This window comes from Beta vulgaris, chromosome 9 (genome assembly GCF_026745355.1).
Source record: "Beta vulgaris subsp. vulgaris cultivar EL10 chromosome 9, EL10.2, whole genome shotgun sequence".
Lineage (NCBI taxonomy): Eukaryota > Viridiplantae > Streptophyta > Magnoliopsida > Caryophyllales > Amaranthaceae > Beta > Beta vulgaris.
The window spans coordinates 9,614,640-9,686,728 of NC_079210.1; the positions used below are offsets into that span (position 1 = coordinate 9,614,640).

At 35.9% G+C, this 72,089-nt stretch overlaps 3 protein-coding genes and 2 long non-coding RNA genes across 6 annotated transcripts in view; 3 read left to right on the forward strand and 2 right to left on the reverse strand.

The window, feature by feature from the left end:
• Positions 1-19,406: 19,406 nt before the first annotated feature.
• Positions 19,407-23,953, forward strand: LOC104902882 (ABC transporter F family member 1). The gene is made up of 6 exons (XM_010690811.4): positions 19,407-19,608; positions 19,711-19,927; positions 21,384-21,457; positions 21,562-21,772; positions 21,855-22,089; positions 22,495-23,953. Exons 2-6 carry the CDS (start codon positions 19,718-19,720, stop codon positions 23,550-23,552), a joined length of 1,788 nt encoding a protein of 595 aa, XP_010689113.2. The 5' UTR covers positions 19,407-19,608; positions 19,711-19,717; the 3' UTR covers positions 23,553-23,953.
• A 7,703-nt stretch (positions 23,954-31,656) lies between these two features.
• Positions 31,657-46,824, reverse strand: LOC104902881 (dolichol kinase EVAN). 2 transcript variants are annotated; one of them, XM_048635857.2, is made up of 14 exons: positions 46,366-46,824; positions 44,308-44,420; positions 43,275-43,466; positions 43,007-43,111; positions 39,680-39,750; positions 39,515-39,592; positions 39,189-39,403; positions 37,632-37,821; positions 37,478-37,543; positions 36,152-36,240; positions 35,945-36,059; positions 32,494-32,545; positions 32,309-32,403; positions 31,657-32,172 (listed from the first exon to the last, which is right to left on the reverse strand). In XM_048635857.2, the coding sequence occupies exons 1-14, from the start codon at positions 46,560-46,562 to the stop codon at positions 32,059-32,061; spliced, it is 1,692 nt and encodes a 563-aa protein (XP_048491814.1). In that variant the 5' UTR covers positions 46,563-46,824; the 3' UTR covers positions 31,657-32,058. The 2 variants fall into 2 exon arrangements, with proteins under 2 accessions (XP_048491814.1, XP_010689112.2); XM_010690810.4 differs by having other exon boundaries at positions 43,284-43,466; positions 46,366-46,822.
• A 20,496-nt stretch (positions 46,825-67,320) lies between these two features.
• Positions 67,321-67,932, forward strand: LOC125493480 (uncharacterized). Its single transcript, XR_007270077.2, has 2 exons — positions 67,321-67,560; positions 67,740-67,932. It is a non-coding gene; the product is annotated as an uncharacterized LOC125493480 (long non-coding RNA).
• A 265-nt stretch (positions 67,933-68,197) lies between these two features.
• Positions 68,198-69,300, forward strand: LOC130590126 (uncharacterized). The gene is made up of 2 exons (XR_008967788.1): positions 68,198-68,933; positions 69,010-69,300. It is a non-coding gene; the product is annotated as an uncharacterized LOC130590126 (long non-coding RNA).
• A 1,909-nt stretch (positions 69,301-71,209) lies between these two features.
• LOC104902880 (ABC transporter G family member 3) overlaps positions 71,210-72,089 on the reverse strand; it is a 12,824-nt gene continuing 11,944 nt past the window's right edge. Inside the window, exons 11-12 of the mRNA XM_010690809.4 lie at positions 71,981-72,088; positions 71,210-71,563 (exon numbers count right to left, since the gene is read on the reverse strand). Of these exons, the coding sequence (XP_010689111.2) occupies positions 71,306-71,563; positions 71,981-72,088 (366 nt within the window). The 3' untranslated portion in view covers positions 71,210-71,305. The remainder of the gene's footprint in view (positions 71,564-71,980; position 72,089) is intronic.

Here is a 72,089-nt window from a genome sequence, read left to right on the forward strand (position 1 = left end):
ATAACTAAAATATGACAAAAACTTAATATATATATTTATGTATATAATCCTTGCAATTTGATTATTGTGAGACTACATTATGACTAATAAATGATGATGTAGTATTCGATAACCTTAATATATATTATATTTCATATAATTATAATATATCAACTAAAGAGTAATAGTAAATAAGCATAGTTTACTGTTTAAATTTGTATATGTTAAGGTAGCAGATAATTATACACTAATTAAACTACAAGAACGAAAGAGTTCTATTACGAGTTTTATAATTACAAGTCATTAAGTATAATCATGAACCATAAGATTAATGACCACTGTTTTAATTCATAAAATGATGAATTTGTTTAAATGTACCCTATGACTAATAGAATGAAGTTTTGAATTAAAGGTTAACAAAACTATACGTTTTGAAATTATAAAATACGAAATGGTTATGATAAAAAGTCGTCTATAAATAATCAATTACGACTTAGACGCTAAGTTGTTAAGTAGAAAGGGCGCCTACGACTTTTTATCAACCACCAAGGACGTTAATATATAAAACTCCTAAATACCTCCTAAAATGGAAACATGATGGAAATGGAGCAGTAACCTCAGAATTCCGAATAAAATATTAATAAATCTTTTATTAATTCCTGAATTGATTATTAGATTAAAAAGGAAGAGATATTACAAGCTTTCCCCTACGATCAAGGTTGTTAAGCAGGATTCCAGGTAACGTCTACTGCTAATACCCGCACTCCCCTTCCTACTACGTTTTATGGTGCTTTTATATAATGTTATATGCTATGTTTTACATGGTGTGCGGGATATAAAATGTGTGACTATGTAACGTCTACTGCTAACACCGCACTCCCTTCCAACTACGTTTTATGGTGATTTTATATGATGTTTATGCTATGTTTTATATGGTGTGCGGGATATGAAATATTTGGCTACGTTAATGATTTGATGATGTTATGAAATGACTTTATTAGGATTTCTGAAATTACTCGAAAGAAATGTAACATGATAAATGAAAGTGAAAGATGGTGAATGGCAGTACTATGTTCTCTGGGCCGTGCACGTGTCATTCTGTTATCTTGCGGCAACACCACCTTCTGATGAGGGACAAAGTCCTCGGTGGTACCCGCATTATGGCATTATATGCCACCTTCTGATGGGGGACAATGTCTCGATAGACCCGCATTATGGCATTATATGCCACCTTCTGATGGGGTGTTAATATCCTCGGTGGCTTTGCCTTCTATCATGATGTATGGCATTATATGCCACCTTCTGATGGGGATGAATATCCTCGGTGGCTTTGCCTTCTGTTATGATGTATGGCATTATATCCACCTTCTGATGGGGGATGAATATCCTCGGTGGCTTTGCCTTCTGTTACGATCTCTGGCATTATATGCCACCTTCTGATAGGGGATGAATATCCTCGGTGGCTTTGCCTTCTGTTATGATGTCTGGCATTATATGCCACTTCTGATGGGGGTGAATATCCTCGTGGCTTTGCCTTCTGTTATGATGTATGGCATTATATGTCACCTTATGATGGGGGATGAATATCCTCGGTGGTTTGCCTTCTGTTATGATGTCTGGCATATATGCACCTTCTGATGGGGGATGAATATCCTCGGTGGCTTTGCCTTCTGTTATGATCTATGATGTTATATGTCACCTTCTAATGGGGATAATATCCTCGGTGGCTATGCCTTCTCTGTACTCGCCAAAGTAACAAGGAAAGTTTTCTGATAATGAAATGTGATAATGGAGATAATATGAACGGAAATGACTTTAAATTCCTGATTCGAAGTGTATGTTTATGAAATGATTTTTACTATATTCTCTTCTCCATGTTTGCAAATAAAATGAATTGAAATGAATTTACGTTGTTAGAGTAGTATGTTACTGAGCCTCGGCTCATGACGTTTTGTGTTTCTGTTTTAGGTATGCATACGAAGATGGGATGACGTAGCAGTGAGGATTAAATTACGTTAATTCATGCGACTATGACGGTTATGTAATCCAAGTTTATGATCACTAGATTACGTAGCATCAGCTATGCTTAAGCTATTTATATATATTTCTAGAAGTACTACCACTATTATAGAAGTTTAGTGATATGAAAGAATGTTGCCTTGTACTATCCTGTGTGGAGAGTACGGCAGTGACCAACCGACTAAGCTAGGAAGGTCTTCCGCTGCTAATCTTTGTAATTAATTAACATAATAGTGATGCTTAGAAGTTGGGGCGTTACAGAGTGGTATCAGAGCAAAGGTTCTGACGACCATTTGTGAAACTCGGGTTTTCATACCAACGAGTTTTTAGGGAAAAAGAAGTTAAAATGAGAAATAGGATATAAAAAGAAATAAAAGAATTAAGTTATAAAGTTATAAAATGGTTTTAAGAAGGAGATTTATCTTATTATGAAAATGGTACATAAAAACGATATAAGCATGAGTGTTAGGAACGGGACGGGAAATATTTTATACTATTTACGCTATGATGCTTGTGCATGAGCATGTGATGATTTTAAAATCAATATGTTAGAAATGGCTTTGAGTGAAAGTGATCCCATTAATGGCGCAAATGGGAATCTTGAGCCTGATGTTTCGCTAGATGAAATAAGGGCAAGACTTGACGTTTTACGAAATGACCCCGTATTCGGAGATGCCACGGGAGACATTGCAAACAACAATCGAACGGAGTTGATGAGGCTCATGATGATGGAACTACTGCACGGAAATCGACAAAGGGCCGAGACGGAGCAAGAAGAATGCTCGAATACGTTTAAAAGATTTTCTGCGCATAACCCATTATATTTCTCAAGTTTCGAGGACGAAACTTTTTCTAAGGGGTAAGGATGTAATATCCCGAAATTTAAACTTCCTCAAATTAATTAATAATAATTAGTGGCTAAATTTTTCCTTTAATCATAAGTTAAGATCAAAACTTTTGTTATTTTATATCCAAGTAATGATAATATATATTATATATGGCTAGAGTTGCTAATAATAACAAGTTATGTTAAATGAGTTCATTAGTTAAAGTAAGAAAACAAGATAATAAACAAAACAATTACTTAAATCTTACAAGTTGGGTCAAATTGTTTTGTTAATAAAAAGGAAAAGAAAAAGAGAAAAGAAAAGAAAAAGAGAAAAGAAAAAGAAAAAGAAAAAGAAGAAATTATTGAAAATCAACAGAAAAACGTTTTCTTCTCCTTCGACCATTTCAGTTTTCTCTTCACAAACAACCCACCCATGAATTTCTAAATCCAACATAGGTTTCTTGCACACATCAAACTCGTCTTCAAATGAAAATTCACAATCAACCCAAATCACTCAACAACCCATTTTATCCATCCAATTTCATCAATCCAAATGGGAACAATTGAAGCTCAAACAATGGCTATATATACCCATATTTGCTCCACCATTCCTCACTCAGTCATCACTAACAAATAACTCAAAAGCCCCTGAGATTATCGCCGGAAAACACCACCCAAAACACCCTCAAATCCCCTGTTTTTTTGCACAATATCTCTCTTACTCCTCTGTTTTCGTGCGACCACCGTAGCACCACCACCCTCCAGACAACCAATGTCGCCATAACCACTACCACCTGATTCTGCGCGAACTAACAACCATCCACCGCCAACCCAAACTCCTCTCTCTCGCAAAGCTCTCTTCCTCTCGCCCAGTTCATTCTCTCTCTCCTCTGCTTGGTCTGCGCTACCGCGCGCACCGCCCAGCACCAAGGACCACCACCGTGCCTTCAGTTCCTCCCTGCCTCGCCTCGCCTCGCGTTGCTGGAGCTCCGACCATTTTGACTGCAATCCCTCTGTGTCGTATTGAGGCAGTAGGTGTGTATGAAGATATAACCTCTTCCTTTAATTTATAAGCTTAGTTAGTAATATGTTGTTGGGCTTTGATGCTATGAATATATTAAGTGGGCTGAATTCAATAATAAATCAATAAAATGAAATGGTCTAATTTTTAATTAATTATGTTGATTGACTTCATTAGCTTGGTATCTAAAATATAATAAGAGACTCACTACATATTATATAATACTTGTGATTTGATGATTAATAAACGATTAAATAAGATACAATATGTCATAATGTTATAATTCATACTTATTTATAACTAAAATATGACAAAAACTTAATATATATTATGTATATAATCCTTGCAATTTGATTATTGTGAGACTACATTATGACTAATAAATGATGATGTAGTATTCGATAACCTTAATATTATTATATTTCATATAATTATAATATATCAACTAAAGAGTAATAGTAAATAAGCATAGTTTACTGTTTAAATTTGTATATGTTAAGGTAGCAGATAATTATACACTAATTAAACTACAAGAACGAAAGAGTTCTATTACGAGTTTTTAATTACAAGTCATTAAGTATAATCATGAACCATAAGATTAATGACCACTGTTTTAATTCATAAAATGATGAATTTGTTTAAATGTACCCTATGACTAATAGAATGAAGTTTTGAATTAAAGGTTAACAAAACTATAACGTTTTGAAATTATAAAATACGAAATGGTTATGATAAAAAGTCGTCTATAAATAATCAATTACGACTTAGACGCTAAGTTGTTAAGTAGAAAGGGCGCCTACGACTTTTTATCAACCACCAAGGACGTTAATATATAAAACTCCTAAATACCTCCTAAAATGGAAACATGATGGAAATGGAGCAGTAACCTCAGAATTCCGAATAAAATATTAATAAATCTTTTATTAATTCCTGAATTGATTATTAGATTAAAAAGGAAGAGATATTACAAGCTTTCCCCTACGATCAAGGTTGTTAAGCAGGATTCCAGGTAACGTCTACTGCTAATACCCGCACTCCCCTTCCTACTACGTTTTGGTGCTTTTATATAATGTTATATGCTATGTTTTACATGGTGTGCGGGATATAAAATGTGTGACTATGTAACGTCTACTGCTAACACCCGCACTCCCCTTCCAACTACGTTTTATGGTGATTTTATATGATGTTTATGCTATGTTTTATATGGTGTGCGGGATATGAAATATTTGGCTACGTTAATGATTTGATGATGTTATGAAATGACTTTATTAGGATTTCTGAAATTACTCGAAAGAAATGTAACATGATAAATGAAAGTGAAAGATGGTGAATGGCAGTACTATGTTCTCTGGGCCGTGCACGTGTCATTCTGTTATCTTGCGGCAACACCACCTTCTGATGAGGGACAAAGTCCTCGGTGGTACCCGCATTATGGCATTATATGCCACCTTCTGATGGGGGACAATGTCCTCGATAGCACCCGCATTATGGCATTATATGCCACCTTCTGATGGGGGATTAATATCCTCGGTGGCTTTGCCTTCTATCATGATGTATGGCATTATATGCCACCTTCTGATGGGGGATGAATATCCTCGGTGGCTTTGCCTTCTGTTATGATGTATGGCATTATATGCCACCTTCTGATGGGGGATGAATATCCTCGGTGGCTTTGCCTTCTGTTACGATCTCTGGCATTATATGCCACCTTCTGATAGGGGATGAATATCCTCGGTGGCTTTGCCTTCTGTTATGATGTCTGGCATTATATGCCACCTTCTGATGGGGGATGAATATCCTCGGTGGCTTTGCCTTCTGTTATGATGTATGGCATTATATGTCACCTTATGATGGGGGATGAATATCCTCGGTGGTTTGCCTTCTGTTATGATGTCTGGCATTATATGCCACCTTCTGATGGGGGATGAATATCCTCGGTGGCTTTGCCTTCTGTTATGATCTATGATGTTATATGTCACCTTCTAATGGGGGATAAATATCCTCGGTGGCTATGCCTTCTCTGTACTCGCCAAAGTAACCAAGGAAAGTTTTCTGATAATGAAATGTGATAATGGAGATAATATGAACGGAAATGACTTTAAATTCCTGATTCGAAGTGTATGTTTATGAAATGATTTTTACTATATTCTCTTCTCCATGTTTGCAAATAAAATGAATTGAAATGAATTTACGTTGTTAGAGTAGTATGTTACTGAGCCTCGGCTCATGACGTTTTGTGTTTCTGTTTTAGGTATGCATACGAAGATGGGATGACGTAGCAGTGAGGATTAAATTACGTTAATTCATGCGACTATGACGGTTATGTAATCCAAGTTTATGATCACTAGATTACGTAGCATCAGCTATGCTTAAGCTATTTATATATATTTCTAGAAGTACTACCACTATTATAGAAGTTTAGTGATATGAAAGAATGTTGCCTTGTACTATCCTGTGTGGAGAGTACGGCAGTGACCAACCGACTAAGCTAGGAAGGTCTTCCGCTGCTAATCTTTGTAATTAATTAACATAATAGTGATGCTTAGAAGTTGGGGCGTTACAGAGTGGTATCAGAGCAAAGGTTCTGACGACCATTTGTGAAACTCGGGTTTTCATACCAACGAGTTTTTAGGGAAAAAGAAAGTTAAAATGAGAAATAGGATATAAAAAGAAATAAAAGAATTAAGTTATAAAGTTATAAAATGGTTTTAAGAAGGAGATTTATCTTATTATGAAAATGGTACATAAAAACGATATAAGCATGAGTGTTAGGAACGGGACGGGAAATATTTTATACTATTTACGCTATGATGCTTGTGCATGAGCATGTGATGATTTTAAAATCAATATGTTAGAAATGGCTTTGAGTGAAAGTGATCCCATTAATGGCGCAAATGGGAATCTTGAGCCTGATGTTTCGCTAGATGAAATAAGGGCAAGACTTGACGTTTTACGAAATGACCCCGTATTCGGAGATGCCACGGGAGACATTGCAAACAACAATCGAACGGAGTTGATGAGGCTCATGATGATGGAACTACTGCACGGAAATCGACAAAGGGCCGAGACGGAGCAAGAAGAATGCTCGAATACGTTTAAAAGATTTTCTGCGCATAACCCATTATATTTCTCAAGTTTCGAGGACGAAACTTTTTCTAAGGGGTAAGGATGTAATATCCCGAAAATTTAAACTTCCTCAAATTAATTAATAATAATTAGTGGCTAAATTTTTCCTTTAATCATAAGTTAAGATCAAAACTTTTGTTATTTTATATCCAAGTAATGATAATATATATTATATATGGCTAGAGTTGCTAATAATAACAAGTTATGTTAAATGAGTTCATTAGTTAAAGTAAGAAAACAAGATAATAAACAAAACAATTACTTAAATCTTACAAGTTGGGTCAAATTGTTTTGTTAATAAAAAGGAAAAGAAAAAGAGAAAAAGAAAAGAAAAAGAGAAAAGAAAAAGAAAAAGAAACAGAAGAAATTATTGAAAATCAACAGAAAAATGTTTTCTTCTCCTTCGACCCATTTCAGTTTTCTCTTCACAAACAACCCACCCATGAATTTCTAAATCCAACATAGGTTTCTTGCACACAATCAAACTCGTCTTCAAATGAAAATTCACAATCAACCCAAATCACTCAACAACCCATTTTATCCATCCAATTTCATCAATCCAAATGGGAACAATTGAAGCTCAAACAATGGCTATATATACCCATATTTGCTCCACCATTCCTCACTCAGTCATCACTAACAAATACACTCAAAAGCCCCTGAGATTATCGCCGGAAAACACCACCCAAAACACCCCTCAAATCCCCTGTTTTTTTCGCACAATATCTCTCTTACTCCTCTGTTTTCGTGCGACCACCGTAGCACCACCACCCTCCACCGACAACCAATGTCGCCATAACCACTACCACCTGATTCTGCGCGAACTAACAACCATCGCACCGCCAACCCAAACTCCTCTCTCTCGCAAAGCTCCTCTTCCCTCTCGCCCAGTTCATTCTCTCTCTCCTCTGCTTGGTCTGCGCTACCCGCGCGCACCGCCCAGCACCAAGGACCACCACCGTGCCTTCAGTTCCTCCCTGCCTCGCCTCGCCTCGCGTTGCTGGAGCTCCGACCATTTTGACTGCAATCCCTCTGTGTCGTATTGAGGCAGTAGGTGTGTATGAAGATATAACCTCTTCCTTTAATTTATAAGCTTAGTTAGTAATATGTTGTTGGGCTTTGATGCTATGAATATATTAAGTGGGCTGAATTCAATAATAAATCAATAAAATGAAATGGTCTAATTTTTAATTAATTATGTTGATTGACTTCATTAGCTTGGTATCTAAAATATAATAAGAGACTCACTACATATTATATAATACTTGTGATTTGATGATTAATAAACGATTAAATAATGATACAATATGTCATAATGTTATAATTCATACTTATTTATAACTAAAATATGACAAAAACTTAATATATATATTTATGTATATAATCCTTGCAATTTGATTATTGTGAGACTACATTATGACTAAAATGAATGATGTAGTATTCGATAACCTTAATATATATTATATTTCATATAATTATAATATATCAACTAAAGAGTAATAGTAAATAAGCATAGTTTACTGTTTAAATTTGTATATGTTAAGGTAGCAGATAATTATACACTAATTAAACTACAAGAACGAAAGAGTTCTATTACGAGTTTTATAATTACAAGTCATTAAGTATAATCATGAACCATAAGATTAATGACCACTGTTTTAATTCATAAAATGATGAATTTGTTTAAATGTACCCTATGACTAATAGAATGAAGTTTTGAATTAAAGGTTAACAAAACTATAACGTTTTGAAATTATAAAATACGAAATGGTTATGATAAAAAGTCGTCTATAAATAATCAATTACGACTTAGACGCTAAGTTGTTAAGTAGAAAGGGCGCCTACGACTTTTTTCAACCACCAAGGACGTTAATATATAAAATCCTAAATACCTCCTAAAATGGAAAATGATGGAAATGGAGCAGTAACCTCAGAATTCCGAATAAAATATTAATAAATCTTTTATTAATTCCTGAATTGATTATTAGATTAAAAAGGAAGAGATATTACAAGCTTTCCCCTACGATCAAGGTTGTTAAGCAGGATTCCAGGTAACGTCTACTGCTAATACCCGCACTCCCCTTCCTACTACGTTTTATGGTGCTTTTATATAATGTTATATGCTATGTTTTACATGGTGTGCGGGATATAAAATGTGTGACTATGTAACGTCTACTGCTAACACCCGCACTCCCCTTCCAACTACGTTTTATGGTGATTTTATATGATGTTTATGCTATGTTTTATATGGTGTGCGGGATATGAAATATTTGGCTACGTTAATGATTTGATGATGTTATGAAATGACTTTATTAGGATTTCTGAAATTACTCGAAAGAAATGTAACATGATAAATGAAAGTGAAAGATGGTGAATGGCAGTACTATGTTCTCTGGGCCGTGCACGTGTCATTCTGTTATCTTGCGGCAACACCACCTTCTGATGAGGGACAAAGTCCTCGGTGGTACCCGCATTATGGCTTATATGCCACCTTCTGATGGGGGACAATGTCCTCGATAGCACCCGCATTATGGCATTATATGCCACCTTCTGATGGGGGATTAATATCCTCGGTGGCTTTGCCTTCTATCATGATGTATGGCATTATATGCCACCTTCTGATGGGGGATGAATATCCTCGGTGGCTTTGCCTTCTGTTATGATGTATGGCATTATATGCCACCTTCTGATGGGGGATGAATATCCTCGGGGCTTTGCCTTCTGTTACGATCTCTGGCATTATATGCCACCTTCTGATAGGGGATGAATATCCTCGGTGGCTTTGCCTTCTGTTATGATGTCTGGCATTATATGCCACCTTCTGATGGGGGATGAATATCCTCGGTGGCTTTGCCTTCTGTTATGATGTATGGCATTATATGTCACCTTATGATGGGGGATGAATATCCTCGGTGGTTTGCCTTCTGTTATGATGTCTGGCATTATATGCCACCTTCTGATGGGGGATGAATGTCCTCGGTGGCTTTGCCTTCTGTTATGATCTATGATGTTATATGTCACCTTCTGATGGGGGATTAATATCCTCGGTGGCTATGCCTTCTCTTTACTCGCCAAAGTAACCAAGGAAAGTTTTCTGATAATGAAATGTGATAATGGAGATAATATGAACGGAAATGTGATATGAAAGAATGTTGCCTTGTACTTTCCTGTGTGGAGAGTACGGCAGTGACGCACCGACTAAGCTAGGAAGGTCTTCCGCTACTAATCTTTGTAATTAATTAACATAATAGTGATGCTTAGAAGTCGGGGCGTTACAGCATCCTCCAGTTTCTTCATCACTTCACCATGATTTGCACCAACCCTCTCCTTCAAACTCTCCAAGGCTAGGGCCATTGTCTCCATCTTCTTCTGTTGCTCAATCGCCGTATCACTGAGAACTTTCATAAGACCCAGCATTTGGTCAGTTTTAGCATCTAAAGTCCAGTGTAGATGATTATAAAATTTTATCATATGTTGTGCAGGAAGACAAACATCGTTGACCCAGCCACAATCATCCGGAGTAGCTTGTTCTTCACCCTTGGAACCAGAGGCGGTAGGAGGTTTTGGTGGAGGAACTGGAGTAGGTTGGGTTGAAGGACCATCAGTTCCTGGAGTGGAAACAGATGGGGAAGTATTGTAGATGGAAGGGAGAAATGGTGGTGGTGGTGGAAGAGTTGTAGAGGTGGAGGAGAATGGATTAGGTCCAGTCAACTCATTCTTAATCTATTCGAAACTAGAAGGAATAGAAAAGAATGAGGGAGAGATAGAGGATAGTTTGGTGAGAGGAACAAAAAGCTTTGGAGATGATGGTGGAGTGGGTCAACGATGTTCATGTTCCTCCACATCAGAAAGGACTAAAGGTGAGTCCTTGTTGGAAGGAACAGAGGCAGAAAGTGCAATTTTCAATATAGTGCTCTGCCTCACTCTCTTAGGAACAGGAGGTTGTAGGCTTTTTGGCAATGTGTTTGCGCCTCTTTGGTTGAGGTTCCTTTGGTGTAGGAATTGGTTCCTCCAGAATAACATCTTCTAGTTCCCCAACAACTACCTTAGGCAGTTTCCTCTTGCTAGAGGAACTGGGAGTTGTTCTCCCTTGAGTGAGTATTCCCTCTTGAACAGAGAGATCCAATCCATTAAGAGTTTTCTCATTCAAGATATTTCCCTGCTTAACTCCTACAGTGGACCAACAAGTAAGTTTAACTTCAAAATGATGAAGGAGGGATGCAATCAAGGCGCCATAATCAACAACACAGTTGTTTTCTATATAGTGGGTAAGATGTTGTATAAACAGAGAGGGAAAGTTGATTTGTATGTGGTGATCTAAATAGAACATATAGTACATGTCTAAAAGACCCACTTCATTCCTCTTTTCAGTGCGAGGAATGAGTGCTCTCCATACTAAATTGACAGGATTTCGTGAAGTGGAGAGAGTAGGTTGTGGTTTAGTTTGTTCTGACCAGCAATTCCTCCAAATAGTTCAACAATTGTATCCTGAGGAAAATTAGGGAAAGAAATTGTTCCTTTCCTTTTAAAATACAATATGTTCCTTGGCAAGGAACTTCCCAAACTTTTCCCAATGTTTCTTGATTAAACTTAATTTTTTTCCCCCTAACTTTAGTGGTGCAAAGACCATCAATGTTGGTAAAATTCGCACAGAATTCATCCATTGCTAAAGGAACAAGAGCATTGTTAAAAGCATATTCAAAGAGGAATTCCATACCCTGTTCCTTTAGAATGTCTGTTAATTCATTAAATTTCACATTATTTGCCATTCTAGATCTACGCAAAACCTAACACATACTGTGATTCGCTTCTTTCAACCCGTTTCTTGGAAAGAAGAACAGTTCCTTTGGAAGGAACAGGAGTGATTTCTTCTTCCCCCTTGAGTTTGTTCCGGGGTCTTCTTCATCATCTCCCCTATTAACTTCTTCTTGCATACTCCTTCTTGGAGATTCTAATTTTGTCATCATGGGTGTTTCTTGATTTTGTCGATTTCAGGGTTTTGGTAGGAGAAGGAGATTTTCCATTTTAGAGGAGTTGGAGTTTTTGAGTTGGAAAAGGGAATTTCGTGAGGTTTTTGCCATGATGTGAAGTAGATTGGGGTTTTTGGTTTGTAAGAGGTGTGAGGAGTTTCTTATGGCGAAGATGAAGAGTTAAGGAACACGGTTTCTAGAAGATGAATTAAAGAGGGAAGTTGCATGTAACAGTGATATTGACACGCGGGAAAAAATAAAAAAAAATAAAAAGAAAAAAAACGAAAAGATAATTAATAAGAACCAAGATTTAATTAAATCTGATTCCTTATTTTTGGGATTTTTCGGATTTTTTGGATTTTTATGAGTTTTAATTTTTGAAAGAAAATAAATGTTAAGGAACTTGTGCTATAGGAACAACTAATGCTACATATCAATGTCTTCATATCATGCATGTTTCTTTACCTTAGGAACAGTAAGGGGAGTATTATGTGACATTTGTGAGTTGTTTAATTCCTTTGAATTCAAGTTTATGTTGTTTAACATTCCAATTTGCAATGGTCTTAGGCAATTAAACACAATTATTTTTAGCACACAAAGTCACTCAAATTGATTCAACATGGGGGAATGAATAGGAACAATCACTTAATTTTATTAACCTAACTCAAGCCTTAATTTTTCATATCTATCTCTTTGCAAAGGCTTAGTTAGTATATCAGCAATCTGATTCTCAGTTTGACAAAACTCAAGTTTAATCAAACCTTTTTCAACATTTTCTTTAAAAATGATGTCTGATATGTATATGTTTAACTCTGAATGATGCACTGGATCTTTAGAAATACTAAGCACTAGTATTATCACAATAAATAGGAACACAATCAAAGTTTATTCCATAGTCACTAAGTTGTTGTTTTATCCAAAGCATTTGAGAGCAACATGCAGCAGCTACTACATATTTCTTCAGCAGTGGATAAAGCAACTGTGTTTTGTTTCTTGGTACTCCAAGAAACTAAACTATGATAAGGAATTGTGCCATACCTGAGGTGCTTTTCCTATTTACAAGATCTCCAGCATAATCTGCATCTGCATATCCTTTTAGCTCAATGTATCACTTCTTGGATAGTAGAGTCCAAGATCATCTGTTCCTTTAAGATATCTAAGAATTCTCTTCACAGCAGTAGAGGAGACTCTTTGGATTTGCTTGAAATCTAGCACACAAACCAACACTGAAAGCTATGTCTGGACGACTAGCAGTTAGATACAAAAGTGAACCAATCATTCCTCTATATTTTGTTTGATCAACACTTGTTCCTATGGAGTCTTCATCTAATCTAGTTGAAGTTCCCATAGGAGTGTGATTTATCTTTGAGTTTTCGAGGCCATATTTCTTTAATAGTTCCTTTATGTATTTTTGTTGGTGAACAATTATTCCCTTTTCAGTTTGTTTGATTTGTAGTCCAAGAAAGAAATTTAACTCACCCTCATACTCATTTCAAATTCATTACTCATGAGACTTGAGAATTCTTTGCACAATGTTTCATTGTAGCTCCGAATATGATGTCATCAACATATATTTGAACAAGCAAAATGTCAGTTCCTTTAGATTTTAGGAACAAGGTTTTATCAACCTTTCCTCTTTTAAAATTGTTTTCTAAAAGGAACTTTATAATCTCTCATACCATGATCTAGGTGCTTGTTTTAACCCATAAAGAGCTTTATCAAGCTTGTAGACATGATTTGGGAGATTTAGTTTTCAAAGCCTGGGGGTTGTTCAACATATACATCTTCATTTAGATAGCCATTTAAAAATGCACACTTAACATCCATTTGATATAATTTAAATCCCATGTAAGCAGCAAATGCAATTAAAATTCTAATGGCTTCTAATCTAGCTACAGGAGCAAAGGTTTCTTCATAATCTATTCCTTCTTGTTGATTATAACCTTTTACTACAAGTCTAGCTTTGTTCTGACAATGGTTCCATATTCATCTAGTTTGTTTCTAAACACCCATTTTAAGCCAATTACTTTTTGTTGTTTAGATGAGGGAACTAGATGCCATACCTTGTTTCTTTCAAACTCATTTAATTCAGCTTGCATGCAGTAATCCAATCAGAGTCAGTTAAGGCTTCTTCATGATTTCTTGGTTCCATCATTGATAGGAACGCATGAAATGCACAAAATTCCTTAACTGAGATCTAGTTTGCGTACCTTTGGATATGTCGCTGATTATGAGTTCCATGGATGTGACTTTTGTGTTTCCAAGGTTTTGGTTGAAACTCTCTTATAGGAACATGTTGTTCCTCATGAGTTCCTTGAGTAGATGAGGAACTCTGATCAGTTGTTCTCTGTTAGCCTCGGTGGACTCAGTTCCTTCATTTGAGGAACAGGAACATCTTCTCTCCTTGAGGAACAGGAACATCATTGATGTATTATTTCAATTTCTGTTCCTTTCCTCTTTACTTCTTCTTCTTCTTTGAATCTGCATTTTTCTCACTTGGTTGTACCAACCCAATCTCATAGTCATCAACCTGTATGCTTGGATTTATCTGTCAGATTCATCAAAGATTATGTGAATGCTTTCTTCAACACACATAGTTCTTTTGTTATATACTCTATAAGCTTTACTATGTGAGAGTATCCTAAAATATTGCTTCATCACTCCTTGCATCAAATTTTCCAAGATTATCTTTTCCATTATTATGCACATAACATTGCACCAAATGTTCTAAAATAGTGATATTTGGTTTCTTTCCAAAATAAAGTTCATAAGGAGTTTTTTAATGATAGGTCTCATCATGGCACGATTAATTATGTGACAAGCAGTATTAACAGCTTCAGCCCAAAAGTTCCTTGGAAATTAACATGGTTCTAGACATTTCCTCCAAAGTTCTATTTTTCCTTTCTACAACACCATTTTGTTGTGGTGTTCTAGGGGCAGAAAAATTATGATCTAGGCCATTATCTCTGCTTAAGTCATCAAATTTATAATTCTCGAATTCTTTGCCATGATCTGATCTAATGTGCATTATTTTATGACCACTTAAGTGTTGAACTCTTTTAGCAAAGACAAGGAACTCATCATAAGTTTCATCTTTACTAGGAGAAAAATAACCCAAGTATACCTAGAGTAGTCATCTACATAACAATACATACCTCTTTCCACTTCTGTTTGAATTCTCATGGTCCACATAAGTCCATATGAATTAATTCTAATGGTTTAGTGGTACTTACAATCGTTTTAGATTTGAAAGAGGATCTTACTTGCTTACCTCGTGCACATGCATCACAAACTTGATCAATATGAAATTTTATGGATGGTAATCCTAAAACAAGATCTTTTGATCTAAGTTTCTCAAGTAATGAAAAGCTAGCATGTCCTAGACGCTTGTGCCAAAGAAGTGAATCATCTTCAATAACACTAAGACAAGTTAAATTGATTTGAGGAACAAGGTCAAGATCCACAATGTATGTGTTCCCTTTCCTTGTTCCTTCCAAGATAACCTTCTTAGTTTTAATGTTGATGATCAAGCATTTTTCTTTCAAATTTTCAGTATTTCCCTTGTCACAGAATTGAGAAATGATTAATAGATTATGTTTTAGACCTTCAACTAAAAATACATTTTCAATGGAGTGTAGTGGTGACTTACCAACCTTACCCATGGCAACTATGTTACCTTTCTTATTGTCACCAAATGTTACACTTCCACCTTCATAGGTTGTGAGTGAGAGAAACTTAGTTTTGTCTCCTGTCATGTGCTTGGAACAACCACTATCGAGATACCATGTGTTGTTCCCCCTACTCCAACCTGCAAAAATCAACTAGTGTTAGTTGTAGGAACCCCTCTTTCGTGGGTTCCTGTTCTTGACTAGGATTTGTTTTGACAACCCATTTTTTTTACTTATTTCACATTTTTCGCCAATCATCTCAGATTTTAGTTGACATTGATTTATGTAATGACCTACCTTCCACAATACATACAAAATTTTCACTAGGTAGATCAACATATTTCTTTGTCTTGTTCCTTTTCTTGTAGTTTTCAAAACCAAGACCTTCTTTCTTTGGTCTGTGGTTTCTCAATCCACTTAGGAACTCATGTTTTGCCTCTGTTCCTTGCGACAACCAGTTCCTTTTTAAGATTCAGATCTGTTCCTTTAAAATTTTTCTCTTTATTCAAATTTTCAATCTCAGATCTGTATCCTTTCAAAGGAGTTGATCTTATATCAAAGGAACTCAGAACAGGGACAAATTCCTTCAAGTGTGAAATCTCTAAATTAATTAGATAATTTTCATTTTTCAAACTTTCATATATTCTTTGATTTTTAAGTTTTTATCAAATAAATCAAAGAATCTTGTTTCAACATCTGTTCTCATTTTCTTAAGCCATTCTATGTGTTCCTTGCAGACCTTTAAGGTTGTTTCCTTGTTTACGTTTTTACGTTCATCTCTACATTCAAGAATTGCATCATAAAGAAGATCATATATTTCAGAGCTAGTTTTCAATCTAAGTTTGACTCAAGACCATGTTGACTTACCTCAATCTTTTCTTCATCTTCTTTTTCGTCAGTGTTTGCCATGAGGCAAAGGTTTGCTGTTTCTTCAGTTTGTTGTTCCTCTTCTTCTTCCGTCTCTGAATCTCCCCAAGCAGCTATCATAGCTTTGCGCACTTTGCCTTAGAGAAAGGTGCTTTGATTCTTTGTTCCTTTCAGCAAAGCGTTCCTTGTTCCTTTCTTTGGTTTTGTCATTTTCCCAAAGAGGACATTCCTTGATGAAGTGATCTGTACTACCACATTTATGACAAGCAGCTTTGTTAGAAAATTTCTTAGTTTTACCTTTGAAGTTCCATTCTTCATGTTCCTATACATCTTTCGAAATTTTCGAACCATGAGGGCTGCTTCTTCTTCTTCTGAGTCCGAATCATCTTCATCATCTGCTTTGAGAGCAATTGATTTTGATTTGGAGCTTTCACCATATTCAGTATCAAGGTGAAGCTCATGAGTCATAAGTGACCCTGCCAGCTGTTCTAAGTTGAACTTAGTGAAGTCTTTTGTTTCTTGAAGAGCAGTGACTTTAGCCATCCATCTGTCCTTAGGAAGACTCCTAAGAACCTTTCGAACCTGTTCCTCAGATGAAATAAACTTTCCAAGAGAAGCCAACTCATTAATAATGTTAGTAAAACGAGTAAACATGTCTCGAATGCTTTCCTTAGTTTCATGCAGAACAGTTCATATTGATTCATAAGTAAATCAATTTTGATCTTTTACTTCATTAGTTCCTTCATGGGTTACTTCTAGTAAATCCCATATTTGCTTTGCGGATTTGCATCCCATGATCCTATTATGTTCATGGGGTCCAAGTCCACAATGCAACAGTTTAATAGCCATGGCATTTACTTCCATTTTTTCAAAATCAGATTTGTCATAATCAGAGAGGGGTTTTAGAGTTACCTCATTTTTGTCATTTGTAGTTGTGACTTCGAAATCACCAACTTCAATGACTCTCCATACCTGATAGTTTTCAGCTTTGATGAATATCTCCATGCGGTTCTTCCCATAGTTGTAGTACTTCCCATTGAACATAGGAGGCCTTTGAGTGGAATAACCTTCTTCAAGTTTCTCGGTGGTATTCATTGTTCCTTGGATCTTTTTCTCAATAGGGTTTCCTATCTTACGTGAGTTCTAGCTCTGATACCAATTGTTATTTCCCTAGGAACACTACAAGAGGGGGGGTGAATTGTAGGTGTAGAAATAAACGTAACTTTTTGCGGAAATTTAAACTTAAACGAATAAACAAGCTAGAGGAACACAAGGGATTTTTACGAGGAAAAACTTCTTGGGCCCAACAAGAAGAAACAACCTCGACCACTAGGGATTTTAAACTCAACTCTTTCACTAATTAGGCCAAACAACTTTGTTACAACCTAATTCTAACTCGAGCCACACCTTGAGTTCCTAAACTCAAGTTCCTGAGCCACTGTTCCCTTAACAGTAGTTCCTCTCAACTTCACTCGAAGTTTTCTCACTCTACAAGCTTACTCAAAGCTTCTCTCTTACAGAACTTCACTCAAAGTTCCCTTACCCCAAAAACCAAAATACAATTGATCGAAATAAGCTTAGTGGAATTAGAGTAAGAAGCAAAGAACAAATGGCTATTATGAGAGAATGAAGGCACTGACACTTAATTAGTTAAACTCACTTAATTACTTAGTCAGACACACTTTGGAACTTATTTAGACTTCAAATTTATAGTGAACAACATAAGAACGTGGGATTAAAATCGTGTTCATGTTAATCCATTAACCCATGATGTTCCTTCCCTAAGGAACACGTTCTTACATATCCCATGATCCCATGATCTCTTTGAACGTGGATAATTTTAGCCACTCTCCTAAAGATTAGGAGTTCTTGAGCTTTATCCGAAAATCAGTTAATTTAAAACAGAATTTAAAACTGAATTTTAATCTTTAAGAAAATATTATCTTTTAAATAAAATCTCTTAAAAACCGGATAATTATTTTCTTTCTTTTCGAAAAAAACAAAATCTTTTCTTAAAAGATTTTCTATTTAAAACTGATTTTCATTAGATAAAAACTGATTTTATTATTTAGGCATGACTTACTCAATTCATAATGACCGTTATACTTTCAGCCTAAGTCTAGTTCCTTTTATATAAGTTCCTTTAACAGATTCGTTTAGTGCCACTTAGTTTGTTCCTTAGAAAGGAACAAACTCTCATTCTCAAATAAGACTGCCAATGTTCCTTACCATCCTTACTTTGTTCCTTTACAATGGAACTAGAAAATAAAACGCCTTGCTTTTATTCTTCTTGATCCAATGCTGCTCCAGTATCAACTTTAGAAACTTCTTTACTTAGCCTTTGAAATCCTCTCTTGACTTCTTCCTTGACTTGTATTCTCCTAGTTCCTTTCATTGATACCTTAAAATATACCTAAAACATTATTACTTTAGTTTTGCATCTTTGTTTCTTTGTCATCAACAAATGGTTAACACAATGTTTCTAAATCAATTTTTTTTTACCTTAAAAACAACACTAGGAAATAGAAAAGTGAAGTGAAGTACTCCCTCCGTCTTTTTTTATTTGCTACATTTTGCCATTTAGGGGTGTTTCAATTTATTTGCTACATTTGCAAATATTTCCATATATATTACATAGGTCCCACACTTTATTTACAAATTTGCCATCACTCCCTTCTTGATTTTGTAAATGTTTCCATATATAAACATAGGTCCCACAATTTACCTATTTGCTTTTTTATTAATTCCATTTATGTCAATGGTCCCCACTTCCTCATTGGTCTTTGTGAAAAAGTGCTTGTAGCAAATAAAAAAAGACGGAGGGAGTATATAAAATTCCCTCAAAAAGAAGCAAAGTCTAAAACGAACAACAGAAGTCGCTCACAACACGACTGGGTACATAAGTATATATTTGGCACTTTCACTACTTTCCCAAACCCTCTTTCATTTATAATCGTTCGCACCTGGGAGAGCCTACTTTTCTCCCTCTGTCGTCCGATTCCAACGTTTCCCGTCGGAAACCCTAACCCTAGATCGCTTATTTTCTCTCTCCTACTTTTTATTTTTCCACACTTAGGCGGCGAAATTCACACCGATTTCATTCCTTTTTGCTCCTCCATAACCTTATTGGTATTGTTTTTGATTATCTCTGCATCTTTGATTTCGTCACTTTTACCCTAATTTTGATGATTTTATGAATTGATGATTTTGTTGTTTTGGTGGTGTTACCAGATTGAAAATGGTGTCCGACGCTAGCAAGAAGAAGGCTGCTCAGAAAAAGGCAGCTGCAGCGGCGAAGAGAGGAGGAAAAGCAGCCGCTACATCGAAAGCGGCGGTAGCAGTAGCTCAGAGTGTCGATAAGTTAGCTGATGGAGTTTCCGATATTCAGATTTCTGATCGGAATTGTACTGGTGTTCTTTGCTCTCATCCTATGTCCAGAGATGTTAGGGTAAGATTTTTCGATCGTTGTTTATTATGTAAAATTCTGCTGTTTCTGATTGCTGTAGTTGGAAGAAATAGGAATTATAGAAGGAAACTTAGGAAGGTTTCGAGTATTTACTAGCTTCAGTTTTTTTGATATATGTTTTTTTTCTTCTTTTGACGTTTCGTTGAACTTAAGACTGATGGTATGTATTTCAAATATAGATTTTTTTGCGAGTTAAAATATGGGTTATTTTAGTGTACAATTTCTATATTTTTTTATAATTTTGAATCTCGTGTTGTCGTGTTTGTTAGTACTAATCTAAAAGAGAGAGTTATGAATTAACTACGTATAAGAAAGCAGTTGATGTTGGTGCTCTACAGATGCTGTACTTGATCCCTGTTTTGCTTGCATGTTAAAGTCTTTACATATAGTATTGCAAAGTGAAATACTGTGGACTTGCTTGCGAAATTAGTATCCTCCAATCTGCTGCATCTTGTGATTTGCGTATAATGCAAATTTGTGAATTGTACGTGATTTTTCTGACTCCAAATTTAGTTCTCCGGGTATGGAAATATTTCCACTCTAAAGTGTTCTAGTGTCAATGTTGGGGTTCCAAAAGGGTAATTGACAGAAACAATGTCTGGCTGTAAAATTGATCCTCTTTAAGTTTAGTTTTATGATATTTTACTGGAACATTGTTGATCATCTTGGTTCTTTTTTATTTTGTTGGTGGTAGTTTCAGTTTCAATTTCAGCTTGTTTAATGATAGAGTTTTCTCTTTTAGGCTTTAAGACGTAGATTATATTACCTATATCTTTGGCCATTGTCTTGTTTTTATAACAAGTGAACAACACTTTTTCATTTGCATCTTTGCTCTTTCATTTGCATAGTGAGGTGAGCTAAAGTGCAGTACATAAACAGGCTTTTATGTCTCTTATTTGTTGGCTTTATGCATTTCTTATGGTAGATATGGTCCAGATATACCTGGTTTTTGTTGCATAATATTTATTGTTATTGCTGGACCAGTGAACCTTCCAAATATGATCAGATAGAGTTTCTTTCCCATGCTTGGTTTGCCTTTTGAAGGTGGTTCAGGAATAGTTTTCTGTTTCTTCAAATAAATATTCCTTTCTCAGTTTCTTTTATAGAATATGTAGTTGGTAGTCATCGGAGTCTTCTTTGTTTCACATTTTACATATGCACGGATATTTGAAGTTAGATGGTCTCACTTCTAGCTTATTCTTGTTAGCTATGCTGCACTTTAGTCCAACGCCTAGGCGAGCAGAATCTCTGTCAGCTGGGTGTTCTGCCATCTATTTGTTGGATGAACTTGTAATTTTGTGAATTTTCCGAAATATCATCCCTTCTTACCTAAAAGGTAATGTGTCATGTATAATATGCTTTTGTAATATGAGCACATGGCAGTGTTTGGTTTCTACTGTTCCTTCTCGTGTTGTGATCGAATCCCTTTACCTTGCAGATAGAGTCTTTGTCAGTTACTTTCCATGGACATGATCTGATAGTTGACTCGATACTGGAGCTGAATTATGGAAGGTCAGCTGCTACCTTTAGCTGTAATGAAAAGCATTTTTGATTATTTTATTGAAGTTGATGTGCCATGACTGTGCATAATGCCTGTATAATTCTAACATCTGTAGGCGCTACGGTTTGCTGGGTTTAAATGGTTGCGGCAAATCTACCCTTCTCACTGCAATAGGACTCCGTGAACTTCCCATTCCTGAACATATGGATATCTATCATCTTTCTAGAGAGATCGAAGCATCTGACATGTCTGCCCTTGAGGCAGTAATGAGCTGTGATGAGGAAAGGGTGAAGTTAGAACAGGAAGTAGAAGTATTATTAGCACAGGTATGTGCTCTGCCATACAGATATTGTTTGTCCAACAGTCTGTTTATCATCAGCTAGTTTGACAATTTTGTCTTTGTTACAGGATGATGGAGGTGGGGAGAGACTCGAACGTGTATATGAGCGTCTGGAAGCTCTTGATGTAGCTACTGCTGAGAAGCGCGCGGCTGAAATTTTGCATGGTCTTGGATTTGACAAGATGATGCAGGCAAAGAAGACAAGAGACTTTTCTGGTGGTTGGAGAATGAGGATTGCATTGGCACGGTCGTTGTTCATGAACCCCACTATCTTATTGTTGGATGAACCTACAAATCATCTTGGTATGTTTTGCCACTTTTTACTTTTGTTGGGTAAAAAATGTCATTATTACTCCGAAACTTGTCACTGTGCATAATACATGTAATACAACTAAGTGAAAAAGTTTCAAATCTCTTTATGTCGGTACCTTGAGCTCTCCTTTGCCAGCGTGTCAAATGCTTTTGCTCACTTAATTGGAGTAAATATTTATTAGTCGACATGCTCCTGGCTGCCTGAATGGGTAGTTCTTGTTTTTCATTGATGTATATTGCCAACTTTTTATGTTGAGCTCATGATGTTGATGCTAATTAGTGTAGTGATGGTGTGATAAGAAGTGTTTATGCTTATGGAACTTCATACTTCTGCTATGAGTGTTCTAGTGCTTTGTATCATGTATGCTGATGATGTCTATTCTCTCATTATGGCAGACCTTGAAGCTTGTGTCTGGCTGGAGGAGAATCTGAAGAATTTTAGTCGCATTTTGGTTGTGGTTTCACACTCTCAAGATTTTTTGAATGGTGTCTGCACAAACATTATACACATGCAAAGCAAGCAATTAAAGATGTACACTGGTAATTATGACCAGTATGTTCAGACTCGTTCTGAACTTGAAGAGAATCAGATGAAACAGTACAAATGGGAGCAGGAACAAATTTCCAACATGAAAGAGTACATTGCTCGGTTTGGTCACGGCTCAGCTAAGTTAGCTCGTCAAGCACAAAGTAAGGAGAAAACACTTGCAAAGATGGAGAGGGGAGGGCTGACGGAGAAGGTCGTCAGAGACAAAGTTCTGGTTTTCCGTTTCACAGATGTTGGAAAACTTCCCCCTCCAGTTTTGCAGTTTGTGGATGTGTCATTTGGCTATACTCCAGAGCACATTCTATACAAGCACCTTGACTTTGGTGTTGACCTTGACTCTAGGATTGCCTTGGTGGGTCCTAATGGTGCTGGAAAGAGTACGCTTCTGAAGCTGATGACAGGGGAATTGTCTTCTACTGAAGGGACGGTGCGGCGACACAATCACTTAAGGATTGCCCAGTACCATCAGCATCTGGCAGAAAAGCTGGACTTGGAAATGCCTGCTCTACTGTATATGATGCGAGAATATCCAGGAACCGAAGAAGAGAAAATGAGGTCAGCAATTGGAAGGTTTGGGCTATCTGGCAAAGCACAGGTCATGCCTATGAAAAATTTGTCTGATGGGCAGCGTAGCCGAGTTATTTTTGCCTGGTTGGCTTACCGGCAACCTCAAATGCTTTTGCTAGATGAGCCTACTAATCACTTGGATATCGAGACGATTGATTCATTGGCTGAGGCATTGAATGAGTGGGATGGCGGCATGGTTCTCGTTAGTCACGATTTCAGGCTCATAAACCAGGTTGCCCATGAGATATGGGTGTGTGAGAATCAGACAGTCACTCGTTGGGAAGGTGATATCATCGCCTTCAAGGAGCATCTCAAGAAGAAAGCTGGATTAGGTAACTAAATTAGAGCTGACGATTACTACGATGGATTAGCTAATTGATGCTTGAGGATTATCACAATGGATTAGCTAATTTGTCGAATGCTCTATAAAGTACCTATGCTGGTACCTCGACTTTTGGTTGGTCCTTAACCTCAATGAGCTGAGCTCCTTTCCGACGTTTGGTTAGAAATCTGCAGCAGAGCCAAGAAGGTTTTGGTTATAAGACTTGTAGTCTCAAACCCGCAAGTTGAGCATTACTGTGGCCCTGAATTGAGGTGAATTTTTGTTCTTGTTTTCTTTTTCCCCTGTGAAGACCTATAAAACAATCTCAGTAGTTGACTAATGAGAGTATTGCCATGTAAACGAGATCATTCGTGAACCTCCATGTCCAGATTCTATATTACTATATATTTTTGTTTAAATTCCCGGTTGTTTATCATGTGTTCGTATATTAGGATTTAAGTATATTAGTCTGCTGGCTTTCTGCGGGAGTTTAAAATACCCAATAGCAGAAATGTTGCTTTTGCCGAAAGAGCCCATATGACCTCCCTGGAAAGTTCGTCAGGCTTGCAGGTTCTTGTTTTGAGTTGGAATCCGCACGCATTATTATTAGGCAAGTCGATCTCCCCATATTTAGAAGGGGAGATGAAGTCCCTTCAAACTTTACTTTGATCAGAACTATAGCCATTCGCATATTTCTAGTTTTATGTCCTGTAATTCCATTGAAACACGTAGACCGATTCAGGTTGAAGGAATTTATATGGTTATATTGGACGCCAAGGCTTTGTTTCATACATTGCATCAATCTTCTGCATGCAAGTCTTATTATTTTTTTTTAATAAGGTAAGAAGAAATCTTGACAAGTTGGGGAAATGGAGGGGATTTTAAGTTTTTAACTTGTCAAAGGTGTGAATCGATGTGTGAATCGATCCCAGGAATTTTTGAAATCGGGAGGAAAGCTCTAACCACTAGGCTGTCCTCACTATATTGCATCAACTTCCTCTATGATGATTTCATGTTTTTAATTTTTGGCTGTTGGTGAATAATAGGATCGCCCCTTTCCCTTTTGGTGCATGAGAGGGTGAGAGTTTGGAGAACTTGACAGTTAATGCAAGAGTAAAAGATGAAATTGGCTTGCTTCCTTGGAGCTAATTTGCCATTTCAGTATAGAGGCACCTTCAAGCAACATACTAGAAGTTCGGCAGTTATTAGTTGATTTGCACACTAAATACACTGCCGCACTGCCGAACTGCCGCACTGCCGCACCCCGCACTATGTGAGATGCAAAAAACTATTATGGATGTGCAAATATAATTTATGGATGTAGTATGTACAAAAGAAAACATATGGATGACAAAATACATTTTAGATGTAAAATAAATATAATATGGATATACTAATGGAAGTAAGAGGCAAAAAACAGATTTGAAAGTCAATGAATGAAGCATAGTGGTTATCTAAAGTAAATAGAATAGAAACATACAAAGTACTAATTCCGTTTCATAATACATGCATCATTTTTTATTTGGATCTATTTATCAACCAATTTTGACAATATTTCTCTCCAAATTATGTAAGTAAAAACATAGTCAAGTGGAATCTTGTCAAAAATTCGTCTTAATGCGAATATTTCAAATATCACTTTTTTTTATAATTTTTACTTGTACACAATTAAAGATATTGATTCGAAAGAAGAGTGTTGAAGTGCATGAAAAAGCAAATGGTGCATGTATTATGAAACAGAGCTAGTATATTGTAAAGCATAGTTTTTTTTTCTAAATCTGTAAAATGGAGTCATAGAGATTGTGATTGAATGAATAGTTTGTTAAGGTGTTGCTAGGCCTCTTGTGGCCTATTGGAGTTCTGTCCCTGTGTTGGGATGAAGTTTGAATGATGTTTTTTTTTGGTAAATAATACTTACTAAAAAAGGCAAAAATCATTAGGGATGTTGCAAATATCGTTTTTGAATGTACAAAAATATAATATAGATGTACTAAAATAATTTTTTGGATGTAACTTAAGTAAGATACAAAAATCATTATGGATGAGCAAATGTAGTTTTAGGATATACAAAAAAATCATGTGGATGTACAAAATATAAGGTAACAAAGTAAATTTTTAAAAAATTTACCCAAAGCTTAAGTAGGGTTAAGCATATTTATGTCTTTTCAATGGTGAAGAATTTGCCATTTAGCTTGATTCAATTGCAATTGTCTATGTCAATTACATACTATTACATGGATATATGGGGTGATATTACACCATTTCTAGTGACTTAAAGTGTTATGCTCTCGGTAAAAACTTAGGATCATCACTAACACTTTTCTCTCTCAAGAAAGAGTATTCTCTCGCTTATCTCTAGAAGCGTGTTGTTGTCACATAAAGTGAGCTCATTGTTCCCCAGAAATCCCAAAACACCCTTTGCTCTTTTAGATTGCAAAAGATCTGCAAACATTGTACTATAAATCTCTAATCCTATAGCTAAGTCTAGCAGTGATCAGAAGATCTGCTTAATCACAAGTCTAACATATGGCTTTCATGCGTTAATCCTCAGGCTAATTCATGTAAAGTCGGTAAGTGAAAGAGAACAATCAAAAGTAAGATCTCAACTATATTCCATCACAGAATGTTATTAGCTTTCATCCAAGATCCAACTTTTCCACAATAACTTTCTCTACTCACCAAGATACTTGGACGCCCTCACAAAAATAAGCTTCACACACCAGATCTGGAAGTAAAATGTAACTAACACCTAAAAACCAAAACCCAAAAAACCCTAACAAACCAAATCCTCACATTTTAACCCTTTTCAGGATGGGTATCCTAATTCAACTCCCACCTAACCATGAATACATCCATATATATAAACTGGAATCATGTAGCGGTAGGAGTATTTTGTGATATTGCCCCACCTCATCTCTGAGAAGTGCAAGCTTTAGTTGAATCAAATTGGAAACACGGAGCCCGATACACATCACCGGAACGGGGTGTTACTACATCTTCGAATTCTTGCATCATCGGGGAACAAGGAAGCTTTACTCCTTCAACACACAGTAGTGATGGACGGAAAAATCACCTTTTGACCCACGTTGGAGTATCAAGTACCAGGTAACATAACGTTATACATGGCTAGAATTTAGGTAAGAGTACATGACCTACATTCGAAATATTTAGATGCGGAATATTCGAATCCTTAGTCATGTTGGCTTTGTAGACATTATTGACTATTAAGGTCCTGGCCTCCCCTTCCAACCTTACCTAATGGCCCGTTTAGTCATTGACCTATTCCAACTCTTAACCCATCGTTGTTACCTCCCACATCATGATGACCGGGTGATTATCTTTTTAGATACGAGGGAGTTTACAAATTTTGTAAGGAGTGTGGGCAAGTGGACCACCACACGTAGAGATGTAACCTGTCCATTTATAAAGCCCAACACCTTGTAATCCATAGAATGAACCAATTTAATGAAACTGAGGGATTGAAAATACTCAGCTATACACAAACCTAATCCAGTGATTAGATGTCTGTTCTTTTAACTGTAATTCGAGGGTGGATTTGAAGGAGATCCTCCCCAACCTTAACCAGCCCCAATATGACCCCTAACTATTCTCGTATTGGAGTGACAACAGTTCCAACCCACCCTCATCAACTTCCTCGGGTTATAGCGAGTCATACCACCCACAATCAAGAAACCCCAAGCCCGGATTATGAACAACACACAAACCCGCCACCATACTTCTTTAACTATATATTTTCGTCGCCAGGACGCCGATTGGATTTTTCCCTTAGCTTGTGCAAGAATCTTATTGCCCACATCAAAACCAAAACCCTAAGCTTAATAACCTACAAAATGCAAACAATGTACCCCACAATTCCATATCAGGCCCAAGAGATGATGAGGTCCACAATGTCTTACGTGAAAACATGATTTTTTTTTTCTGACTTTGCGTTTAACGACATGGATCCAAAGATCTTTTAGGCTAGTAATGAACCTATGCATCTTTGATCAGGAGGGAAGAGAAGGCCAAGTTGGGTTGGCCCAAGATATTTCCTTAACGAAGCCAGTAGTTAGCGAATTGGATCAGCCCACTAGAAATGTCGGAACCTTTAGAAAATATATTACACCAAGGATGGTGAACACTGATCCCACCAGGCCTAGAATAAGTGGATCCTAGCAAATGAGCTTCTCACACCTCGGTTAGGCTTATTAACCCAAACATAAGCCTAACAGTAAAAATATCCAACTACTACATCAAACCCTAACATGCCACCTAAATACCAACCCACTAGATCAAACTCTTCCCCTATTACCAAACCCGATCCAAATTCCACTAACGTATAGGTTCCGAAGATCCCCTCCGTTTATGACAGATTCTTGTAACACCCACTTCAACCAAATCCCACCCCCACAAGATTATGACCCATCCGGATCCGAACTTAACTCAGTCACAAGCCCATTACAGTTTCATCTCCTGGAATCTTCATCTTCCCCGAAATCATTTCAATCACTGAACCCAAATGATTACTCGGCATCTTGCACTGAAAATCACCAACAACAAAGGTTAGTGTTAGAGTGTGTTTTAACTAGTTTCCATGGGAAAAAACTTCGGACTCACCACTACAACGGAGTCACTCATTGGAGACCCTTTTCTTTAATGGGGAAGAATTGCGACGAACTACTTCGGAAAGAAAACATCATAGAATAGAAGCATTGGAATGTAAGAGTGCTTTCAATTTATGGCAAGATAATCCTTCCAAAAAACTCAGATCAAAGGCTTTGATAGACGTGGACATTGCAGATTTTATTAGGGTAGTGCCGGGGGAAGAATCAACGTCCATGTTAAAAAAAAGACAAGCGATACGCTCAACTACAACACATAATGGTTCATGGGCCACTAAAAGATCGCGAGCAATGTCAACGGAATCAGCAAGGGCCGAGGGTTCAACCTCGAGATTAGAAACTGAGGAAATAGATTTCCACTTTGCTATCATGCTCTCCATCACTGAAGGTAACATTAGGGTTGTGCCTGTCCCAGAACAGTCACCGCCTGAATCATGAATGTACTACCATGGAATTGTCGGGTAATTAGAACCAGTGACAACCCGACAATTCCATATCTCTTTTGGCTGGTTTCGACTTATCACCCAATCTTTTTGTTCTTAACAAGAAACAATCTGATGTATCTTATGTACATAGGCTGTTAAGTTCTACTAGACCAACTACTGTTTGTAGGATGGATGTTGCAGGCTCTCGAGGGGGTTTGGTTGTTTTTTGCTTGGGGCCTTATGAGATGTTATTAGTGTCAAAAACTATTTTAAATCATTTCGAAGGTATATATATAGTAATACGAGTAATCCAGCTATGCATGACAACATTTACCTGGATGAAAATATTGATTTAGCACTCGAAGAATTAGATCTCCCATAGATCTCATATATGGACAAATCTGCATTATTAGTTCCATTTAGTAACCAAGAAATACACGAAGCAATGAAAGATATTCACGAGAACAAATCTCCAGGTGCAAATTGTTTCTCTTCAGCCTTCTTCCAAACTCATTGGAATATTATAGGAGCCTCGGTCATCCATGCGGTCAATCATTTTTTTACTACAGGCTACCTCTTAAAGGAATGGAACCAAACCTACTAGTCCTAATTCAAAAAATCTATCCTCCAGAAGAAGTTAACTATCTCAGGCCAATTAGTCTTTGCAACACAATCTACAAGTGTGCAGCCAAGTGTATGGTGAACAGGATGAAGCCGTTACTTCCTAACCTAATATCCGACTATCAAAATGCTTTTGTGCCAGGTATACATATGGATGACAACATCTTAATAAGCCATGAATTACTCCGCATCATCAATAAACAACGATACCAAAACAGGTTTCTTGCAGCATTATAACTAGATATGAACAAAGCTTATGATCGGGTCAGCTGGTTGTTTATTCTAAAGATCCTGACAGCTTATGGGTTCCCCCCAACGGGTTTAACTTATCCAACATGTATATTTACAGTCTCATATTGTATACTGATCAATAGCTCTGCCACAAAGCAGGTCAAACCTCAATGTGGACTTCGTCAAGGAGACCCCTTTCACCATATCTATTCTCATTCTGCATGGATAACTTGTCAAGGATGATAATCATTGCTATTGACATAAGATTATTTCAAGGAATCCATATCAGAAGGGGAGGCTCAAAAATCTCCCACCTATTCTTTGCAGATGATGTTCTATTCTTCTTCAAAGCCTACAACTCGGCTTGTGAAACAATCAACAACCTAATCCAAATATTCTGCATAATTTTTTGTTAAAATTAAATTTACAAAAATCATTTGTAAAATTTATCCCTAACATCACAGTAGAACAACAAATGTCCTATATAACAAGCCTTAAAATGGATTTCAAGACAAATATGGGACAATGTAGGGAGTGCCGGTCAACATTCAAGACAAAAAGGTTAAACACTTTACATATATGCAGGATTCCATCTCCAACAATATTTCATCATGGGGCCAAGACCACTATCACAATTAACTCGATTCTTATTGCGTCACTAAACCATGTATTGGCAATTTTCAAAAATCCAACTACTATCACTAATAAGATCGATGCCATGGTGGCAAGGTTCTTTTGGTCAAGCCAAAACACTAAAGGAATTCACTGGTGAAAAAAGGAAATTATTCACCTTACACGGGGAATGGGAGGGTTGGGCATTCGAAGTGTGGAGGCATGCAACCAAGGGCATCTAATAATGGAAAAGGTTTGGCGCATTCACAATAACCCCCAACTACTATTGGCCAGAGTCGTATTGGATCAATGCACCAATCCATCTACAATTCATAGTCCCGAAACTAATAAATCTAGGGGACTAAAGGACTTTTACAGGCAGAAAAACTCCTACTTTGTAACTATGCATGGAATGTTGGGAATGGTTGGCATATTAGAACGGCAAATCATCAATGGATGAAAGGGAGCATTCCACTGTTTAAAGATATTACACCTTTGAGAACCATAATCAATTCAACAGTAGCAGATTTCATTATCCCATATCAGAAATGGAATATTCAAAGAATTTATCAGGTTTTCACTCCTGCTAGTGCTCGGACAATTAAAAGTATGGAACTACCATGGGACGAAACTACTGGTGACATGTTCTATTGGATGGTAAACAAATTAGGGAAGTATACTACCAAATCCAGTTACGATGTTGCCATGCAACAACAGCAAAATAATATATACAATATGACAACTCCAAGACACATGAAATTTTTTTGAGTCATTTGGAGTTTGAGCATCATGCCAAAGTGAAAATTATTTCTTTGGAAACTAAAACTGCATTGCTACAAAGAGCGATCTGTCCCATCATCATATTTTTGGCACGAACGAATGCCCCATCTGCAACTCGGCCCCGGAGGACTTTCAACACCTAAACCGCTATATGAAATGGCAAAAAAACACTTGGAGCATTTGTGCTCTAAACATCGATCCTTGCCTTAATGCCCACATTCCATTTACGGCCCGTTTGGTATTTGGTCATAAACGATGGTAATGGGAATGAATTTGCGTGTAAATTTGTGAAAAATATCATTGTCCATTCCCATGGTAATGCTAATTTATCCTAAAGTGTCCACTTTCCTTCTTGAATTTTCATTTCCATCCAATATCACCTTGTAGGTGGTAATGAGTGGTAATGAAAATTGCTTCCCCTTGGAGACAAAAACACAAGTTTAGGAGTGAGATTGCTTACCCATGGAGAAAAAATGCCTCCCCATGGAGATTTTAAGGGTGCTTCCCTAATAAAATTATACTTAAAATTCATTCCCATTACCGCAATTTATTAACGACTATCCAACGGACCGTTAAAGAATGGCTCATCAATTGGGTGCTTTATTTTCAAAAGGAAGATGGTCATGATGGAAGGCGTTTAAACCTTGAAGCATGTTACGGAGTATATGGGGAACCCAAAATGACCACATTTTATGGAGTATGGAGTATATAAGAAACCCGAAATGACAACAATTTTCGCCAACAGAGTACTATAGAAAGGGTTCATCAAAAACTCCTTGAAGCACAACAACATTATAAGTACGAAATTATAATTCTCAGCAACATACTTAATAAAAAAAATAAAACAAACAAAAGAATGGATAGTAGTAGTGGATATTCTTGTTATTTGTTATACACAAGTATGAAAAAAAAATGGATTCTAAAGCTAATGGAATTGCGTGTTATTTCTTACACATACATACATGAAAGGGCTCATCTTATACCAAACGAAGTCTTGAGCATTTCGAAGCTTTCCACATATTTGAAAAAGGTATCTCTAGCTCTATGGTGAACACTGAACAACTTGTACTGATCTGTTTCCAGAATGAATTAGCGAGGCAGCTATATTTAACTTTGTTGTTAATGAAAGAGCAGATTACTCTATATACAAAAAAGGTGCTCCCATGGCAAGTCGTAGAAGGGTCCGACAAAATGCCTAAATGTCGTCCATGTGGACTTAGCGTTACCATCAAATTACAGGCACAATAGAGAGTAGAAGACCAAAGGAATGAACGCATTGTCAAGTTGAGCTGTATAAGCCTCAAGCAAGCCACTTGCTATCACTGCCAAGAGAAGTGAGGTCCAATTCTGCACAATTAGATACATATGTGATCAATACTAGCTTTTCACAATTAGAAGTGGCAAGCATCAACAGAATAACTTGTAATTGTTTGCCAATAGATAGTTGGTTAACTTATTTTGTAAAATTGTGAACAATATTAACCTGTATGTATCCAGTAGATGCAAGAAGTGGAAGGAGGAAAGAACATGCTGCCATCACTGAAGTTATACCAGCAGCAGTCCCTTCAATGGTTTTCTCTAGAAAGACAAAGCAGCAGAATGGTTAGAAATTAAAAGATAAAAAGGAGGCCCAACCAATAGGTACATCCATATGTCGTAGTTACTTACTGCCAGTCTTGCTCCACCTCAGGACACCATACTTATAGCCAACCATTGATGCCTACAGAAAAAAAATAATGATCAAATATCTGAGTAGATGACATGATATTAGAACTCGAAAGACTCGTAATCTCTCTGCTTATCGTTTGTGAAGTATCATGCATTATATGGCTGCAGTTGCAGTATTATTGTTTCTAGCATCAAGCTTTATACTTGTGATAACTCTTCGATCCAAGGCAAAGGAAAAAATTGCAATGGCAGTGGCAATCACAATAGTGACCACAGGGTTGGCGAGAGCAGAACCTTATTACATCGGGCTCTGCAGCCATCATAGCTTGGATGTACATTGGAATTCTTCCACTTCGAGCATATTTTTTACAATTCTCAATTTTGTGATGCATATTCAAGATTGTATTTAAAAGCACACTTCTAAACAACTTATGTTGTTTTATTAAAAGAATCAAGGTTCCAAGCATTTGAGCAATTGAAATACAAGTTAAAAATTTACTTAAATGTAATGTATTTCAGTTGCTCGAATGCTTGGAATCTTTAAGTAATGGATAATAATGACTGATGTATAATGGTTTTTAACTTTAAAGAATGGATAATAAATGACTGAGGTAGTAACACAATGGTCTATAACAGACGGCATCTAAGCTTTACATAGCATAACATCCTTAATTCAACTCCATGGACTGAGGTATCACGGGGACAGGTTCTCTGAGGTTACACCGGTAAGCCAGCATAAGACTACACCCATCATACTCAGCAGTAAGTTACAAGCTTCGCCCGAGGCTTTCTGGGTAAAAAAGATGGTATTCCAAATACCAGATTGGTAGAAGAAAATGGAGGTCAGAGACACATTCGTAAAATATAAAAAGTTCCGACGACTATAAAGTAAATGAAAGAAGCTCCAGTGACATACAAGCTTAACAATTGTCGGAGGCAGGATAATGGCACTCTTGCACTACACCAGTTTATTCTAATTGTTTCATCATCTCTCGATTTACACCAGAGTCAAAGTCAATGCTGGAATTGCATTTTGGGATCCATTAAATCTTTGTTTAATATTGAACTAGCTCTTCTTACCAATTTTGGACTGGTCAACAAAACTAACCCTACGAAAAATGTTGCTAACTAATAGTGTGCAAAAAGGTTTTTATCTAATTGCATTGCAATTGACTTTTTTGCTTTATTTTACTATTTTAGAAATAATAGGCGTAAAAAGCAATATAGTGGACAGATAAAAATAGAGAGCATGAGGGCCACATTCCCACGCGGGCCAAAAGGTATGTATGTTAAGCGAAAGGTAAAAAAGTAGATTTCCCTGCAAACCTTCTTTAGTCACAAAAATCCTCAATTTGAATTAGCAAAGCTTAGACAGTGGATTAAGGGTATGTGCCCCTCAACTCATTAAGATAAGTTTTATAAATAATAATGAAGTTCAATAATAGAAAGATAAGTTCAGCGTAAACAAGTTACGGTGGCTCGTTGAGCAAACATTAGTTAAGTTCGGAAAATACACATTCATTTAAGATAAAAAAAGTTCAGAAATAATTTCAGTTAAGTTTAAGTTCAGCAAAAATAAATTCAACAAACAGTTCAGTTGCATTAAGTCCAGCAAACACAAGTTTTCAGCAATGATAAATTAAGTTCAGCAAAAGTAAGTTGTGGAGAGCGCAGCCTAAACTGACCTGGGAACCTATGACCTACTTTTAGTATTTCTTTTTCCCACAATCAACAACACCCTTCTTTTTCCCACAATTTAAATCGATTCTTGAACATGTCTCCCCCCACCTCTTCCCAACAGATGGACTAAAGAAAAAACAAAGTAGAAGAGGACCAGACTACTGCAATTGCTCATAACCAAGCTGTCCAAAAAGCTCAAAAATCAAGTCTATGAGTCCTTACTTATGACATTAGTTACTTAATTGCAAGTTCTAATCTTCACACAACCAGCCTTCTTGATACTATGTAGCTTGAGATAAACTTTCTGTCAGCCATGTATCTTAAAATCAGCTTTGCAACTTCTCATTCTTTTCTCACCTTTACACTATGTAATGTTTTTTTTTTATGAATATGGGTTATTAGTAATTCTATACTAAAAATTTATAAAAAGAACTTCTCATGCTACATGCCCTGTCTTACATTTTCCTACTTCAAAGTTCCAATGTTTCTAAAAGACTCTTGGCTTCAATCAATTCATCATATACATTGGAGTTTATATTAATGAGTAATAATGATAATGGTCAACTTACATTGGAATTTAGTAAGTGAGAAAGAAATATAAAAGGAATTCGACACGACAAGGCGATTTTAAATTATTAGTGAGAATGACCTTTAATCTTCCAACAATAATTGCATTTACAAATTTCCTTCAATTTAGTAAGTTAGAAATTTGGAGATTATCATAGTACATGTCACTTTAGAAAATTTGGAAATTATGATAGTTAATAGTTAAAGAGTTATATTATTAGAAGTAGAGGTGAAGAAGCATAAAATATCCCCTTTCCCATTCTCTACAGCTTGAAGCAGATAATAGCAATGGGAAATACTCAGATGGACGTTAAATCGGACTCAAGATTGCGAGCGGAGGGACTCAAAGAATTGAGCAAAGCAATCGCAGAAATTAAAAACCTCCTCTGCTTTTTGAAGGTTGCAACATTAGACTCTGCACTATTTATGTATCAACTTTGACCTGAAAATTTAAACTAATACATAGAACAAAATTAAATATGTAAGATGGCAAAAAAAAAAAAATTATATATGTAAGATGCAAGATGTTGGATTTGTTTTAATGTACATCTATAAAATCTCAACTTTCCATAATTTTACCTAATAAATAAATAAAAATATTGATGATCAAAGTTACATGTTAGCAAGCGTGTAAGTCAAAATGTTGTATCCTTTAAAAAACGGAGGAAGTACTTCAAATCCTAAGAGACATAAGGAACATGGTAGGGAATATGCTTTCTTTTAAACATGTTAAATCTAGTAGTGCATATTCCCTATAGGAAATTCAGCTAGGAAATCCCGGGAAAGACCTTTGTAATTTTATTATTTACCGCAGCCAAAAAAAGTAGATAAAGTTTAGCGTAATTCTCAATTGTAATAAAACAAGCTATTTTTAATATTCACCTTAATTTTAATGGCTTATATAAACATATTTATAATTCCCTAGACACCATTTCTTTTAGTGAAAACTAATACGATGAAGTTTCAATTTTCAGAAGAAACCTTTCTTTTTTTTAATGACATATACAGCATAAAATATGAAGACCTACAAACGACATTTTAATAAGTAAATACAACCCGCATAATGCACGGGGTAAAACTAGTCAACTTTACCGAACAAGCAAAATAAGACGCCAATTTACTCACTTTTCTTCAAACAGTAGATGATCCAGGAATCCAGGATCAACTAATTAACTAAGAAAACAAATAAAAAGCAGAAACTCACCATAGTATCTCCAATTCCAAGGCTCAAAATGCCAGCAAAGGGTGCAAGTGGACGATCGTTAAATCCAGAGGAAATCCATATAGGCAATGCACATCCCAATAAGAGAGAAAAGTGGCTAAAGAGAACGAAGAACAGAAAAGGCATAAGTTATTACTGATCAATTTACATGCATATGCTACAATGATCATGCACAACAAAGGTACATACCTCACAATAAGAAGATCAGAGTCACGATGGTCTGTAAAAGCATTCATAAAATGATGGATCATTTCCCCTAATGGCCAAATTCTCCATACCTGCCTATTTAAAATTATGATTAGACAAATAAAATGATGATTATCACAAAGCTGAGATAAGTCACCGAGAATGCTTGTAAGTTTAATATCCATGTCATATGTACTATCTCTAGTGATAAGAAAAACTATTACTAGTCGGGAACAAAACACGCAACAAATGTCATATGCCACTTTCTCTAGTGAATAAACAAATTATTGCCAGAGAGTAGACAGCAACTACAATTACACCAAAACTGGATACCAAGGTCTGCTAATCCACTGGAAAAGATAATTCTGGAAGACCCAAAATTAAACTTGGCAAGGTTCTGTAAACTCTCGAAATTCCCAAAAGAAAGATACAAGGTTGCACGCTTATGTAGCAAGTAGCTACCACTGGAAGAAACCACAATCCACCGCTCCGAGAAGGAGTAGACAGAACAAGAGGTGAACAAGGTGAAGAAAATAAAAGGTTCATTTATAATTATAACAAAACATGGCAAATACAAATTATTGACTGCACACTTAATCACCCAAAATTCAAGTACTCCCTGGCTCCATGCCTCTACTCCTTCCATCATCCCAAAATGCCAAATGCAAGAAGATATAATGAACCATCTTACTTTCGAAATTTTCAAATCAGAGTTGGAGAGGCAAAACCACCCCCCCCCCCAAATCCCCCGGGAAATAAGAGTTTTATCAAATTTAACTGTGTTCCTCACCCTCTCTAGCAACTAATAACCCCCAATATCCTTTCCCACCAATATCCTTTGGTTTCTGTTTTTAATTCCGTCAGTTGGTCTCATGTTAAGTTTCTCCTTACTTATCAATCCTTGGCTCTCTTCCCACAGAGCTAAGTGGAGTTTTGAACTCCCGGTAGGGGTAGTCCCAATGTTACCTAATTTGCTATCTAATTCGCCTTTTGAATTCGCCAATTCGCCCAAAATGAACCAAAACCGACCATAATTCATTTTTCTTGATTCACAATTCGTGGGACATTCAGAGAATTAGGTAACACTGGGAAGTCCAAATGTATTCTGGAAATGTGGCAACTGATGTATGATCTTTCTTTGTGAATCACGAATCAACCTCCCCTATTTCCTTATTAAAATTTAAAAATACTGCTAGTACCAATATCGCTTTTGTGGCTTTAAAATATCTGCAGAGCAGATCAAATTTTGATAAATTTGAAGAATGCAACCTCCTTTAATGACGCATGTTAAGAGTAAATGTATACCGGAAATTTGCAAGTTCAACTTACTCGAATAATTTCCAGAACTAAGAAAGCTGCCAAAGCCGCACCAAATGCAAGATTAAGAAAATTTGGCTGAAAAAATACCACACTCATAGCATCAGATATTGTAAGGGGAGATAGAAATGAAAAGAAGTTGGGGGAATCAGAGAAGAGAATCAACCTGAAGAATAAGAGCAGGAACAAACATAGAAACAGCCATAAGATGATAATACTTCCGAAGGAGGATTCTCTCCACCTTACTGCTCTTTGAAATGTTATAGAACCGATGCACAGAGACACAAATTACGCCGACCCAGTAGATGCACAAGGATAATCTCTTATATGGCTCAGAGAACACAAATTTGAGTACCCTGTACAATGCACATTTGAGGTTAAAATTCATCTGAATGAAGTTGCATTCTTAACAAGTAGAAGTATGCCACCTAAAACTGCTTCAATAAAGCACCTTATTCCACGATTTTATGCCAATCCACACAACAATATCTTACGCTGAATATTTTAATGCAAAAAGAATCAGATTGTGGCTTTCAGATAACTAAAGCATGCACAAGAATGGAGTATATGAGAACAAATCATCTTGGACATTTGCAAGATAAACTAAGCATTCTAAACACAACTGCTCATGGTAAACACTAGTAGCAATTAGAAACACCTAAGAGGAAGAGCATCTTATGATCCAAGCAGGAAATTAAAACTCTCCCGTTCCGTTACAGAACGGCATTCTGTAACGGATTTTGGATTTGCCGCTCTGCGAAATCCCGTTACGGAACGCCACATACTTCTCCCACGTTATCCGTTCCGTAACGCGAATTCGCCATGTTAGAACGCTTTTATCCCCGTTACATACTTACATCCATTCTTTTCAAGCATTGGCAAAATTCTTTTTATAATTTAATTACATAGTTGATGAAACATGATAACCTATTAGATTTGATTATATTATGTTGTAATAATGCTTCATAAACTAAAATAATGCAAATAAGGTTGAAACATATTTATGAGAATTTTTTTTAGAAGTTCAAGCTGTGTCGGCCGCAAAACGTTCTATTTCCCCATTACAAGCCATTCCTGCGAACGCGACTGCGTTTTTTTTCCGTGGATCCAAGCATTTCTTAATCAAATACTAATTGGGACTCACAGGCGATCATCATTTGAATCAGAATAATCTGAAAGGGAGAAGCTCAATGTAGCTAAGGGGTTCAAGAAATTCTAACAGCTTGCTTTTCCAGTAACCTTCTCTATTATGGGTAGTTCAGAAAAAATTGATCCAATGTTGTACAATGGCCCCTTTCCAGTTCAGACTCCTGCTTCCCCAATACCCAACAAGTATGGACCACTGACTCCCCTCCTCCCCATAAAATATATATGGAAAGGGAGTAGAAGAAACAGCAAAGTGAAGAAATAAAATGGAATAGTAAGTAAAAGCATTTTCTCTCTTCTTACTTTCTTGATTCAGCTAGCTATACACTAAACAAAGCAGATACCAAACTTCCTCTGCACCCTCTCCTTCTCTATGTTTCTCTCCTTTTCCTTCCAATTTCTTATCCTTTCCCTTCCAAACAAGCATTTAGGCATGGATGAAAATACTGTAACAATCATGTGCTAATGTTCTCAACCAATTTTTATCTCTAGGGTTATATGCAGTTACAGCGATAAAATTTGCAGGCAACTTTAGTACACCAAGCATACACATATTAGATGAAAAACGCATCAATACCACCACAAAGGATGCTCTTGAAAATCTTGAACAAACTGCAGCCACAGAGGAATAATTGCAGCTGAACTCACAGCAAGCAAAGTGAAGAAAACGACAGATCGCCCACTCTCATTCCAGATCTTTGCATTATAAGAGCTTGAACTAGAGAAGCGACCAACAATTTGAACAATAAATTTGAAAAGTAAAGGAAACAGGAGGAGACCAAGCAGGTAACCCTGCAACAAATGAAAAATAATATTACATCAACGCTATAAGAGTGTTTCTCATCAGCCTAAACCACATCCAACTGAGCTTTAAGAATAAGAAAACCAAAGACCAGAATCTACCTGAATGATGGTGCTAATCTCACTTCTTTTAATGCTATACCGCATGTGAACTTCTAATGATGTCAAACATTGCACAATCTGCTCAGAGTAGGGAACTGCTTTTACGACATATGAAAATCAAAATGCTTCACGAAACCACATTACTTAAGAAGTTAGTGTAGGAACCTTGACAAGAGTAGACCTAAGCATGTCTCCAAAATATGTAGTAAGACCACAAGTCATCAAAAGTGCTTCTCCTACAACAGAATGAACCACAATCACTACATAAAAGGGAAGTACATCATATCCATGCATATAATTATACGTTATATCGTGCTGTACTAATTGCAGAAACAGAAAGTAGTACAATATCTTGGAGTTCAAATAATAACAAAAAAATATGAGGAAATGTAGTGGCCTTAATATACAAAGCAGAAAATATTGGTCATTTTGAAGAGCTTAGATCTGACAAAACTGTTTTGAACCAGATATACGATAGTAATCTGAACTATCGAACTAGACCTAATAGGCACACAAAACAAGATTCTCAATTTTATGTAATGACTCAACCTAGGGAGAGGGGTATTCTTGGTATTGAAATAATTAGTTAGTTTTAGTAGTAGCTTGAAGAATAAGCTAGGGAGTTAGGGAGGAAGTATCTCTATAAATAGAGGAGATTAGGGAGAGAAAAGATCATGAAGAAAAATATTGGAGAGTTCATTTTAGTTGTTAGCTTTGGGAGTGTGTCAAGTCACTCGAAAACTTGATAATCTATCTTTATTTTCTGTTTTTTTCCATTATTATCAATCAAAGATCATCATCTTCTTCCTTAATATTTCTGCTCAAATTATCAGTTCATTACATTTTGACCCTAAAAATAATTGACTTGATGCAAATTACTATATAGATAAAAAATTTACAATAAGCAAGTAACTGAAAACAAAGTGACAATGACTTGAACAATGACACCAAATTAAACCAGACCAACTTTCTCAACGCCCAAGTATGAGTCAAACAATTAACCCAAACTGAATCTGATCTAAACGCTCTGTAATACAGGTCGAAAATACTTCAGAAATGATATTAATGAAGTTTTAAAACTAAGATCAACAAAAAAGGTTAGTTTCTGCACACACACAAACACATTGTTGGGGGGGGGGGGGGGGGGGGGGAGGGGCATCAGGCATGTATATTGTGCTTTAAAAAATATAAGGATTTCCCCCATATCTCTTTAAGGGTCCAGAAGAAAAAGAAAAAGAATCAATTCTTATTTTCAATATAAAAAGATCCTAATTTAATTTTTCAAACTAAATACTAAGATAACAAAAAGAACCAATGAGTATATAGAACTTAAGTAAAAGGGGTCTTCTTACGAGAGACGAAAATTTCAAGAAAGTGAAGATGTTTGCACTAGGACAGTGTTTGATTGAGCGAAAAACATTCTTAAGAAAAAGTGATTTCTCAATTTTCCTTTATTTGGTTTCAAAAGGTGTAATATACTTTTCTAAATGGTGGAAATTAGTTCTACCATTGTGGAAAATATTTTCCTTAGGAAGGGGAAAAATGCCAAATTTTCCTCATATCTTAACATTCCTTTTTCCCTCCTCCCATATTTTCCTCCCTATATCTTAACATTCATTTTCCCCTCCTACCAACCGTCCTCTTCTTTCGATTTTCATTATTTCTTTTCTCTCTAGCTTTCCATAAAAGGAACCAAAGAAAGGAACTGCATAAAATAGTACTTTCCCTTAGAAAATACTTTTCCGTGAACACTCATTTTCCATAGAAAATGCTATCTGTACAACCAAACAAAGCATAAGCTAATGTTAGGCCAAGCTTTCACCTTTTAATAAAGCTTCTAGCACCCCAACATGTGAAACTAGGCCAAACACAGAATTCTTGGAAGTAGATTCTACTTCTTGTGAAACTCAGAATAGCTTACAAGGACCCTAGACATTGAAGCTTCAATTAGGAGATTTTAAAATCAATTTCAAGGGGAGCACTTTGCTCCACTATTGTCACTACTTCATGGCCAAATTCAGCCTCTTACATTTCATGCAATCTCTCACTTGCCCAATTTTAAGAGTAATGTCCTTCATCATTGCCCTCCTCACCTCTATTGTAGATACTCATATTCCAAAGGGTCATCTACCCCTAAATTCCCAAGAACCTCTGAAAATCTGACCCATACTAGTAAAGGCACAAACACAAAGGAAAACTTGCAGACTCAAGACCAAACCCAAAAACTAACCACCTCTCTATCTCATCTCCACCAAGAATAAAAGTGGTATATCTTCAGGACTCTGATCAACATCATTGGAAAGCATTCATAAACGAAAGCAGATCCTAATATCAACTACCCAACCAAAAAGGCCATTCTTTCATTTATTTGTCTATTTTCACTTTGATTTGAGTGAACATCAAAAAAAAATGTTCATTGTCCATTAAACTTCACTTGGTTTTCTACATGTACCCTTTGTCTTAATGTGGCGAGCTTCCTGGAGTAGCAATGTTAGGAATTCGGTGTTGTTCACCTGGTTAAGAGGGCAGTAAAGAGGACAGAGATTGAGAAGGGTTTCCCTGGCGGGCATTTTTTTAGAAAAATAGTGAGAGGTTGATCTTGGTGTAGATGAAGCCTAGCTAACGATGGAGGTGGTGGTTAGTGGTTACTAAGTGGTTTTTGATGGATCAATGATCCTTGTTTTAGTGTGCACAGAGATGTAGGCAGGAAGATGATAAAAAGTGTGAGTCTGTGTAGATATATTAGAGAGACTAGAAATAAAATAAAATAAAACGAGCCAAACAATGTAAATCAGTTCTGTTTCTTAAAAGCAGTATTTCGATAATGTGGCCAAAAAACAGAGCTTGGTTTGGCTCACTTGGTGCGGATTCCATGGCATGTCCTCAAGGTCAGGGGTTCGAATCCCACCAAGTGAGGGGCACTTGGAAGAGGATTCCCTTACCGTTCCCTCCTCCTTCCAAGTGCTTAGGCCTCTGAGTCCAGCCTGTGCGAGGAATATTATTCATCTTACCAATCTGAAAAAAAAGATAATGTAGCCAGACGCTCTTGAAAGTTCATCTTATGTTGCTACCCACCAAAAGAAAATGGCTCTGTACCAAAATGTTAACAAAGGTCTTTGACTATTTACGAAAGCACACAGCCTCTAGTAGCTAAAAATAAACTAATCAAAGTATCAATAAATCCAACGAACAGAACACTTTCATTATGTGATTTCTTGAGGGCTTTTTCCTTTTTTTATTATTAATTTATGAGCAACTATAGGCTTAAGACATGCAAATCAGTTATTCCGTCTTATTTCAGAGAGCAAAACATGGGTTCTCTGCCAACATGTCTAAAATAAAGTAAAATTTTGCAGAAAACACCCAGCTAGTTGCTAGCTTTCATGAGACTTATAAGCAATACTGCAACGAATTGAGCCAAGACAGAACTCATTCCTTTCGATCCAAACCAAAGTGACAAAAGAGCAAGAACAAGATCAGACAGACACATACCTATGGAGGCACAAGACGGAAAAGTGCAAAGAATGTGCTGAATCAACTTCACTGCGGCTATTCCATGACCAAACATCCACAGAAATACCAGTGCCACGAGCAAACCTTCAATACGTAAAGCAGATCAAGTCAAACTGTCCTAGTGTCCTATACCAGCCAACAAGCATACGCAACACATCTATGACAATATATAAGAAAGATCATGAGCCTATTAAACGTCAGTGATTTAATGGCCTCATTTTGCAAGAAAGACTAATTGTTGACATATCCGACATACCATCATTAGAGCTATCAAGTGGGAGAATCAAGTACACTAGTGCACCCAACATTACAAATGTGAAGCCACACTTCACTACAAATCTGCTGCTACTTGGATGCTGAATGACCAGACGGAGGAACAGTAGTACACTGAAGCAGCTAATATAAGTAGTCCAATATAGAAACTTCTGATACTGAAATTCTGCACAGCATGAGAATGTTAAGCATTTAAAAAAAGGGATGTTCAAACAAATAATTCACTTTAAAAGAAGATAACAAGTGAAGAACTACTATAGAAGATAAATAAAATAGTAGGATTCCGATTCATAATTACATTAATAAGAAAAGAGAACAAGTAAAAACTTTAAGACACTTCATCGTGGAAACTTAATTATATGCATAATTCTTCACTTTTAACAACCCTACAAGAAACTGAACTTATCTATCATAATTCATAAACAATGCTTCTCGAGACCATTTTTTTCAATTGCAACAATTTGACTTCACACGCTTGTCTATATGCAACTAAACCATCGATATTTAAATATCTATTAGCAAAAACTATAACAAAGTTTATATTTTGATAACACACATTAAGATGAAACCAACATCAATTATTTTTTTTTACATATTAGTGAAAAGAAAAAGTAGGTCAAAGCTAGCATAGAAAAATTGTCATGTTCAATAGAAGAAAATGGAAGAAGTATAATTTTTTTCTCTTTTTCCTGTATTTTCAATTGAAACTCAAAACATTGATTGCAATCCTCGTTTGCAAACATAAATACTTATCATTTATCTATCAACGATTGTTACCTGTCCAATAACATAATCACTATTTTGACTAATCATGCTAACTTAGATTGCACAGTTACCGAAATCACTTACACAAACTCCTGATAAATAATATCACATGTATAATTGTATATCATGCTACTCAGACTAAAATCAAAATTTTCTGCAGCATTGGAAGTAGAAAAATGCAGACTTTAGTTACTCTACTGGCTACTGCATGCAAATATTGGAATAAGTCCACAACATCATACCTTCAAGTGCAACTTCTGCTAATAGAAATCCTCTTGATAGCTGTATCAATTTAGAGAATACCAAAGCAGGCAACGTAACTGCTCCAAGCAGTATTCCCGATGAAGCACCTGGCCTGCAAAATTTCCATAAAAAACTTAGTCCCAAGCATGATATTTAAGGCCAAACGTTAATACTCCCCATTCATGTTGATAACTTTGTAAGAAAACGATATTATTATACTTCCTCCGTTTCATAATACTCGCTGCACTTTCCATTGAGGGAAATTTCACATTAATTGCTACACTTTCTTTTTGGGCAATAAACTCTCTCTATCTCTCTCCTCTCACATGGGTCCATTTTTTTTTACTCTCTATCCCTCTCTTCTCCAAAAATTGCCTAGGAGTCCGTAAATTGAAAAGTGTAGCGAGTAATATGAAACGGAGGAAGTAAGATTTTTCAAGACAACTAATGCTTCCTCAGTTTTCTTTTACATGTTACACTTTCACTTTTCACGCATGCCAATGCAAAACTTTAAGGACATATATCTCTAATTTTGTATTTGTAAAAATTGTAAAAAGTACATATTAAAATAATACATATTAAGACGAATCTAACAAGATCCCACATGATATAATTTAATTCACGTATAAATCACCAACGAATCAAATTGAAATTTGTGAATAGTGTAAAATGTCAAAGTATAACATGTAAAAATGGAGGAAGTAGTATAATATTTATAATATAGTATTTATATATCATATTATAAGATATACTTGTAATCAAAGCAAGTTCGTAAAGTGTGTGAGACTTATACTCCCTTTGTATTTATTTTATCTTTCCTGTTTTTATTGTACGCATTTGCAAAAACACTTTTTTATTTCTGTTTTACTTTAAGGGCATGTTTGGCAAAACTAATGGTTCTAGTAGCTGTTAGCAGTTGCAGTTATTGTAGCTGTTAGCGGTAGCTGCTAGCTCTCTACTAGTAGTAGTCAGCGATCAACGATTAGGCAAAACTAATGGTTCTAGTAGCTGTTAGCAGTTGTAACTGTTAGCGGTAGCTGCTAGCTCTCTACTAGTAGTAGTCAGCGATCAACGATTAAAGTAGTTGTTTAATTAGAAATGTTTGGCAAAAGTAGTTGTTAAAATGGTAAAAGACAATAAATGACATTTATTCTAATATGAAATGAACTACAACAATTTTATATGTTCGTTCAATAGTTAAATTCAAAATTTATTATTTCAAAGAAGTTACACAAAAGGAGTATACGACTTTTTAGCTGCTCAAAAAAATCTATAAATCTAAGAAAATATTCAACCCTCGAAAAATTTATATTACCAATTTTACTAAAATACTTGTAAAAAATCTTATCTTTAAAATAAATATTTAAATTACATCTATGCTATTGTAAAATAAATATTAAACTTCCATAAAATAAAACAATTAATAAACAATAAAAGGAAAAAGAAATAAAAAACATTGGTTAATAATTCTACCTTACGCTATTATATAGTGATTATTTGCTAGACCGCTACTTCTAAATCTCAAACGTTACTTGTAGTAACGTTCCAGAACAACGACTCATAATCTACTCCAACTGCTACCCGCTACTACAACCACTACCTTTCCAAACCCTCATGATTTTCTTAAGTAGTGTTTTAATCTTGTCAAACCACTAACCACTACCTCAAACGCTAGTGCCAAACAGGGCCTAAATATCTTTCATTACATATTAGTACAAATTATAATTATTGAACATTAATAAAGTACTCATTCGATTCACATCAAACCAATTAAAATTTGAAAAAATTCTCTCTATGTCAAGACTCCAAATAACAAAGATATAAAAGATACAAAGGGAGTATTTTTAGATAGAGGGAGTATCTTACTCACTCTCCAATGTCAATTACAATCAGAAACCCTAAAATTCATCCTCAATCACACAAAAGTGAAATTGCACCAATACACAATCCAACATAATCAAAACTCTAACAAATTCACTCAGAATTCCGAAGCTATCAATTCGAATAATCAAGACTACAATGAAATCAATTAGAAAATTCACAAGACAGCAAATTACCTAGCAGTGAATTTGGTGGTGGAATTGATGGAATTTTCGACGGAGATCTCGACGAAGAAAGCGGCGAAAGCGAGGAGACAGAGAGCGAGAGACTCAATGAAGAGGAGAGAGAAAGAGGTGGAGGAAAGGATGCGTATGAGGACGAGTAAAACGACAGCTCTCTCGCCGTTTAACATCGACAAAGACATTAACGCCATTTCTGCAGAATTTTTCAGAAATTTCTGCCCACCATTTTTAGCAAAATTCTCTTATCATAAGCTTTTTCGCGCGCACACGTTATTTGCCGATGAATCTCTGGGGAAAAAGTGTAAATTGGGAACAGCGTTACTGGAATTTCTTGTACCTACTTGCGGTCTAAGCGATGGTTGGTACAACACCCAACCTTAAAGAGCCACGTCGGATATGTTTCGTCACCGTAATACCCAAAGTTTTCAGAAGTTCAAATGTATTGCAATTTGGTCGTTGCTGAACTCTTCAAAGAAATATTGGAGCATCCTAGACTTGACTACAAATAATTCTGCGTTTTCTTTATTTAAAAAGGAAAATGATATAATATAATACTTTTGATTAATATAATACTTTATAATAATAACATTAAATACAACTTAGTCTAGTGGTTAAGATTTTGGTATATGTATTTGTGAAAGTATTGTGTCAAACCGTCTGACACAATACATTTGGTCGGACCATCATCATCGCTGTCGTCGATTTCTCTCTCCTCCTGCTCTTCCACCATAGCTGATGAAATTAAGGATATTTAGGTAAATTATGTAAGACCAGCCACATCATTTGAAGATATACTAATGGGCAATGGCACAAACTGACTTACCGATGACAACATCGCGATGGTGAGCCTCATCTGCCGAACAACCATGACAACATCCCTAAGAGTAGAGTCAGGGGACAACCTCCAATAGTCGATAGCAATGGCAGGAGCAGCAACATTCTTGATGTTGCCATTGTCAATCTCCTTAAGGAACTCAGTGTAAGAGTGAATGAATTTCTTTCAAGTTTAATAGTTTTTCTTTTAGTCGAATTTTTCTTTTCAGTTAGTCAAATCATTCTTTCAGTTCGTTGGTCTATTCTTTCAGTTGGTTGGTTTATCCTTTAATTTGGTTACTTTATTCTTTCAGTTGGTTATTTATTTTTTTTAGTTGGTTCCTTTATTCTTTCAGTTCGTCCCTTAATTCTTTCAGTTCGTTACTTTCATTTAGACCTGAGTTACTTTCATTTAGACCCAAGTTACTTTCATTTAGACCTAAGTTACTTTCATTTAGACCTAAGTTACTTTCATTTAGACTAACTGAAAAAAATGAAGACTACCTGAAAAAAAATGAAGACTACCTGAAAAAGAATGAAGACTACCTGAAAAAAATAAAGACCAACTGAAACCCAAGTAAGTCTAACTGAAGCACAAGAACCAACTGAAGAAAAAAAAAAGACTAACTAAAAAAAAATGAAGACTACCTGAAACAAAATGAAGACTACCTGAAAATAAATGAAGACTAACTGAAACCCAAATAAGTCTAACTGAAGCAGAAGAATCAACTGAAAAAAAATGAAGACTACCTGAAAAAAATAAAGACTACCTGAAAAAAATAAAGACCAACTGAAACCCAAGTAAGTCTAACTGAAGCACAAGTGCTTCTAACTGAAGTCGTCCGACGAGAATATTGTGTCGGACGAGTCCGACACAATACGAACTCTATGTATTTGAGGTCTCGAGATCAAACCATATACTATGCAAATTCTAAATTTTTTATTGTACATAGATTACATGAACTGTGACACATTTTCTTGTTTATGCACGCCTTTTAATATAGTTGTATAAATTAGTTGTTCGACATGGGTGATATAGCGCGTAATATAATAAAATTTAAAAGATACATTGTTTGGTGTTGATATTTTGTCACAAGTCCAAATTAGAGTTTAGTGGTAAGGATTTATGACATTACAAAGTAAGAGGTCACGTATTTGAGATCTATTATGCAAATATTTTGATCATTTACTAAAGGAATAACATGTTAGTGTATAATAATATGTACTGTCTCCATGAAAAAGGTAGGTACTTTAGCATAAAGATGCCCGTTTAATAAAATAGAGTATGACAGAGAAATAACTCCTTAATAAGCACTTTTATGAGGCAACTAAAAACAATGTTGATAATGAGTTGAATCACATTTTTATACTTCCTTCGTTTTCTTAGGGAATGTTCTCTTCGACATAAAACAACTGAATTGAACTGAATTGAATTGAACTGAACTGTTTGCAACTGAACTGAACAGGACTGAATTGAACTGAAATGAATTAAATTATAACTAATGGAAATGATAATTGGAGCTGAACTAAACTAAACTGAATTAAACTGGTTGCAATTGAATTGAACTGAACTGAAAATAAGTTGGGAGAACGGACGCTTGATATATGCATTATAATCATATTAACTTTTTACACTATTTAGATATTAACTTTATGACCTTATTTAATTACTAATATATAAAGATAAATGTCATCATTTCAATTCTTATTGAGTTAATCTGGATGTATATTCTCAAAATAATATTTTTTCTTTAAAATTTTATATTATATATTCAGATGTATTAATAATTAAGGTTGTGCATTGATAAATATACCCAATAAATTTGATGAATCTGAGTATTAAACAACAGACGAAGTATTATTGAACATGTTTGACGAGATATAAGGTTTATCATAACCAAGGATGTCTTGGCCTAGTGGTTAAGATTGAGGTGCTGTGAACGATAGATTACAGGTTTGAATCCGCCTTCCCCTTCTTTGTACTTTGTACTGCCTTCGTGGTGGATAAAAAAAAAAAGATATAAGGTTTATTATTCATGGGCATGTAAATTGATTGGTCAAAGTATAAATGGGTCGGGTCATAATCGAGTTAACTTTATGCTCGGGTTACGATTGGATCCGACCGGGTACTAGTCCACCTCGTGTCCATGAGATTTCGGGTCATCTCAGGCCGGGTGGGACAGTGTCGGGTTAAAACTGGTCGGATTAGATCGGGTTAGGGTTAAATCGGCTTTTCAATCTCGCAAATAGATAAAACACATATAATACTAATGAGAGTAAGTTAAATAGTTAATGGACACTAGCTAAACCATATATAGTATTTGATGATAATTTTTTCCTTAAATTTGTTTAAAAAGTAACTAATATGACAACTTTTTGGATCGGGGTCGGGTTGGGTTCATCATTATCGGGTCACTTTTGGGTTGGGTATATTCGAGTTTCGATCATATTCGGGTCTATTTTACTTTTGGGTCAGGGTCGGGTTGGGTTTCGATTCTATTCCGAGTCATTATTTTCGGGTGAAAACTAGGTCCCGGGTCAAGTCAACGAGTACAAATCTATTTTGCCGGCTATATACATTACTTACATGAATTGCACAACATAAAATAATGCAATTTAATGCAAAAAATACTTTATGCTCGTTCACTTTAAAATATATAGAAACCAATATATCATTTTAGAAACCTTCTCATTTAACCCTATACATGTATCTAAGTTGCTTCTCTTTTCTCTAGCTCACCTCCTTGTTTTGTGCGAGTTTCGAGAATATCGTCCTTATACTTTTAAAATCAAAATTCATTAGATATAAGGTCCAAATGATAAACTCCCTAATTTGTAGGTTAGAATCAATAGATCCTCAAATTGTTTATTTAGGACTTGGGTTAAGAGTTGCGAGTGGTTTGAATAATATACCAATCCACTATTTAGGAGTCATCGGTGATTTCAATTGTTACACATACAATATTTCTAATCTTTGAATAAAGTAGTTTATCAATATTAGTAACAAGATTGCTAGATAAGTTTTCTTAACTAGAGAGAAAAGATAAATGGTAACTTATTAGTTCTTATCCATTAGTAAGACTCCTTTTAGTAGGTTGTGATACATTATAGTAATGGTAATAAATTCTATTGTAGTGGATGTAAGAAAATCTCATATCCATCTCCATCGTAATTATTGACACTGCTCAACAGAATGGTAGGATGGAGCATAAACATCGTCATATCCTTAATGAAGCTCGGGCTCTTAGATTTCAGGCTAAGTTACCTAAAGCTTTTTGGGAGGAGTGTGTCCTTACAGTTGTTTATCTTATAAATATTACCCATACTCCTGTTTTGAAGGGTAAACATCTTATGAATGTTTGTTTGGTATTTCACCTTTCTATGATTTGATTCGTGTGTTTGGTTGTCTCTGTTATGTTGTTAATCGTTCTCGTATAAAGGATAAGTTCGATTCTAGATCTCGTCATTGCTTATTTCTTGGGTATCTGTTTGGTAAAAAAGGGTGGCGGCTTTATGACCTTGAGACATCTGAATTTTTTGTGAGTCGGGTTGTTACTTTTTTTAGGATCGATTCCCCTATCCTACTGTTCTTTCTGATGTGGCACAAAAGCTGTGGCATTTATATTTTTCCCAACCATCCCTTTGGGCGGATGATTTGTTTAATGATAGTGGTTCTGACATTACTGTTGGTGCGCCTATTGGTGATGTTGGTGCGCCTAGTGTTGTTGATGATGTCGTGCGTGCACCTGATGGTACTGGCGTGCGTACGGATGGTGTGGTCACTATGCCTCCACGCCCTACTCGAAGAATCGTTGGTGATGCTTCTCCAACTCATGTGTGTATTGGTGAGGTCATGTGTGACACATCCACGCCTCTTGATTTGAGGGTGAGTTCATCGACGTCGGCTGGTGAACTATTAGGGCGTGGGCATCGTACTAAAGTCCAATCTTACAAGCTTTGTGATTTTGTGACTCATAATGTGGTGTGTGAAAACATTAACTCCAAACTCTTTACTGCGTCTCCTTGTCTGTCTTGTTCTTTAGGTAAGCCCTTTGATATAGTTTGTTATGTTGATTATAATAATTTTTCTGTCAAACATAGAAGTTTTTTGGCAGCCGTTACTAAAGGACAGGAGCCTCACTGTTTTCAGGAGGCTGTGAAACATCCTGGTTGGCGTAAGGCTATGGAGGACTCGCGACCCTTGATCGCAATGGTACTTGGAGTTCGGAGGATCTACCTTCAGGTAAGAAAGCCATTAGTAGTGGTTGGGTGTATCGTATTTAATACACTTCAACTGGCGAGGTTGAATGGTTGAAAGGTAGACTAGCTGTTCATGATAATCGTCAGATAGCTCCTGTTGCAAAAATGGGCACTATACGTTTATTTTTAGTTGTTGTTGTATCTCTTAATTGGGAATTGCATCAGATGGATGTTTATAATGCTTTCTTACATTGTGATTTGCATGCAGAAGTTTATATGAAACTTCCGCGTAGGTATCATGGTGCTCCTCCAGGGAAGATTTGTAAGTTACGAAAATTATTGTATGGATTGAAACAGACACCTAGACAGTGGTTTCCAAATTTATCTAAGGCATTGAAGTCATATGGTTTTAAACAGTCTACTGTAGATTATTCTTTATTCAGTTACATTGAGGGACATGTTGCTCTTCATGTTCTTGTTATGTCGATGATTTGATCATTGCAGGCTCATCTCATGATGTTATTGTTCACTTTAAGGAATTTTTGAGTTCTTGTTTTTATATGAAGGATTTGGGTATATTGAAATATTTCTTAGGCATTGAGGTTGCTAGGAGCAAGGACGGTATTTTTTTGTCCCAACGCCAATATGTGTTGGATATATTAACAAAAGCTGTCATGTTAGGCTGTCAACCTATTTACACACCTATGGAGCAGAATCATCGTCTCGCTTCCGTCGAAGGGTCACCATATGCGCATCCTGACAGATATAGGCGCCTAGTTGGTTGCCTGGTCTATCTGTCTGTTACTCGTTCTGAGTTAAGTTATGTTGTTCATACTCTGTCTCAATTTCTTGTTGCACCACAGGTTTGTCACTGGAATGCTGCTCTTCGTGTTTTGCGTTATCTAAAAGGCAGTCCTGGTCAGGGGATTGTGTTGCGCCCTTTGGGTAATATACAACTTATTGCTTTTTATGACAGCGATTGGTCTGCTTGTCCATTGACTCGGCGTTCTGTTACTGGTTATTTTGGTGTTTTTGGGTTGCTCCCTTGTCTCCTGGAAGACTAAGAAACAACCTACTATAGCTCGTTCCTCTGCATAGGCTGAGTATAGGGATATGGTTGTTACTACTTGTGAGTTAAAGTGCGTGGTTGAAGTATTTGTTGTCTACTCTTGGTATTTTGCATCCTAAGCATATGCGTTTGTATTCAGATAGTCAATCTGCTATTCATATTTCAAAGAATCTGATTTTCCATGATCACACGAAGCATATTGAGGTAGATTGTCATTTTATTCGCGATGAATTTACTTCTGGTCACTTATCTACCTCCTATATATGTTCCTATTGGACATCAATTGGCAGATATCTTGACCAAAGCTTTGGGACGATGCCAGTTTGGTTTTCTACTCCGCAAGTTAGGCATTTGTGATATTCATGCTCCAACTTGAGGGGGAGTATTGAAGTATTATGTTTATTAGGAGTCTTGTATTAGTAAAGTGATTAGGATATCTAGTTCAATAAGGTTTATGATATTAGGCTCTATATATATTCCTCTAAAGTTTAATGAGAAGATCAGAGGGTTCTTATATATTCTAAATCTTAACAGTAGTAAAATTTCCACCTAAAATATATAGTTTTTCTTTATAGATTATGATGACCAATTAATATTAGTATAATAATAAAATAGGAAGAAAATAAATATTTCGAGATAAAGTAGTTTTACTATCCTGATTAACAAGAAATTTTCTTTACAATTTTACACTAAGGGGTTGTTTGGTTCAACATATGAAATGGAAAGAGAATGAAAACAAATAAAGTAGGGAAATGGTAATAAAAATGATTGTAGTTATTGGGTGTTTGGTTCAAGCCATGGAATGGAAATGAAATCGTAACCATTACCACCAACTAATGGGTTTTGTTACTTGAGGGGGAGGGGAAGGTAACAAATTGGGGGAGGCCATTACCACCAAGTAATGGAATGGATTTGGTGAGGGGTTGAACCATATATGAAGAAAGAGAATCGGTAATTAATTACGTTTCTTGAAGCCTAAAAATAGTGCTAAACGGGATATAAGACTATTTGGTTAGGCTAACACCATCTATCTAGAAAAGTGATATGTGCATTTTCTTTTGTTGGTTTATAAAGGGCGGATAATTATTCTTCTAAGAGTGCAAACCATTTATTTTTCAAAGGAAGGAAGACCAGACTTCGCTCTATATTTTGCATCATACTTTTTCCTTTCTCCCACCCATCCTCCTTTTTTTAGGAAAAATTAACTAGTTATTAGGCTGGAAATATGTCCGGGTCAGAAAAACTGTCATTTATATAATATTAACATAAAAATAACTAAATATCACTTGGTCTAGTGGTTAAGACTTTAATATATAAACTTGAGGTCATGATATCAAACCCTGTACTATGGAAGTTTCTATGTTTTTATTGTATGCAGATTACATGGAGTAAAACACCTTTAGGCAAAGCGACACATATCAATGTTCCTTGTTTAGGAACACCCTTAGATATATTAGTATAGATACTTTCAATCCTAACTATAGCATGTTAAGTTGAAAAGGTCCCAACTTCTGATTATCTTAGAGTGGTCTCAACTTTTGAGGGTTTATTTCCCAAAACAGTCCTTTAGCTTGATTAAACTGTTAAATATGTTAATTGAAACATATTCCATACATCAGACAACCCTTTTTAAAATTAATTCGTTTTGAAAAAATTGACACTCTCAAAGATTGTTTGGTTCACTATTTTTGGGCTCCAAGAAAAAGAATCAATTACCGACTTCCTTTCTTCTTATTTTAGTTCAACCCTAATCAATCTATGATCATTACTCGATGGAAATGGATTACCCCAATTTGTTACCTTCCCCTCCCTCTCAAGTAACAAAATTCATTACTACCATTTATTTCCATATGTTGGCTTAAACCAAAACACTCTAACTAGATAAGAAATAATTTTTTATTTATTTAAATAAAATATTTTTCAGATCTTATAAAATAACTCTATCTATCTACCTACCTTCTTAAAACAAGGGATCATGATTTATTCTTAACCAATAATATACACTGACATTCTAACTAATTAGATTGCGCGTTTTATATCATTCTAACTTGACAATTCCTTAGACACGTTCATTACTCCTTTAGACTTAGTTTTGTGTAGCCGACATAATATTATGAAATTAATTATAAAGATAGATGTTCCTTGGCCTAAAGAGCAACTTCAAGTTCCCTAACCTATAGGAACAACAACTTCAAGCTCACTTTCATGACAACCATTCTTCAATAATGACGCAATACCACAAAGAGAATTCCATAAGCAACAATTCCTTGGCTCAAAGAACAACTTAAGTTCCTTTATCCAAAGGAATAACACAAAACCTACCATACTTTGTAACTCCCTTACATGCGTGAAGCCTAGAAGTATACTCATATAATTCGACAACTCATGAACTTCTTCTCTTTATCTTAGAATTTCCAATAGGAACTTCCTTTATTATCATCCTTAGGCACCATTATTTAGTTAGTAAACCTTGCACACATGAAACTCAAGACCATGTTAATTAGTTATTACTTTAATTTGTCATCATAAAAATAATATTGAGTCAACAATCTACAATGAGAAAAATACCTACAATTTAATCCCTTCTAATAATGCTCTCTTCATCTTCTTTTAAGGCATTTGGCTCGGGTGAAACTTATTGTAATATTATGTCAATAGTTCAATTAGTTCAGTAGTTCAGTAAGTATTCCTATCTGCAACATTGTTAGGAATTCTAGTTTAGTATGCTTTCCTTATATTAGGTTGTATATATATTCGCTACCGTTAAATTAGATTGATTAACGAGTTTTCCTATATTCTAAACCTTAACATGGTATCAGAGCTAGGTTAAATATTTTCAAATTTTTATAGGCTCGTTTTTTTTCATGTCTTCTTGATCGACTTTGGTTTGTCTTTCTATTTAACTTTTAGGCACTTGCACTTTGCCGATTTGATGATCAATTTACAGACACGTTTTACCCAACAAACATAATATTCTGTTGCAGGGAAGGTTTGCAAGTTAAGAAAATCGTTATATGGATTGAAACAGGCACCTCAGCAATGGTTTGCAAAGTTGTGTCAGGTATTGAAGTCCTATGGTTTTAAACAGTCTATGGCAGATTATTCTTTGTATAGTTACATTCAGGGATATGTTGCTCTTCATGTTCTTGTTTATATTGATGATTTGATTATTGTAGGCTCATCTCATGATGTTATTGTTCGCTTTAAGGAATATTTGAGTTCATGTTCTCATATGAAGGATTTGGGTATATTGAAATATTTCTTAGGCATTAAGGTTGCTAGGAGCAAGGATGGTATTTTTTTGTCACAAGGCAAATATGTGTTGGATGTATTAACAGAAGCCGACATGTTAGGTTGTAAATCCATTGACACGCCTATGGAGCAAATTTTTTGTCTCGCTTCCGCCGAAGGGTCACCATATACGCATCCTAACAGATATAGGCGCCTAGTTGGTCGCCCGATCTATATGTCTGTTACTCGTCCTGAGCTAAGTTATGTTATGCATACTCTGTCTCAATTTCTTGTTGCACCACAGGTTTTTCAATGGGATGCTGCTCTTCGTGTTTTGTGTTATCTAAAAGGCGGTCCTGGCTAGGGTATTTTGTTGCGCCATTTGGGTAATATGCAACTTACTGCATTTTGTGATAGTCATTGGGTTGCTTGTTCGTTGACTTGACGTTCTGTTACTGGTTATTTGGTGTTTTTGGGTCGTTTCTTGTCTCTGAAAGACTAAGAAACAACCTACTATAGCTCGTTCATCTGTAGAGGCTGAGTATAGGGCTATGGCTGCTACTACTTGTGAGTTAAAGTGGTTGAAGTATTTGTTGTCTTCTCTTGGTTTTTTGCATCCTAAGCCTATGTGTTTGTATTCGGATAATCAATTTTCTATTTATATTTCAAAGAATCTAGTTTTACATGATCGTACGAAACGTATTGAGGTAGATTGTCATTTTATTCGAGATGAATTGACTTATGGTAACCTATCTACCTCCTATATTCCTACTGCACATCAATTAGTAGATATCTTGACCGAAGCTTTAAGTTAGGCATTTATGATATTCATGCTCCAACTTGAGGGGGAGTATTGTAATATTATGTTAATAAGGAGTTCAATTCAATTAGTTCAGTAGTTGCGTAAGTATTCCTAATTGTAACGTTGTTAGAAATTCTAGTTCATTATGGTTTCCTTATATTAGGTTGTATGTATATTCTCTACCGTTTAATGAGATTGATTCACGATTTTTTCTATATTCTAAACCTTAACAAAACTCTTGGACTTTCCAAAAAAAAACATACCAACAACTATCCTTTTCAAAAGCTCTTGTTGGACCGTCACTAAATGGCTCTACACCCAGAATCAACCTAAGGTGAGTAAAGCTCCCAACACACACAATCCACCTCCATCTCAATGTAATCCCCCGTAAATTTATGAATTTTGTAAATATATATATATATATATTAATATTTAAATATAATTTTGTATTAAAATAATTTATTTCTTTAAAAGGTTGACAATTTGAAAGTCAAAGGAATTATTCTAAGGATTTAAAGAAGTGAAAATATTTTTTTTAGGCATGCTTTGAAAAACATTTGAAATACTTTTTGGGTTTAAAAAGGAGTCTAAATGGATTTGAGGAACCCAAACACTATTTAATTTAGGAAAAAGACTTCTAGTGGTGTTAGATTCAAACATCAATTTTACTCATCATTAAACTCTATTTAAGCCCAATTGCCTTTCCATAAGCCCACAAGAAAAACACATGTATAAATTCATTAAACCCAAAAAAATTTCCCACACATAATTTTCTCTCTCCTCACTCCCAAGATCGGTGCCCTCTCGCTTTGCTTTATCTCTCGCGGTTTTCCTTCTTCACTTCCAAGAAACCATTTCTTCTTCAACAAGTAACCTCCCCTCCTCATCAAAACACCTTGAAACCGCCGATCAATTGCCGAACCGCTGCCCCGTCACCAACACCGGCACACCTTTGTTCTTCCTTCTTACGTTTTGGTTTGGTTACCTTTCTTCCTCCTCAAGTTTTATTTAAAGATTGTGTTTTTAAGATTTGTTTTTAGAGGGTGTTTGGTATGAAAATTTTTGATGTAGGAAACGAATTCAAATAAGTGTTTCCATTTCTAATTGTTTGGTATGAGTGTTAAGTAACAAATACCGTTTTCAAGGGGAAACATAATCCCCCCATTTGTTACCCTTATCAAACTAGTGGAAACAAATCATGTTTCCTTCCTCAATCACAATCTTCTCAATTGTTTCCATTCCACTAGGATACCAAACAACAATTAAAGGTAACGGTTATTATTTTCATTTCTCCTCCTTATCCAAATCCTTTCCATTCCGTTTACGTTTTTCATACCAAACGCCCTCTTAGTTTAATTATATTTAAAAGCTTTAGTTTGATGATTTGATTATGAATCTAAGATTATATAATTTATGTATTGAAGAAATAAAAATTCAGATTTATTTATTATGTGTAGATTGGATTTATAATTATTAAAGTGGATTTTAAGGGTGTTAAAGATTGGAAAATCATAGTAGATTGGTTATGTTAATTTTTATTAGGTGGAGAACTCTCTCTAAGCGACTTTTAAGACTGTTAAAGTGGCCTATCAGTTTGTTTACATAAGGTACATGCATATCTATATGTTGATTGATGTAGTATCATGATTTTAAGAAGGAAACTTATGTAGTATCATGTATACGAACTATGTTGAGTTTATATATGATTGATATTATGTTGGATTTTGCATGTTATATGCCATTGTGCGAACATGTTAATTATGAGATTTACATCATGTTTGTATGGAAGATTGATGCAAGCATGTTGGTTGGGAACTTTATTTTATTAATTGACATGGGTGATTAATATATATATATATATATATATATATATATATATATCGGTTTGGATTATGATTGATCTTTTGTTCCCTTTTGAGTATTTCACTGCTTTATAAGGACCGATGATCTTATTTGGTAAGTTGATATTTTGTACCTTTGAAAGGTAAGTTGGATGTTGGCTAGGTTCAACAAATAAGGAAGATTGGATTAAAGAATGAAATAATCTTGAGTTTTTAAGTTGAGTGATCACTTATCTAATCCTAAGATAAAAATAGAAGTGTATTGTTGTAATATTATATTATCTGTATTGCTTGTGAGTCATAACCAATAATAAATGGTAAATCATGTAAAGTGAAACTTGGATAGTAATAAACTTTAGACTGGTGCATGTCTGAAGTATTGGACAAACTGGACTTGGGGTACATGGTGAGCGTGCGATGGCTTTTTCTGGGGCCGAATTGATCACGCATCCTATTTTAATTTAAAAGGTTCCTCGATATCATAGGTCTGGGAATACGGAGTCGCGTCCGTATTTCGTCTTCCAAAGGGAAGGCTGGTTTAGTTAGACAACTTGGTCCAATGACTATTCCATTTAAAATAAGAAGAATGTTGTTAAAGTTTAGTTCATTAAAAGTTATTATGTTATTATTTATCCCTGTTTACTATTTATTAGTATCATGCATGTTAGGATTGTTTATTTATTTATTATGCAGTACACAACTTTGCGGATTACGTGCTTTTGTTTGTGTGTGTTGATCATGGCTATGCCTTATTGATCCTATGATGATCCATTTTGGTGAGCAGACTTGCTAGATCAATAGTACATTGTCATCTACAGGTTTGAAGATGATGCATCATTGGATTCGGGAATGGAGAGCTTGTGTAGTTTATTATTTAATTATCGTACTTTGGTTTACATACGTTATACTTAGTTTGATTTTAAGTTAACGTTGACGTTGTTGGTTGACTTTTGAAGTTGACTTTGTTGTTAATTAAATTACAATTGTAAAGTTAATTATTATGTTTTCCGCTGCAAAATTCTAATAAGCAGATACGTTATCACACGGGCGATAATGCTTTGCTGATATTCTAAGTTTTATGTTAAAAGGTATTTTGAAAAGAGATAATTATCGAGGTGTTACACTCACTCCCACGGCCCCACCAGACTGTTGGAACATTTATAGGGCAATGGGTTTTATGCTCATATGGTTATATACTAGAAGATGAGGAGGTCTAGTATGCAATAGATTAGAGTACACAAAATTGCAAAGGCACGTGGAAAAACCAAGGAAAACAGAAGCTAGTCGCGAGTCGCGACCTGGGGGTCGTCGCGGGTCGCAACCTGGGCCTTGTCGCGATTCGCGAGTCGCGACATGTCTTCTGTCTTGGGACGTGAAAAGATGCTTTGACGGTTTTCAACCGTTGTGATGTGTACATTATCCGTTAAAAGACTATTAGGATCCTTAAATAAGTGGATTAAAGGTCCTTAATCAGTGATTAAAAGGGGGGGGGGGTTATGAAAGTAACCACTCTAATCTATGAAGGATATTTCTATATAGCCTTTGTGTTTCCTATAAGGAGGGGGTTAGGAAAATCAGAATTTTAACTCTCAAAACTTCTTGCTTTGCTTGAAATAAACTTTGCTAATTTCTCTTGAGTGTTCTTCACAAACTCCAAAAATAAGTTCTTGTTGATTCACTTAGAAGATCATCTAAGTGAATTGTTCTCTCCATTGTATCTCATTAGTTATTTCGTGGTAATCCGGTGATCCTAGAGGGGCAAAATTAAACTGATAGATTGTTAGGTGTGATCAACGAGAGAAATTTCTTGTTAGTAAATTTAATTCATTTAAAAAGACTAATGATCGGCCTATTGTAGATCAATTTCATAAAGTTCATCACATTTTGAACCAAATAAGATCACATGGTATGGTGATGCACTAGGGGAAAGAAAACGAAGGGCTGCGCTGGAAGGGTTGCGCTTTCTTCATTACGCAGCTCTTCTATACAGTAGGGCTCTGCTTTTAAATAAAACGCAGCCCTTCTTTCTTGTAGGGCTGCGGTTTTATAGAAAAGCGCAGCCCTTTACAAAAAGGGTTGCGCTTGACTAAAAAACGCAGCCCTACTGTAAAGAGAAGGGCTGCGTTTTTTAGTCAAACGTAGCCCTTTTAAATGAAGGGTTGCGTTTTTTGGGACAAGCGCATCCCTTTATGGGCTTTTTTTAATTTTATTTTGAAAAGAAGCGCATTGGGCTTAAAAGAAACGCGCCAGGGTTTATTTCTCCAACCCTCCCTCCCTCATTCTCTCAATCTCTCTCGTCTCTCACAATCTCATTCTCTCTCTCCTCTCTCACAACGGCGTTCGCCTGCCTCTCCCCATTTTTTTAGCCCTCATCCCCTCTCTTTGAAAGTGGCAAACTGACAACCACCATCGTCTGAAATTTCGAAATCTACTGAAAATCATGAGAAAATGACGAAACGAAGAAGGAAGAAGCTAAGGGACTATGAATAGGAAGAGATAAAGAAGAGAGACGAAGAAGGTGAAGCAACGAAGACGAAGATACGAAGAAGGAAAAGGCGAGTGGCGCTTTTCCTCTATGACAATTCAAGATCTCGATTTTAATTGAGTTTTTTTTCTTACTAATTACCGATTTTTTTTCATTATTTAACTCGTTAGTATCTGAGTTAAAACTTTTTGCATTTTTATTTTCATTTTTAATTCGCATATCCTATTTGCATTTTTATTTCTGTGTAATTAGACTGAAACGATTTATATTTTTGTCTTCTTGATTTTTCGTTCAATTTTAATTTTTGGTTGATTTTTGTTTAGATCTAGGCTTTGTAAATTTTTTCAATCACATTCTCATTTCTCTCTTGAATATCGTCGCTCCTCTCCAATCATAGGTTTATGGAGTACAAAGTTTATTCAACTGTGTATTGTAATTTGCTTGTTCTAACACTGGCTGATTCTTCTTCTGTGTAGGTCAAGAAGTTGAAGGAATTAAAAGCTTTCGATTTTCATTTTAAGATTTAATTTATTTTCATTTTTTACTTTAGATGAAATTTCTTTTTTAAGGTTGTAAATTTATTATTGTTGTTGTAATCTAAAGTTCATTATATGATTTGTCAAGATTTAGTTTTTATCATTGTCAATTTTTCTTTTTGTAATTTATTTGTTTACTTATAATATGTACTGTTTATAATATATTATGTGTCAAGGAGTACTGATTTTTTCATAATTTTATCAGTTTGGAATTGATTTTGTGTCAATTTGACATAAAAAATGCAAAAAAATATTTTTTTTTTATTTTTTTTTGGGTCCAAAAGGGCTGCGTTTTTAGTCGAAAAACGCAGCCCTTTTAAGCATGAAGGGCTGCGTTTGTTGTTAAAAACGCAGCCCTTCGTTGTGAAGGGTTGCGTTTGAAAAGCGCAGCCCTACTTAAAAAGTGAAGGGCTGCTATTGAAAGGGCTGCTGTCAAAAAGCGCAGCCCTAAGGGCCTTTTTTAGCGCAACCCTTCCTTATTTTTCAACTAGTGATGGATGAGTCAATTGTGGTTGCCTCAATCATTGATAAATTACCAAACTCTTGGAAAGATACTAAACATTTCTTGAAACATAGAAAGGAAGATATGTCCATGGAGAAATTAGGAACTCATCTTCGTATTGAAGAGGGGATCCGGGCTCAAGATGGGGTTAAGGATACTACTCCTAGTATTCCTAAGTCTACTGTGAATTTGGTAGAGGTTGGTGGGTCTAGTAAGACCAAGAAATCCAACAATAACCAAACCAATGTTGCAAACAAGAAGAGGAAGACCCTCACTTGTTGGATATGCAATGGTCCTCACCTCAAGAGGGATTGTCCTTCTAAGAACAAGAAGAAGACAAAGAATGAACAACCTAGTGTTGTTCAAAACCAAGGTAAAATTGCACATGTATGTAAATGTAATTGAAGAAATGCATTTTGTGGCTATGATTTCTGAAATTATGTATGTGCAGGTTGATGATTCTTGGTGGATAGATTCGGGAGCCTCTAGACATGTGTGCAATAATAAGCACTTCTTCAAGTCTTTGAAAGATTTGCATGATGGTCCTATCTTGTATATGGGAATGATTCTACGGTAAAGGCTAAAGGAATAGGCCAAGTAGAAATGTTGTTGACCTCGAGAAAGACTTTAACTCTCCAGGATGTTGTTTATGTACCGGAAGTAAGGAAGAATCTTGTGTCCGGAGGTCTTTTGAATGAGTTTGGTTTTAAAGTTGTTTTTGAGTCAGATAAGTGTATTATTTCCAAGGGTGGTATTTTGTTGGACAAGGTTTCTTTTGTAATGGAATGTTTAAATTTAGTATTAATAATAAAATTGATACTAGTTCTATTTACATGCTTGATGTTTCTTTCTATGGCACAATCGTTTATGTCATGTAAACTATCGTAGATTATATGACATGTCTAATGGGTTTAATACCTTCTTTCATTTAAATTAGAGAAGTGTAAACTTGCTGCTAAATAAAATTACAAAAAATCCTTATCCTATGTGACTAGACAAACGGTATTGCTTGAATTGGTGCATAGTGACATGTGTGACTTTCATAGTTCACCTTCTTTGGGAATAAAAAATATATTGTAACTTTTATTGATGATTTTTCAAGGTTTTGTTACATATATTTATTATTTACTAAAGATGAAGCACTAGAAAAGTTTAAGACCTTTAAAACTGAAGTGGAACTCCAACTTAATCAAAAGTTAAAAGACTTCAGACGGATAGGGGTGGTGAATATTATAATCCTAGCTATTTTAGTTCCATTGGTGTAATTCATGAAACAACCGCCCCATACTCACCTCAAAGTAATGGTATAGCGAAAGGAAAAATAGGGTCCTAAAAGAAATGGTTAATACTGCTTTCTAATTCGGGTCTTAATGACGGTTTTTGGGGTGATGCAATTTTAACTGCATGTTATATATTAAATCGAGTTCCTAATAAAAGGAATAAGACTACCCCTTATGAACTTTGGTGTAAGAAAAAACCTAATCTCAATTACCTTAAGGTATGGGGTTGTAGGGCAATTGTCAAATTGACGGAACCTAAAAGGAAAACTTTAGGTGAAAAAGGAATTGATTGCATTTTTATAGGCTATGCGGTACATAGCAAAGCCTATAGGTTTTATGTCATTGAGCCCAATGACTTTGTCTCTTTTTCATCCGTGATAGAGTCAAGGGATGCAATATTTGATGAAGATCTCGATTCCAAGACCAAAGGACATGATACCTAGTACTAGTTCCAATGTTGTAGATGACATAATGATCATGATACTACAACACCGGAAATTAGGAAAAGTAAAAGAATTAGAAAAGAGAAATCTTTTGGACCGGATTTTCAACTATATTTAGTTGAAGGGTCAAGGGAGTCAATTTGACTCAAATTTCATATTGTTACAATATGGAGGAGGATCCTAGGACCTGTGATGAGGCTATGAAGTCTCATGATTCTGGCTTTTGGAAAGAGGTAGTGAATGATGAAATGGATTCTATAATGGGTAATCAAACTTGGATTTTAGCTAATTTACCTCCCGGTTGCAAACCCCTAGGTTGTAAATGGATTTTTGTAAGGAAAAAGAAAATCGATGGAACCATACTAAAACATAAGGCCCGGTTAGTGGTCCAAGGTTTTAGGCAAAGATATGGTATCGATTACTTTGATACTTATGCTCCGTAGCTAGAATAGCTACCATTAGATTTTGATAGCATTAGCTGCGATTCATGGTCTAGTAATTCACCAAATGGATGTAAAAACTGCTTTTCTTAATGGTGAATTGGAGGAGGAAGTGTACATGAATCAACCTGAAGGGTTTGTGGTCAAAGGTCAAGAAACTAAAGTTTGCAAATTAGTTAGATCTTTGTATGGTCTTAAACAAGCACCTAAGCAATGGCATCAAAAATTTGATGAGGTTGTTTGTCAGTGGGTTTAAAATAAATCAGTCGATAAGTGTGTATATAGCAAATTTGATAATAAGGTAAAGGAGTTATAATTTTCTTATATGTTGATGATAAGCTTATTTTTGGGACTGATTTGGAACAAGTGGAAAAAACCAATGTCTTCTCTCTTCTAACTTCTCCATGAAAGATTTGGGTGAAGGCATGTTATTCGAGGTATTAGAATAATGAGAGGGAAAGGGTCTATTTCTTTATCACAATCTCATTATATTGAGAAGGTGGTCAAGAGCTTTAATGAGTCAGATTCGACTCATTTTGCTACTCCCATGGATCCTAGTATTCACTTGGTTCCGAGTATATATATATATATATATATATATATATATATATATATATATATATATATATATATATAAATATATATATATATATATATATATATATAGAAATGAGATCATGTGAGAATGAATATTAAGGTGAGAAGTGAGAAGAAATTGGGAAATTTCCTCAGGTACCCCTGAGGTTTGACGTAATTCCCAAATTACCCCTCACATTTGGGGAATTCCTCAGATACCCCTGAGGTTTGTATTTGTGCTCAAAATACCCTTACTATGGATGGAAACCTAACGCCGTTAGGTTTTCCTCTCCTTCTCCCCAATTTTCTTTTTCTCTCTCCATCCATCATCCTCCATTGATGCACATGGAAGCTTTCTCTCTCCTCCCACCCCACTCTAAAGCCCTAACCACCCAACCCCCACCACCTCCCCTTCCCCCCACCCTGCGTCGCGCTCAGTCGCAGCCCCTGCCTCGACCGCCGCTCGCCGGAGCTTCGCCGTCCACCAGCATCCTCGTACTCTCTCTCCTTCGTCGCACTCTCTCTCTCTCTCGCTCCTCTCCTTCTCTAAAAACCTCTGACCCCTCATCAATGGTGGACGAAGCCCACCTCCCTCTCGTCACGACGACCTCATCAAATTCCACGAAGCACCCACCACGGGCCCACTTGCGCGAACCAGCCAGCATGCCCACCACTGCCCCACTTGCGTGAACCACCCACCAACGGCCACCACTCACGCAAAACACCCAACCACCCACCTCCCTCCCTCTCGCATACCACCACCAATTCAATTCGAATGGGTTTATTTCGAAATTTCCCCAATTTAAATGCAAAATATGGGTTTCTCGAATTAGAGTTTTGATTGCTCGAATAATCTAGGTTTAATTCGAATTTGATTGCAAAAATGTTGCTCGAAAATTTGGATTTCTACTCGAAATTGGGGTTTTGATTTCCCTGCTGCAGTGGTGGCTCGCGTTAGAGAGGTGGTGGCTCGCGTTGGGTGGGTGGTGGCTCGTGTTGGGTGGTGGGCTGGGTAAGGGTGGGTGGTTGAGTGAGGAGGCAGGGGAGGAGGGGAGGTGTGGTGGGATGGTGGGGAGAGAGAAAGCTTGGAGGTTCATCCATGGAGGAGGGTGAGAGGAAGGAGAGAAACTGAAAAAAGAGAGAAAAAAAAAGTTAACGGCGTCAGGGTTCCGTCAAGAGTAAGGGTATTTTGAGCACAAACACAAACCTCGGGGGTATCTGAGGAATTCCCCAAATGTGAGGGGTAATTTGGGAATTACGTCAAACCTCAGGGGTACCTGAGGAAATTTCCCGAAGAAATTTGGGCCCTTAGATCAGTGATATCCAATGGACCAAAAAAGATCTCACATCATTAATGGTAAAGTCGTAATTACAATAATTTTTATTTTAACTCTTTTAGGGCGTGTTCGGCGACAGCTTTTTGAGTAGCTTTTAGTGTTTTGACTTAGTCAAAACACTAATTGTGTGTTTGGCATGCCAGAGGTTGAAGTAGTGGTTAGTGTTTCAAGTAGCTTTTTGCCAGCTTTTCATGAACGCTACAAATATGACGTTCAAGATACCAAGATAGCGTTCCAAGTTTTTTTTTTCTGTTTTTTAAGGAAAAAATACCAAAAATTTGAGAAAATTCTTCATCTTCTACCTAAATTCCTCTGAGACCCTGAATATATCATAAAAAATTTCACTTTTTATGGATTAATTTGGGAATACCAATAAATCGCACAAGTATTTTCCAAAATATAATGAATTTCTGGAAAATATCTTTGGTGCTATTTCTTCTTCACTTTTCCTGAAATATCATCTGGTATGAAAAGATCTTTCAAAATAATAAAAAAAAAAACTCGTATGAAATGAAAGATACATCCGAAAAATACCATCATCTTCGAAATTTGACCACTTTATACTCATATTAGAGGAAAAATGTGAATCCTAGAAAGATTAACCACAAAAGGACATGTTTGGGGAAAAAGAAGAAGAAGCACAGAACAATGAAAACGAAGAAGATGATCTGAAATGTTTGAGAGTTAAATGAAGGAAAGAGAAAAAAAATTGACCACTTTATACTCATATTAGAGGAAAAATGTGAATCCTAGAAAGATTAACCACAAAAGGACATGTTTGGGGGAAAAAGAATGGAAAAAAAAAAGAAGAAGAAGCACAGAACAATGAAAACGAAGAAGATGATCTGAAATGTTTGAGAGTTAAGTGAAGGAAAGAGAAAAAAAAAATTGAGAACCCAGATCTGAAATTAAAAGAGAGAGAATTCAGAAAGTTCCATCTTCAAGCATGAAATCTCCAGAGAATTCCAACAAGTATAGCTAGTTGATTTTTATTGGAAGTAATATGAGAGATGAAATAGAAGTACAAGTATTAAATGGAGTGGGATCTAGTTAAAAAGACAAAACTATACATAAACAAATTTAAGGACATCATAGTAAAAGAAAAATAATGCATTGTGTTCATATATTGAAATTTAATTTAACCATAAAATAATCAATAATAATTAATATATAATATATTATAATTAAAAAATATGTTATTTTTATCATATATAAGCATAACAGCTACTTTTACCGAACACTTATATTATAAACAACTACTTTCACAGCTAAGAGCTAACAGCTACTAGCCGACAGCTAACAGCTACCTGAACAGCTAACAGCTACTCCAACAGCCAACAGCTACCCAACAGCTACCCAACAGCTACTTTTGCCGAACAGGCCCTTAATCTCTCACCTCCCTCTCATTCACGTGTATCTTCACTCTCACCTCCCTCTCAATCTCTCTCCTCAATAGCCAATACCTTGGAGCTCCAACAATAAGGAATTAATGATAGAGGAAGCTAACTATGAAGAGCGAGGAAGCACTGTCGCCAGTGAAGGGGAAGAAAATAGAAGAAGGGGTTGTTAAAGGGTGGTTATTGCGGTGGTGGTGGTGCATGAGGAAAGATACATATAGAGTAAAGTAATCATTGGTATAGTTTTTAAATACTACTTCCTATGACTCTCTCTAATACATAAATTTCATATCGATTTCTCACTAATAGTTTCAGCCAAAAGAAATTCTAAATTGCGAAAATTGAATATAGAAATTTGTAGCAAAATTTTGTACTAATGTCCTTCTCCCATATCTGCTCAAATTTCATTTTTTCAGGATGAAGATCAACTTGTTGTAGTGGGACAGAAGATCGAATTCAGGATAAAGATCAAACTGTTGCTTTGATTTTAATCGCAATGCTGTGATCGAATTGTTTATGTGGGTATTGTGTGAGAAAACGAGAAGAATGGAAGAGTTGTAGTTATATGCTGAAATCTTGTCCGTGGAATTTATCTGATTTAACAATCTAGATTCTTTCTCATTTCTCACCTAATTTCCTTTCTCACATGATCCTGCCTCTCTCTATATATATATATATATATGTATGTATATATATATATGTATGTATATATATATGTATGTATATATATATATGTATGTATATATATATATATGTATACATATATATATATATATATACATATATATATATATATATACATACATATATATATATATTTCACAATTGGAGTATGCAAGCTTAATTGGAAGCTTGATGTATGCTATGACTAGCACTTGGCCGGATATAGCTTTTGCTATTGGCAAGCTCAGTAGGTATATTAGTAATCCTAGTATGTTGCATTGGCAAGCATTGAGAAGAGTGTTAAGGTATTTGAATAAAACCTTGGATTATGTCATAACTTACAAAAGAGAACCTTCTATCTTCGAAGGTTAATTACTCGGATGCTAGTTGGATTTCCAATAAGGAAGATTATTCATCCAATAGTGGTTGGGTGTTTCTTCTTGGAGGAGGTGCTATTTCATGGGCATCCAAGAAGCAAACATGTATAACGGATTCCACTATGCCATTGAAATTCATTGCTTTGGCATCTTGAAGAAGCGGAATGGCTAAGGAATGTGTTGAGTGAGGTTCACTTATGGGTCAAACCTATGTCACCTCTTGCTATTCATTGTGATAGTGCATCAACCATAGCTAAAGCTTATAGCGAAGTCTACAATGGTAAGTCAAGACACATTGGAGTTAGACATAACTATGTGCAGGAAATGATAAGGAATAGTTGTATAACTATTAATTTTGTTTGGTCTAGTTTGAACTTGGCGAATACGTTTACTAAATCGTTGTCAAGGGAACTAGTGAACAAAATGAATAAAGGGATGGTTCTTAAGCCTATTAAACAACCTATGGTGAAGGAAAACTCTATTTGATGTCTAATACAACGTTAGATCTCAAATTCAAAGAGGATAGTACTTCTCTAGAAGGTTGGGAGCACTTGTTTAATACATCCCGAGGTTAGTGCTTGTTGCTACAATGTTAAAGAGGTTGAATTTATTCTTAATAAATCTTTGATAAAATGCTCAATCGTAGGAGCATGTTCGTAAAGATTTACCTATATACGCTAGAGGTTTGGCCGCTTCACCAAGTCTAAGGCTTGACTTAGAACGCTTATGAATGGATATGGACACCAAGGCTTCATAGGTGTCGGAGGCTAAAGAACCTAGTTTATGTTTATGTGTATTAGTATTTTCAATAATTTGTAATGGTTATATGATTCAAAGCTTTGTCTATCATTATAATCGAAATTATTGTAAAGTTACTTTTACTAAATGGAAATTCAATCGTAAGATATTTCCATGATGCATGAACATGGTTGTTTGAGATTTATAGCAAGTTGAAAACCTTTCAACATTACCCTATAAATGGGAGAGGATTGTTGGAACATTTATAGGGTAATGGATTTTATGCTCATATGATCATATACTAGAAGAGGAGGAGGTCTAGTATGCAATAGATTAGAGTACACAAAATTGCAAAGGCACGTGGAAAAACCAAGGAAAACAGAAGCTGGTCGCGAGTCACGACCTGGGGGCCTTGTCGCGATTCGCGAGTCGCGACGTGTCTTATGTCTTGCGACGTGAAAAGATGCTTTGACGGTTTTCAACCGTTGTGATGTGTACGTTATCCGTTTAAGGACTATTAGGATCCGTAAATCAGTGGATTAAAGGTCCTTAATCAGTGATTAAAGGTCCTTAAGCAGTGATTAAAGGGGGAGGTTATGAAAGTAACCACTCTAATCTATGAAGGATATATTTTCTATATAACCTTTGTGTTTCCTATGTGGAGGGGGTTAGGAAAAGGGGGAGGTTATGAAAGTAACCACTCTAATCTATGAAGGATATATTTTCTATATAACCTTTGTGTTTCCTATGAGGAGGGGGTTAGGAAAATCAGAATTTTAACTCTCAAAACTTCTTGCTTTGCTTGAGAGAAACTTTGCTAATTTCTCTTGAGTGTTCTTCACAAACTCCAAACATAAGTTTTTGTTGATTCACTTAGAAGATCATCTAAGTGAATTGTTCTCTCCATTGTATCTCATTAGTTATTTCGTGGTAACCCGATGATCCTAGAGGGGTGAAATTAAACTAATAGGAAAGCGTAGTTTCCGTGCCTTGTAGTGGTATATCCGCTTCTCTCGTTGATCACACCTAACACAAACCACCTAAAATAAATACTAATGGTTCTTTATATTTGGATACAAAATAGGCCCATTTTACTGTAGAGATCATCGAGTAAATTGGATCAAAGGCATTCAAACTTCAACCTTCTCATCTAATGCAACTTGAGGCTAATGTTTGAGCAATTCTTCTATCACTGACATGGATGGAGGGGAAACAATGGCAGCATTGCGTCGTTGCCCCACTAACTATATATTTTTGTTGTTCGAGCCATTTACCTGAACATGAAATGAAAAACTTCTTATCTATCATCCGACGCAAGGTGCTCCTCTGGGCACAAACATATAATAGGATCATTCATGAAGAGGAGCAACGAAGCTAGCAGACGCCTTAACCAAAGCGACTAAGTAGTTGTATTTAGTCTAACCGCCCTCGCCTAGATTGTATTAAAGCATATTTAGCAGACAAGGCAAATTGTAATCTTGCAGATACTTTTAGAGTTGATCCCCATGTGGATCATCACGGTTTGCAACAAACTCTATTAGTAGTTAATCTATGCTTCTTTTTTCAAAAAAAAAAAAAGTTTACCATCAATTATAACCACTAACCAAAATAACAACCTATTCAACTAAGGATGTCTTAGCCTAGTGGTTAAAATTAAGATGCTGTAAACAATAAGTCTCAGATTCGAATCCCCTTTCCCTTCTTTGTATTATACTGCTTTCGTGACTCATATGGATCAAAAAAGAAAATATAACAGCCTATTCCTTCTCGAGATCTACTTTCTAAAATGATAGAAGTGAATCTACCATTTCTCATCTTCCACTGCTTTGCTTTATCTCCGGTTTCATGTGTCCAAAATATGACGCCTCTGACTTGTATAACCACTAGTCATCATCTCAAATTGAAAGTTGCCTCCCTAAAAACTTTATTTCAACTCCAGCAAACTTTGTACTTGAAACCCAAAACCAAACCTGCCACTCTCATTGCTCAAAAAGACAGGCATTGCAATACCACACCGTGCTCCAATAACTCAAAATAGAAACTGACAAGCATGGAGCGACAGATAGAGAGCTGCCAAGCCTTGCTTACCCACGCCGTAGACAGATGACTAACAATAACCAATAAATCTCAATAAATCTTTAAAATATGGGTTTCCATCATCTGCGACAGCAGAGGAAGAAAAACAAATACCTCTTTCCATTCATTCATTCATTTCTCATTGTATTAAGATTACAATGACAAAGTTTGCTCCTAATCAAACCTTTCCCTACACGAAGACTTAGCAAAATGAAGACAAAGAAGCGATAACCAACTGCCATAAGAAACAGCACCAACAAATTATTCCACTTAGCGTTAATGTTGGATGAGATATTATACGCGCTGCTAACTGCCTGATATCCTGATATGGCCCTCACTTCTCCCACGGCGAAGTTAGTGCCCACATATTCATTCTCTAAAAGTCCCTGGAAAACATCAAAGTGAATGGCAGGGTCATTCTGTTGTGTCTAATAAAAGTAAGGATCATATATTTTAGAAACAAAAGGCAATACTCTATGCAATTACAATTTACAAAGATATCGAACTCAATAGTTTATGCATCATAACACAGATGCAGGAAACTCACATAATGGAAGAACCTATTTTACTTAGACTCTTCATTTACCTCAAGTATCAGAGTTAGATCCTCGAATCTAAACATTGGTATGGAGTATGGACACTTTGACACTTCCATTTAGGCAAAATAAAATAGCAGTCTGACACTCAGACATGAGCCCATGTCCCACATGAATACCCGAGTTTGACAAGTATATTGAGTTCAAGTAACATAAGGGAAAAGAAAATGAAAAGAGATCAATAAGAGATGGAAAACATATACTTGCCTGGATGGAGTAAGTGTGAAAGGCAATGTAGGACATAGGGTGAGCCCATATCGGTCCAGGCAAATCACTACGGATCCTGAAGTAGCCAGCTGAGAGCATCATCATGATC

Excerpts from the sequence above, each read along its gene's own strand:
- LOC104902881 (XM_048635857.2), bottom strand. The coding sequence starts at position 46,562 with ATGGCGTTAATGTCTTTGTCGATGTTAAACGGCGAGAGAGCTGTCGTT. Across the intron at positions 39,593-39,679 it reads TTAGGTCTACTCTTGTCAAG|ATTGTGCAATGTTTGACATC; the intron begins GTTCCTACACTA and ends TACTCTGAGCAG. Across the intron at positions 32,546-35,944 it reads TTGGAATTGGAGATACTATG|GCATCAATGGTTGGCTATAA; the intron begins GTGAGTTTCTGC and ends TTTTTTCTGTAG.
- LOC104902882 (XM_010690811.4), top strand. The coding sequence starts at position 19,718 with ATGGTGTCCGACGCTAGCAAGAAGAAGGCTGCTCAGAAAAAGGCAGCT. Across the intron at positions 21,458-21,561 it reads CTGGAGCTGAATTATGGAAG|GCGCTACGGTTTGCTGGGTT; the intron begins GTCAGCTGCTAC and ends TAACATCTGTAG. Across the intron at positions 21,773-21,854 it reads TAGAAGTATTATTAGCACAG|GATGATGGAGGTGGGGAGAG; the intron begins GTATGTGCTCTG and ends TCTTTGTTACAG.